At 47.7% G+C, this 56,117-nt stretch overlaps 1 protein-coding gene across 2 annotated transcripts; it reads right to left on the bottom strand.

The window, feature by feature from the left end:
• Positions 1 to 14,103: 14,103 nt before the first annotated feature.
• On the bottom strand, positions 14,104 to 52,415 carry STAC2 (SH3 and cysteine rich domain 2). Of its 2 annotated transcripts, none has more exons than XM_053361730.1 (11): positions 51,829 to 52,415; positions 30,222 to 30,513; positions 28,171 to 28,268; positions 27,311 to 27,404; positions 26,528 to 26,643; positions 25,587 to 25,659; positions 24,736 to 24,797; positions 23,948 to 24,045; positions 22,248 to 22,299; positions 19,942 to 20,079; positions 14,104 to 15,439 (listed from the first exon to the last, which is right to left on the bottom strand). In XM_053361730.1, the coding sequence occupies exons 1-11, from the start codon at positions 51,922 to 51,924 to the stop codon at positions 15,335 to 15,337; spliced, it is 1,224 nt and encodes a 407-aa protein (XP_053217705.1). In that variant the 5' UTR covers positions 51,925 to 52,415; the 3' UTR covers positions 14,104 to 15,334. The 2 variants fall into 2 exon arrangements, with proteins under 2 accessions (XP_053217705.1, XP_053217706.1); XM_053361731.1 differs by having other exon boundaries at positions 27,311 to 27,401.
• Positions 52,416 to 56,117: the final 3,702 nt, after the last annotated feature.

The raw sequence follows: 56,117 nt of genomic DNA, 5'->3' as shown, positions 1-56,117 counted from the left end.
TTCCGGAGGTCCGTTCTTAACCTGAAACTGTTCTTAACCTGAGGTACCAATGTAGCTAATGGGGCCTCCTGCTGCTGCCGCACCCCCGGAGCAAGATTTCTGTTCTTATCCTGAAGCAAAGTTCTTAATCCGAAGCACTATTTCTGGGTTAGCGGTGTCTGTAACCTGAAGCGTATGTAACCTGAGGTACCACTGTATTGTCTTAAGAAACTTACACGAGTTTGCAACTAATTTTCTGCTGTGTAAAGGGGAATGCACTCTGCTAAGTAAAGGAACTTGCTAGCACAAGTTAGGAAGGATATTAATAAACAATATATCCTCTCCTGCCACCCTGAACATTCCCACAGATAAGGCCGCACTCACCTTATAAAAACACCTCAGAGGCCTGTGTTATTGAATTAATCTCTGTAGACAGCAAGGAAAAGGAACAAAACCGAGTCTTGTGGTGAAGGCCAGCACTTCTGTGAGGCAAGGTGAAGCTATTTGCCTCAGCCGGTGCTTTGAAGCCCTGGCCTACTGGGCAGCGAGTCAGTTTGTCAAGTCTCCAGTCCAGGATCAATCCACATGTCCAAAGTCCGAACTAAAGCACAGGCCCACAGATCCTAGAGCATCCAAACTGCCCATCAACATGGGCAGCTGAGCAGACCCAGCCCCTCAGCTCTGCTTCCCTTTTGCATGCTGATTTCAGCACCTGGGCTTGATGAGGCAGGTGACCCTCACCTGTTCTAAGCCTGCTCCAGCTGAGGAATCACACCCCTCCTCCAGAGCTAGCGAGCCCCAGGTGGCCAGCTAGGGAGCTGGGCTGTGGGCCTTTGTCTGCCTCAGCCTCCTAGAGGGCCACTCTCTGTCAGGAGGGAGACTTCAGGCAGCTCACTTGGCTAACTGCTGAGTGAAACCAGACATGCAGAGAGCTTCTTTTCAGTACTTCTTATAGAATCAAACACGGAGACCATGGAATGTACTCCCTCAAAGTTGAGCTGTTGCCCAGAATGCCTGCTTCTTTGCCCCAGCAGCTAACTTCCTAGCTCTCAGACCCCCTCCTGCTGTCCACGGTGTGGTGGGGGCACAGGTGAGGCTGCTGTGGTGGGGCAGGCGGCAATGTGGATGTGCCGGCTGGGTCAGGGAGGGGCACCAGATCTGTGGGTGTTTGGGTGTTAGTAGTTGGAATGTCAATGGAGCATTTTGCCTACAAAAATGCGCCCAGTCACCCCTGCCTGAGGTACCTGGAAGCTTGGCACATTTGTCATGGCATCAGCATTCACAGAATCCTAGAACTGTAGAGTTGGAAGGGATCCCAGGGGTCATCTAGTGCAACCCCCTGCAATGCAGGAATCTCAGCTAAAACATCCACAACAGATGGCCATCTTGCCTCTGCAACCTCACTCGCAGGCTGATGCTCACGTTTTTCTTATCCTGGAGCCACGCAGTACATGTGCAGGAGCAAGATTCGCCTGGCCTTGACTGCTTAAACGCAGCAATGAGCAGCAATGAGGAATGTAATGGAATCACTCGAGCACCATCTTCAAAAAGTGAGCTGCTCATGATCTCTGCCCTCGGATACAGCACAACTTGTAGCGTTATGCTAGGAGCGCTGGCGTTCTGCCAGCCGGACACATTACCTGCCTGAATGAAAACATCTCATGGTGGTGGTTGTTTTTTTACTAAGAGTATGTTCACATTAGCAGCTTAAAATAAACCCAAGTCATCCTGCTTTCCCACTGAGTTTCAAGCCATATTTACATGATGTTGCTCACTTCAGAAAGGGAGCAGGGGTGTCTTTACCTGACAAGCGTGGCCTTTTTGGTTCTCCCACCTCTGAAACCTCCTCCCTCTACCCCATCAGACTCCTGTTCACAAAGCTGTCATTGTGCATGGGCGCCGATCTGTGCATGTCCGATGACCCTCTCAAATGTTTACAACATTCTGAAGTGTGAAGTGCACATGGCGCAAATGTTCTAGTTGGACTGAAGCAGGTTTTGGGGGAAAACCTGCATCAAACAGCAGTATCTGTCAAGAAGTGACAGGATCAATATGGATTTGTGGTTCATTTGTGCGAATGTGGTTTCAAAAACCCAGCGCACTGGATGACGGGTGAACACACCTTAAGACATGTGGGAGCAACTATTTGTAGCGCTTCCGATCAAACGGAGACGTCAACCGCAAAGCTTTTAGGAAAGCCAAACCATTTATTTTTGTGGCTGGGGTGGAGGAAAGCCATTACAGTTGAAATGGCTCCTAACTGGCATAATATATCTGATGTTCGGCCTTTCTCACATAGGAAGGAGGAGCAGGAAGATCACACTGCTCAAACACAGAATTCTCTACGCAGTAACCCACACAACTGCAATACTAACAGCAAGCTAAGTCTCTGAGTTTGGATCCTTTTGTAATTGAAAAGGGATTCTGCAGTCAGTGGTGTAGCATGGGGGGCACCGGGGTGGTTGCCCCAGGCACAGATTTGTTAGGGGCACAAAATTTCAGCACCTGGTGCTGCCTCAATACAGCCTCACCCTTCAGTCTTTGGGTTCCGTTGAAAATGGCTTCTCCATGTTGAACCAGGAAGTGACCTCTCCAGACAACTGAATGACTCTTCTTTTCTTATCTCTATGGTTGCCATCTCCTGAGTGATGCAGATGCCATAAAGCAGTTGGATGTGCATATGTATATGCCCTTGGTCCTGAATAGGGCAACTGTGCTCCTGAAGGATCAGATGTGCAGCCTGGGAGTCATTTTGGACTCACAGTTGTCCATGTAGATGCAGGTCAATTCTGCGTCCAGGGCAGCTGTCTACCAGCTCCATCTGGTACGCAGGCTGAGACCCTATCTGCCTGCGGACTGTCTCGCCAGAGTGGTGAATGCTCTAGTTATCTCCCGCTTGGACTACTGCAACGCGTTCTACGTGGGGCTACCTTTGAAGGTGACCCGGAAAGTATAACTAATCCAGAATGCAGCAGCTAGACTGGTGACTGGGAGCAGCCACCAAGACCACATAACACTGGTCTTGAAAGACCTATATTGGCTCCCAGTACGTTTCCAAGCACAATTCAAAGTGTTGGTGCTGACCTTTAAAGCCCTAAACAGCCTCAGCCCCGTATACCTGAAGGAATGTCTCCACCCCCATCGCTCAGCCCGGACACTGAGGTCCAGCGCCAAGGGCCTTCTGGCGGTTCCCTCACTGTGAGAAGCCAAGTTACGGGGAAACAGGCAGAGGGCCTTCTCGGTAGTGGCGCCCGCCCTGTGGAACGCCCTCCCATCAGATGTCAAAGAAATAACTATCTGACGTTTAGAAGACATCTGTGTGGCTGGAGAAACCCAGCCAGATGGGCAGGCTATAAATAATAATAATAATAATAATAATAATAATAATAATAATAATAATTACTCTGTGTACCCTCCCTCCCACCACTCCTTCCACGGAACCCTGGGAGCTTGCAACCCATGCTACACCACTGTCTGCAAGTAGCAGCAGGATTGTGGGAGCCCAGCACTTTTAGTAGTATAACCCTCTTTAGAAAAACCGCTAAGGGATAGGGGACCCTCAAAATATTCTCATGAGGGCTGAGTATGCTCCATGGTCCTAAGAAGTGCCTAGTCCAGCATCCTCTTCTCACAGTGGCTAACCAGATGCCTGTAGGAAACTTGCAGGCAGAACCTGAGCACAAGAGCCCTCTCCCCTCCTGTGGCTTCCAGCCACTGGTGTTCAGAAGAACGGTCACAGAATCTGGAGTGTTTGTTGGTGGGAGAAGGATCAGAAAATCAGTGAGTAGGGGGAGGAGTGGGGGAACGGAATGGAGCATTGTGAAAGGGGGCATGGCTGGCTGGCACCTTTAACAGCAGCACTCCACTCTGTAACATTTTGTTTCTGCTCGCACCTTATGCTCCAGTCTAATGGGTACAGAGAAGCAACGTGAAACACTTGCCTTAAAAGATAACTGGCAGAGTAGCATTCCAGGAGATGTGTTCAGAATCAAGATAGGTTTTGAGACGTAAATCCCTGAATGGACTAGGATCGCAGTATCTGAAAACCTGCCTTCTCCTCCATAGAGCTTTTGTTCATTCATAGAGGGCATCATTTGAGCTCTTGCTCAAAGTGCTGCCCTCTTTAGAGGTCAGGTAGGTGGCTACTGGGCTTAGGGCGGCTTCCTCTGTAATAGTACCCCAATTATGAAACACCCTTCCCAAGATTGCCCCCTTTCAAGATTGCATAGCGCTCGAGAGCAGCAGAAACAATCAATTCAGCTGCGCGGCTCTTTAGTATGTGTGAGGAGTAACTCAAGGTTACCCAGAACAGCTGTAATGGAGCCAGGCTTTTAAAAATTCTTCCCTATCCTGTCTTTGTGTCAGAACTAGCTCTGCCTAGATAGTAAGCACAGGCTCAGCAGCCTTGCAGGAGAAAGGGCTGGCCGTGTCACCAGACGGTGTGTCTTTATAATAAATCATCCATCGTTGGTGCTTAGCTGGGAGCGCCCAATGTGGCCAGAGATGAATGAACACCACCACCAGTCACAGCTGGGAGCCTGGCAGGCCTGAGCAGTTAGAGCGATGGAGATCACGGGGACCAGAATTGTTGGGTTCAATTCCCAGATCCTGCAAGATGGGGGGCCAAGAAGAAGCCACAAAATCTTTGGGTCCTGCTCATTTGGAGACCTATGCAAGAACATTTTTAGGGGGCAAGTCCAACCTCCCCTCCCCTGCTTAGCCTTGCAAAGCCAATACCCAACCCTGCTTTTCACACAGCCACTGTGGAAGTGTGTGTGTGTGTGTGTGTGTGTGTGATGGAGAGAGATCAGGCCCAATGTTGTTGCATGCTAGTGGAGAGGCTGGCTTGAGATCCAGTGGATTCTGGGCTGGCTCTACCCTTGCCACACCCTGTATTTTGGCTTTCTGCTGGCTCCGACCACCCACTGGCTTGTTCAGCGTAGCCAGGAGACTGAGGCAGAGGGTCATGACCACACACTCTCCAACCTCTGCCCTCCCCAGCCTGGTGTAAGGGGTTTGGGGACTGCTTAGTCTGTGACAGCAAGCAGGGCTGGACCAAGACATTTTGATGCATGAACAAGGTGGCACCCTCATTTCAGACACAGAAACTCTTTGCATTGGTAGTGGAATTTTCATTTTGACCTCATGAGAGCAGCAGGCTAGATTAGGGGACACGGGCAAATTTTCTTCCAACACTTTGCCACCACTCCTGGTCCCCACAAATCTGCCACCTGAGCCAGCCACTTCACGTCAGGGCCAAGGAGACACACACCTATTTTTATTGTATCCGCTGTTTAGTGCAAGTCTGCTAGGATGGGAAGCTTGTGTCTCAACAAACAATGACATCAAAAATTGACTGTGAGCACATAGGCAGGCACAGATACCCATAATGGAGCTCAAGTTTCCAGACCTCAGGAAGGCTGGGGCAGTACTAATTGAGGGAGGGTAACAACACTGTTGTCTTTTTTTGGTTGCCTGCTGAAAACCTTTATCTTTCAACAAGCAGAAGTCTTTTGCAATCTGTTTCGGCACTGGAATTGTTCTTAAGATGTTCTGCTTGTTTTATCACTTGCCCATTTGCCACACTGGGAGGAAAAGTGGCATAGAAATTTAATAAATCACACGCTGTGCAAACACATCCCATCAAGCACCATCAGCTAATGTGGATGTGAAACACCGAACTGAAAGCGATCATATGTGGATGAACTTGCACAAAAACCCACACAGCACTGTGCTATCCCCAGGGGGCGGAATTGACACTCTGGCGTGTAGGACAGCCTTTATATTACCAAAGCTGGAGATTCCTTCTGGGCGATGAACTGGGTAAAAGAGTCAAGTGAAGCCAAATTGCATCATAGCAGTTAGTCCCAGTGACCAGAGGGAATGTAATTCCTTGTAAAATCAAGGGCTCTTGCTCCCTTCAACTCTTCTCAGGACTTGCATGAGGGATCAGCCAAACAAACGCAGGCTTATCTCTAGTGTATAAACAGAGAGTCAGCTGCCTACAAAGTTTTGCGGCCAACCTGAATAAACCAAGATAAGAAGCAAGGAGTCTGTCGCTGAACCACACTGGCATTCCTTGTCCATGGTGCTGATTCAAAATAATAATCCTGGGCCAATAATTTCTATGTGCACCTTATAGGGTTGCTAGTCAGCTAGTTTACCGGTAAAACCATGTGCAGTCAGGAAACCAGTTGTGTGTCTGAAAAGCCTGTGAACTTCAGGTCTTGTCACATTTCACTCATGATGATCCGCCATATTCTGCTGAGCTCCACCCCATGGTCCATCAGGTGCTACCCTGATTGGGCACCTGACCCACTTGATTGCATTTCAGTTCCACTCCTGGGCTACTACATTCTAGCCTTACTCCAATACCCCCACTTGGGAATGACACACAGAGATTGACAAGACTGCATAGGGTAACCATGCTGTAGCAGCGACAGGACCAGCCCTACCATTAAGTAGAGTGAGGTGGCTGCTTCAGGCGGCAGATGCTGGGATGCAGGCAACAGTGGTGAAGCGTTGTAGGACATGTGTAGCTGTATGTGCCACACAACCTGCCTTGCATTTCTAAACTAGCCTGCTGCTGTCAGGTGCAGTGGGATACCCTGTCCCTTTACCTGCACTGAAATAAAAGCCACCTACTCATCCAGTTGGCTTCTGTGAACTAGGGGATGCAACCATCTCCTTTTTGCTTCAGACAGCAAAATGTCCTGGTCTGGTTCTGAGCAGTGGCGATGGCAGGTTGGTTCTATTTCACACTGCAGGTTTAGCCTGACTGCTTTTAAAAGAAGGGCGTTTTAATAGTGCTGTGTGCTGTTTTTACTATCTGCATTGCAATAGATTTGTTTTTACATCTTTTTAATCATCCTAGAGATTAATTACTTTTCAACTAGTATCTTATGGTTTCAGCTACACAATGGAACCTTGGTTTTCGAGTGTCTTGGAAGCCAAATGTTTCAGTTTTCGAACACTGGAAACCCGGAAGTAATTGCTTCTGTTTTCGAATGTGCCTTGGAAGTCAAACAGCTTCCGAGGCGTGTTTCTCAATTTTCTCCATTTAAATTCCTGACCGCCCATTGTGCCTTGGTTGTCAAATGTTTTGGAAGTTGAATGGTCTTCCGGAATGGATTACATTCAACAACCAAGTTTCCACTCTATCTGCATTTTATCCACGTGTGTTTTAATTTTTGTGAGCCTCCTGGTACTTGGGAAAACTCTGGATGGTGGCAATAATAATGATGATAGCCTTAAGAACATAAAGTGCACAAGCGCCTTACACCGAGTCAGTCCTTGGGTCCATCTGACTCAATAATGTCTACACTGACCGGCAGAGTAGCTCAGTTGCTGGAACATGAGACTCTTAACAGGGTCAGGGGTTCAAGCCCCACTTGGGGCAAAAAAAAATTCCTGCATTGCAGGGGTTTGGACTAGATGACCCTTGTGGTCCCTTCCAATTCTACGATTCTATGATTCCAGAAAGCTGACAGGGTTTCAGGCAGAAATCTCTCCCAGTCCTACTTGGAGATGCTGGGGATTGAACCTGCAGCCTTCTTCATTAGCCACGGCCCCTCTGATGATGTGGTTCCTTTCTGGATGGAGCCATTAAACCACACTTGTCTCCCACTCCTGTCCCCGTTTCTTTGCTAAGAAACTGAGGGTTAGAAGAAGCAACACCTCTCTGGAGCTGCTTTGCCATAGCCATCCATCAGCTTTTGCTCACTGGTGCCAAACAAGCCCTCCCAAAATGAAAGGCCTGTCTAGTCTGAACGGGGACACGGAAGGCATGACAGATCGGCACAGGCTTTTAACCTTTCGGAAAGAGCCTCGCTTCTGCGGCGGGAGGTGCTCTCCGCAAGACAAATCAGTCTCCAAGTGAGACAAGACAAAAGGGCAGCTGGCCTGACATGGTGGCTTGACGGGAATGGCAATAAACACTGAAGGGAACGCAGCCCTCCCTTGTCACAAGCCTCTGTGGCTTGCCGTGGTGGCTGTAAATGAGTGTAGGTTTGGTTCCTCATTTCAAACGGAGGCATGGAAATGCAGGCCCTGTAGTCCTATATGGTGTCTGTGTCTTCTTGGGCAAGTGGACAGGATGCAGAAGGAACCGTTTCCTACGTTATCACCTGCCGCTGCAATGGTACTCCGGGCTCGCTTATCGAGATGCAGCCGTGGAGATCGCAAGGTTGTTACTGGAGACGGCCACCTGTGTCAGCACACAGGTGGTGCTCCAGACTATGCTTTGTGAGGGCAAAGGAGACATACGTGGTTCTCCTCCTCCCCGTTTCATCCTCAGAAGAAGCCTGTGAGGTAGGCGAAGCAGAACCTTGCAAAAACCCTCTGAGAGTTGCTGACCAGTCAAAGGCCACTCAGGGAGCTCTCACGCTGAGTGGGGATTTGAACCCAAGTCCTAGGCTCTAACCATTATAGCACACTGCCTCTCTACTGGAATGACACTCTTTTGCTCTTTCTTTGTGAGCCAGAGGCAGTAACTTATTTTACATCAGATATGCCCATTTTTATTCTCTCTTCCTGCCCCAATCCAGGCTCTCATACGTAGGTTTTGGCAAACAAATGCAAAAGCAGGCAAGCACAATGGGATAGGCTGGTGGCTTTCCTTTGCAACAAGTTTTCCTGACATTGGGAATGCATCAAATCAGCACTGAGGAATCTTTTTTCTGTTAAGGGTCGCAGTCCCTTTAGGGTCCCTCAAAAGGTGGTGGACTCTCCTTCACTGGAGATTTTTAAACAGATGGCCACCTGTCAGGGATTATTGAGCTGGGCAATAGGACTGTGGTGGGGGGCACTCCAAGTTCCTGAAGAGACAGTTCTGGAATAGGTGGATTAATGACTTGATTCAATTCATACAAATACAGAAGTACCTCAGGTTACATACGCTTCAGGTTACACACTCCACTAAGCTAGAAATAGTGCTTTAGGTTAAGAACTTTGCTTCAGGATAAGAACAGAAATCGGGCTTCGGCGGTGCGCCGGCAGCAGGAGGCCCCATTAGCTAAAGTGGTGCTTCAGGTTAAGAACAGTTTCAGGTTAAGTACGGACCTCCGGAACGAATTAAGTATTTAACTCAAGGTACTACTGTACAGGAGAGGGAGAGAATGATTTTGATATTGGCAGAAGCTTTCTGCTCTCTTTGCATTCTCTCCCAATTCCAAGCCACCCCTCTGCTGCTAAACACATTTAGTTGTGCAACCAATCCCAACCCAATTTTGACTTATATTTGCCTATTTAACTATTTGTACCCTGCCTAATTTTGACTTGAAAATCACCATGGTGGGTTAACGACAAGATGGATCGCAGCAAGGGTGACCCAAGGAAAAGGCCTGCCTCGGCCTTATTGACTTAAGACTAATTTTAGACTAATTATTGACCCCAGGCTAATATGGAAGGAGCAAGGCATCATCACTTTGTTAGTGATAATATTAAGGTGCACAGATCTCCATGCCCAGAAATGCAGAACAGTAAGTGAAGGGTGAAATGATAACTTCAGTCACAAGAGAATGTTTTGCTAACAGTAGCCCAGGCAAAGGAGCTGACCTCCACAGAGAGACTGAGCTAAGAAAGCTTGTGGGGGCTGCATCAAGCCTATATTTATCCAACCAAAAGGCAACAGAGCAGACACTCCTTCCAGCTGGCGAGAAGAAAAAAGGAAGCCACAAGATATTTGGTGCATTGTCGTCATGTTTAATCCAGGATTTAGTTCATAGCCAACCAGATTCTTTGGCCATCAAATTCAGTTCTAACGCCATGCATTCCTCCACAAATACAAATGTGCCGTTTTGCAAACCTACCTTTCTACAGTGCAGCCGGCGAGAATCCGGATGTTATTGCTTAGGTGCATGGGATCCCAGGTAGGGAACTGTGTGTGCTATGGGGACTCTGTACAACAAGGGTATCAAGAAAGTGTGTGTGTGTGTGTGTGTGTTCACGACTTGCCTCTCAGTCTACACAAGTTGGAGAGATGGTGGCGGGATAAAATGTTTTGGTTTAGCATTAGTTTGAAGCCAGGGTCCTGTAGCTGCAGCAAACTGGCCACATCCAAGCAGAAAGAGGCATGACAACTTAGGAGCCCCAGCAGTAAGCAGCTACACAAAATTCCTGGCAAAGTAGGCACTTCCCATGATCTCACAAGTTTCCATATCACGTTATCACATCTATTTATAGGTGACTGAACATATTTTGTTAAAAGTATCTGGTCATTTGCTTGCCCCATTCTTGCCAGTTTAGGTTGCAACCCCACAATACACACTTTCCTGGGAGTAAGCCCCGTTGAACTCAGCTGGGTTTACATCTGAGTAGAGATGCATAGGTCTGCGCTGCAGGTAACATCAAGCAGGAATCCTTAAAACATTTTTACAAGGAAAAAACCCCAATGCTGTCATTTGCCGACAGTGCAAGAAACAAACACCATGTCCTTCAATACACTTGAGTGTCTTCCATTTGATGCTAAAGACTCTGAATACACCTTTGGAGAGCCATACCAAGTCCACTAGAGTCAGCTTAGCAGCTGATATAAGAGACATTGTAGTGTTGAGGGTGGGGGAGAGAAGGCTGTGTTACTGGAGCCAACGTCCCATTATGTAAGGAAAAGTAAACATAGAGATTATTATTATTAAGTCCTATGAAGTCTCTCATCCATGCTTGGTATACTGGGCTGGATCCAAAACAGTTAGTCACACTTTAGTTTCATTGGGTTTCAATGAGGCTCAAGTTAGCCTTCATGACTAACTTGTTCCACTGATTTCAGCTGGATTAAAGCACAGCTACCCTAGGGCTCGTTCACATTTCCACTTTTCCTGTGCCTAGAAAGCACTGGTCTAAGCCATGGGTGTGATCAAGTAAATAATAATAATTAAAAAACATGACCAAATGCATCACAGAGAACTCAATTCTGCCTCCTTTGACATAAAGCTAGCTCCCCCAGCCCCTAAAATAAACCCTGGCTTCACCCTTAGTCCAAGCAGTTTTCCATTTGCCTTGCTGCTTTCCCCAGGAAAACCTACTCTGTACAGATTCAATCCATGGAAAAACTGATTGACATTTGCTCCGATTCAGCAGTAAAGAGCAGGTTTTCCCAGGGGAGAATCAGTAGGACAAGCAGAAGTGTGGAGGTGCCCTTGGTTGGGATCCAAACTCACTGCTCGCAAGGCTGCAGATGTTGGGTATTTGGGGTATGGCAAGCTGGATGATGAGCCCAACAATCCCACCTGCAAACAATGAATATACCCTCTCAGACGGATTGAATGTACCGTGGAGTATGCCGTGCATCTCAAGAATATGCGTGTCCTCCAAGACCATGTCTGAATGCCCAGGAACCAGCATGTGCTGAATGAGGCCTGAGATATCCCTACGCCATGAGGAAAGGAAGGAAGCCATTAGGAAACAAGCAGTACTGTGCTGTGGAAAGTTCAGCACAAGGTAAATTTGTATTTGTATTTTTGTGTGTGCGTGTGTGTGTGTACGTGCAAAAAAAGACCATGGAAAACAACTCCCCACCTCAAGAAAACCCCTCGCATTTGAAATCACTTTACGTTCTTTTTCAAAAAGAATTTGTTTTGGTCTATCCCAGCATTCTCCCATTATAGTCTGGAAACTTGGTGGTGGGTTCAGCCTTCTGAAAAAGCAAGAGAAACCTGCTTGATCTGGCTTATGCGAGCTATTCTCTGATTTACATCCTATGCCCTTTTAAAATGTGTTTTTGTGGGGGGGGAGCTATTGGGTTGTTTTTATTATATATTTTGTGGTTTTATATCTTGATTTTATTCTGTGAACTGCCCTGAGACCCCCCAGGTATAATAATAATAATATTCTCAATACAGTAAGCCCGCAATTTACATTTCAAGGATTGCACCTCAAGTCAAAATTGCATATACTCAAAACACATTAGGTGCAATGGCTGGTGGAATTGCCAAAGATTTCCCCTACCCTGGATGCGCGCATATATATATATATATATATATATATATATATATATATATATAATATAATGCAAAAAGCTGAATGTACACAAGTTTAAAGTGCGCAAGTTGTGGGCTTACTGTACATTACCAGGGCAATGTATCCACAGACCTGCCAAATAAGGTACTTGGAAAATAAGACTGATGCAACATTCCCGTTTCTGTATTTAAGGGACTACTTCTATAAGTGAGCCACTACACTGAAAATGTTACACTGGTTGTGGTTTAGTGCCCTGGAATTATCAGTTCAGTCCTGCTGTGCTCCTACTGCTCCAGAGCAGATTCCACCAGAATTTGAAAAGGTTCTTAACCCCATGTTCTCTTTTTCTATCCCTGCAAGCAATCACAGCACAATGGTAAAAAAATATACGAAATTAGAGGCTTGCTTGTTCAGACATGTATAAACATTGTTTGATTTCACTAGGCTGCTGGTGATTGAACTGACTTTGCTGAAGGGCGATACTGAAATTATGTCTGTGGACTTTGATCTGTGGCGGCTAATTCACATTTCAAAGGAGGTTTCAGGATAGTGCGACTGGTTCGGCTGCACTGGGTGCCTTCACCATTGAATGGAGAATGAGAGGCACACGTGGGAATTTTAGCGTAGCACAGGGCACTGCTGAAATTTGAGAGCCCAAAGTCTGCCACTGCACAGTTGCAAACCATCACTTGGTGTTGCAGAAATCCTGCAATGAGCATTGCATGTACGAATCAAAGCCAAAATTGTGGCTTCTTTCCTCAGCAGCTCTTTAAAGAGGATATGGTGCAGAAATTCAAATGCAGGTGGAAAGGTTCTCTGAGCAAACCCACTAAAAAACAACTTTACATATGCCTGAAAGGAATAGTGGGAAATCCCATCATACAGAGTTCCCTGGCTTCAAACACATGTCTGAAAGTCGTATTGGACTTCTGAAAGGGCAATGTTTTGGTGTATGTAAAGTAGAATAGTAAAGGACCCCTGGACGGTTAAGTCCAGTCAAAGGCAACTATGGGGTGCGGCGCTCATCTTGCTTCAGGCCAAGGGAGCCGGCGTTTGTCCAAAGACAGCTTTCTGGGTCATGTGGCCAGCATGACTAAACAGCTTCTGGCGCAATGGAACACCTTGACGGAAGCCAAAGTGCACGGAAACACCTTTTATGTTCCTGCTACAGCGGTAACTATTTATCTACTTGCACTGGCATGCTTTTGAACTGCTAGGTTGGCAGAAGCTGGGATAGAGCAGTGGGAGCTCGCCCCATCATGCGGATTCGAACTGCCGACCTTCCAATTGGCAAGACCAAGAGGCTCAGTGGTTTAGACCACAGCGCCACCTGCGTATGTGGCAGGGAATGTATGACAACAGGAGGAAATGATGAACTGTTCCTGCTGGAGGACCACCAAGCTAGAAGCATGTAACAACATAAACAGTGCACCAGCAAAAATTCCCCGATCTCTCTCTCTCTTTAATGGAGCCAGTGCCATCCTACTGGCTAGAGTATTGGACCTAAGCATGGAAGCCTCAGGCTCATCTACCACTTTTGCCATGGGTTGCAATGCTGGTTCCTTTCTGGCAAATCAAGGTATGACCATTTCAAAGCATTTTGCATTCTGAAAGTGCTACAGAAATACTAAGAACGGCATTCTGATTACAACCGCAGTTCCTGATTTCCCACTTTGCAGATTGGAATGAGTTTTGAAATGGGGAAGATTGAGGATGCAATAGACCAGGCTAATGGATTAGATCAAACACAATGAGGATCGGCGTTTCGGTTTCCTGGAAGCAAAGAAATACCTATTGCTATGCTCCCATCAGGCTCAGGCCATTTTAAAAAAGGGGAAACTCTCAGCCAGGCCTGATTCATACATGGTGTGGGCCACAGACGAAAGTGCTTCCCTGTGTCCATGTTCTTTGTAAATGCAATGCCCATCATGCACTTACCATGAACACTGGGTTATTTGCATGCAGCTAGCAGATCAGAGACCCCTGACTTCTATGCGTATTGTGTGCTGAGCATGAATGGCTCAGTAGCACACAATGCATCTTAACGGGGCAGGGCACATGTGGACATTGACACAGGCAAATGTTGTGCCTCTGAAACATGGGATTTGGCAAACGTGCCCCCTTCTCAACCATTTCATCCAGTGAGGAAAAATACCAGCTGAGTCAAACTGCAGATGCTGGACAATGAGGCTGTACTGATAACTCTCTCCAATGGCTGGGACTGAAGTCATCTTATCTTTCTTTCTTTTGTTGTTCTTTTATATATATATATATACAAAAGTACATTTACAAAGGACAAATAGCTGGAAGCATGCTGGAAAAGTGAGGGAAGATGGGATGGTCAGGGTCTCTGAACTCCTCACATGAGCAACGCCGCAACATTCTCGGTGTAGGTCAGAAATGCATCCAGCTGAGGAAGGTCCCTGAGAAAATGGTCCACACGGCTGTCAGTCATGCAGTGGGGGTAGGCCACCACATGCTGGGGGGGCGGGCACAAATGGAGGTCAAGGATTAGCCGGGGAGCCAGGAACGAAGGCAGCACCTCACATCAAGGAACCCACCCACCCACTCCGCATGTAACTATCAGTTTCCAGGAACTCACTGTGGCTCAGGCTCTGCGGGGAAGACTTTGAGTACACGACAAACGAGAGGCCTCGTGGTACTGTCCCACCTCTTTTTTCGTTTTTGGTGGGGGCTGCCCCAATCCTGAGCGACAGCCACCTCCCAACACACATATACACACACACATAAATATACAGACAGCCCTGAAGGTTTTAAAACTGGTACAGGGACAGACGGACGACAACACACTCAGGCGGCCTCTCCCTGCCCAGAGAAGGCCTTTTCACATGGGGGGGGGCGCATGCGACACAGAATTATTGGGGAGCATGTCTGAATGAGGGAGTGGTTTGGGCAGCGGGAGGGAGTGGTACGCCAAGATATAAAGAGTCCCCCTTGGGCCAGGCGAGCTGATGTCAACCAGCGTCTGTTGCCGTGGAAGTGTGACCCAGAGGCAAAGTGGGGGGGGGCGGAAAAGGGGCGTGAATTACAGCGGTGGAAATCTCCCTCACACTCAGCACCCATAAGAGCTGCCTGAAACGACCTTCGAAAGGGGTGGTGGAAAGCAAAAGCGGGCTTGAGCACATGTCCAAGCCCAGCTGGGGGGCAAGCGAGAGATCACGCGGGTCCTGGCGCTCAAGCCAGTCCCTCCCCCCAGTCCTCTTCCCCTGTCCAAACCAAAGCCATATCCTCAGTCCATCTAGAAGATTCCATGAAATAGTGATTAGCCAGGTGCTCAGGGTTGGGATGGGCTGGAGAGTAAGGCAGGGCTGCTCCTGCCTTGCTGCTGCTGACTTCTCTGTTTTACTCTTTGGCCTTGCTTCGCGTGCTCATCCGGCCTTCAAATTTCTGTGAGTGCGTCGGCAGGCACCAGGCCTCGCTTTTTGCCACTCGTCACCTTGATGAAACCCTCGTTCTCCTTGGACTTCCCCACACCAACACAGATCTGGGAGGAACAGAAGATGACGGAACGAAACGTGAGCAAACAGGTCAAGATTTTATAATGCAGAATGCAGCCGGAACAACAACCAAGTCAATCCTTACTTATTTATTAGGTGGCAGGAACTGGCATCCTCAAAATCTCAGGGGGGGGGTTGTATTCTTCTTTAAGAAAGCAAGTTTCTAGTCTCAATGGTTACAAAGAAAAGCTGGAGGCAAAAGGCTTACAACATATGGAGTGTGTGCATTGTGAATATTCAGCTCCCTGAGTTATGACGGAAAATTTCCCCCTTGATATTCTAGTGGAGAAGCTGGTAAAATGTGGCCTGGACAAGGCAACTGTTAGGTAGCTGACTGGCCAAACCCAATGAGTGCTAACAAATGGTTCTTCAACATCCTGGGGAAAAGGGGCAAGTAGGGTGCTGCAGGGTAGCTAACACTGCAGAAGACAGCATCAGGATTCTTGGTGACCTTAACAGATCGGAGAACTGGGCCCAAACTAGCAACATGAATTTCAATAAGGATAAATGTAAGGTTCTACCCTTAGGCAGGAAGAAACAGTTGCACAAATAGAAGATGGAGCACACATAGTTTTACAGCAGTACGTGTGAAAAGGATCTGGGGTCTTAGTAAACCACAAGCTTAACATGAGTCAACAGTGTGATGTTGCAGCAGCAAAAGAAAGCTAATGTTATTCTAGGCTTCATCAACAAAAGCTTAGTGTCCAGATCAAGGGGTGTAATAGTACCACTCTATTCGGCCTTGGTCAGACCACACCTGGAGTACTGTGTCCAGTTTGGGGCACCACAATTTAACAGGGGATATTGACAAGCTGGAGAGGAGGGCGACCAAGATTATCAAGGGTCTGGAAACCAAGCCTTATGAGGAATGGTTGAAGGAGCTGGGTAACAGGAGACTGACAGCCATCTTCAAATGTCTCACGGGCTGTCACATGGAAGATGGAGCAAGCTTGTTTTCTTCTGCTCTGGAGACCAGAAGATTTCAACGGATTCATGTTATTAGAAAGGAGATTCTGACTAAACAACTTTCTGACAATATGATCTGTTCAACGGTGGAACGGACTCCCTCAGGAACTGGTGGACTGTCCTTCCTTGGAGGTTTGTAAGCAGAGGTTGGATGGTTACCTGTTATGGATGCTTTAGTTTAGATTCCTTTAGTTTAGATTGCAGGGGGCTGGACTTGGGCGTCCCTTCCCACTCTACGATTCTGTGATTCTCTCCCTTACAAATGAAACAAGCCTCCAATTTTATCCCTCAGCACCATAAAAATCCTTGCACAATCCAGCAGCGGTGCAGATAAAGGAACAACAACAAGGACGCAATTTCCCACTTCATTGACTTCATATACACGTTGAACATGGTGAACTGATTGTATCCTGCCAGCGATTATGCTGAGGCATTCACTATCCATATATTCCCTTATAGGAATAAATAGAATTGATATTTCTACAGCGGCCCTTTATGACATAGAAGAGGTTCCCCCCACCCCTTTGTCCCCGGTAGTGTGACTCGAGAGACCTTGTCGCATCTATTGTGATGACTATGTTCTTGGTTGATCACGTATACAATCCGCACAGGAGTCAACACCGCCAGTGGTTATCACTGTAACATTTGAGTTGAACACTCCTGTGCATTCCAAGTCCCCATCCCTCTTGAACTAACAAGGACCTGCTAATGATCTACTCTAAGCCACTCAATCCGCCTGCTTGATATGCCATCCTGCCGGTCTCAGTGGGCCAAGTGCCAGCAGACAGCATCTTCTGGTGCATCTTAATACACACCTCAGGCAAAGCATGCAAATCTCAGAAGCGGAAGATGCAGGTGGCTTCACATTTGGAGCAAAATGAATGAGACCCAGCAAATTCTGAGGCAAACCATAGGAGGAGGAGATGCAAGGGACTCTCTGGAGCTCCTCGCCTTCTCCTCCAGGGTCTGAACTCTCGTCCTCCTCATTCTTCTTCTTCTTCTTCTAGGGGGTTTAATAGGGAACTCTCCTTCTGACTGGTTGCTTCTAAGGCAGGGGTCAGCAAACTTTTTCAGCAGGGGGCCAGCCCACTGTCCCTCAGACCTTGTGGGGGGCCGGACTATATTGTGTGTGTGGGGGGGGGAATGAACGAATTCCTATGCCCCACAAATAACCCAGAGATGCATTTTAAATAAAAGGACACATTCTACTCATGTAAAAACACGCTGGTTCCCAGACCGTCCGCAAGCCAGATTTAGAAGGCGATTGGGCTAGATCCGGCCCCCGGGCCCTAGATTGCCTACCCATGTTCTAAGGAGCTGTAGTTGTTGAAGGAGGCAAACTCTTTTCCTGTTGCTGGGCTCTGACTAAGTGCCTCTTATGGCTCACACTCAGAAGAGAGCACTGATAGCCAGGGGGGAAAACGTACATAGGATCCATACTAGACTCCGCTTGAGACATCTAGCTCGCCTTCAAGTGACAGAAATGTGGCATTTTAGATTGAACTTTCGCATTTGCAAAAACATTGAGCTAGTCCTCTAGAAAGTGGAGGGGGGATTATTGGGCTGTTTTTGTTATGTATTTTGTGCTTTCTATATTGCAGTTTTATGTTGTGAACCTCCCTGAGACATGCGGGTATAGGGCAATATACATATTTAACAAATAAGAATGATTATATAGTCATACCTTGGAAGTCGAACGGAATCCATTCCAGAAGCCCATTCGACTTCCAAAACGTTTGGAAACCAAGCCGCTGCTTCTGATTGGCAGCAGGAGCTTCCTGCAGCCAATCAGAAACCACAGAAGCCCCGTCGGACATTCAGGTTCCAAAAGAATGTTCGCAAACCAGAACAATTGCTTCTGGGTTTGTGGCATTCAGCAGCCAAAACATCCGAGTTCCAGGGCATTCGAGATCCAAAGTACGACTGTAATTGATGCAGTCTAGAAGAGCGTTAGCTTTTTTTTTTTTTTTGCTGCCACATCACACTGTTAACTCATGTTAAGTTTGTGGTCCACTAAGACCCCTAGATCCTTTTCACATGTACTGCTAGCAAGCCAGTTGTCCCTCACCTTTCATTTGTGCAGCTGGTTCTTCCTGCTTAAGAACCGCCAACCCTCAGAGGTGCTCGTGCCCTGTATGCTAGAGGGACTGCTTGGGGGTGTGTCTCCTCCAAGGGCAGGCAATTTGGCAGAGATCCAGCAGCAAGAGAGATTGAGTGCTCCAGACGTACCCGACGGGAGAGAACCGTGACGTTAGTTCACTCCTGGCACACAGATTGGAATCATTACAATCTCTCCTGTTTTAAAATTGATAGCATTTCATATTGCTTTTGCAATATTTGGTTTCTGTAATGTTAGATGCAACGCGACAAATAACTGAGAAAAGTGACACCATCCCTGCTCAGTTAACCAAAAGGCAACTCACTGTATTTACTCGAGTCTAATGTGCCATCGAATCTAATGCACACCTCAATTTTCAGAACCTTGAAACCAAAAAGAGTATTTGCTGGCGAATGTAATGTGTCATCGAATCTAATGGGCACCTTAATTATCGCAACGTAATTGGCCAAAAAAGGTGAGCATTAGATTCGAGTAAATACGGTAATATGAGTCAAAGCACACATACCATAATCTTTCTCTACAACCCCCCTCTATAGCCCATTTGATAGCTCCGTCTGGCAGAGCGTGATACTCATATTCTCAGGGTTGTGGGTCTGAGTCCCATGTATGCAAAGAAAGGAAGGGGCGGGCATAGATGACCATGTAAACAGGCCAATTTGGTGATATGAACTAGGCTTTGAGAAAAAAACACATTAGCAGATATGTAGTTAATTATGTATGAGATGCTATGCCTTGGAATGCCAAAATTCTGCGAACTTACATGTGATTTTTGTTTTGTTTTAAAAAACTGCAAATAGCAGTCACTGGGGAGCCTGATCAAGACTGGAGCTGTGGCATACAGGGAGAGGGGTTTTAACACTTCCTGCCCTGCTGCAGTTCTGACCAATATCACCCCTCTGAAATTGCTATTTACATTGGCCACAAAGCTCCCAATGGAGGCAAGTTACTGTCATGTGCTTAGCATCGCACATAGCTCCAGGCAGAACACAGGATGCAAACGTGTGATCCTCCTAGAGCAGGCTTGTCCAACTTCCAAGAGACTGTGATCTACTCCCACTATAAAAAAAAACTGGCGGTGATCTACTGGATTGACCAAGGTTGTTGAACTTTTTTTAGTAAGTCAAAATTGTTGAGCTTTTTGGGTTTGGGTGAGATCAAAGCTGCTTTTTGGGGGGGTGGGAGGGGTCCCAAGATCTACCGTGATCTACCATAGGCACCCTGCAATTTACCAGTAGATCACGATCTACCTGTTGGCCATCCCTGCCCGAGAGTTTTCTTCAAAACTACAAGGACTAGAAACTTGATTTTTTAAAAAATAAAAAGGACACTTGGGATTTTCAGATGTCTATAATGTACAGATACTTTATGGGCAAAGAAGACCCCATATAGGATGTTTGCTCCTACCTGATTCTCCTTAACGCTGAGCTGCCCCTGTTCCTTACTTCCATAGAAAGTCTTGCAGCATCTCCAGACTGTTTCACCTGGGCGGACCCGCTGCACAAAATTGGCTGGAAAGAAACCCACGCGGTCACCCATCTTCCCCTAGGATACAAAAAAGAAAAAGTGAGCTATACATACCACCCAGCATTGCCTCTAAAGGCCCATTTGGCCTTCGTGGCTAAGAGAGCCTATTTGCAGCTCCAGCAGGTTCACTAATTACAGAGAGAGAGAGAGAGAGAGAGAGAGAGAGAGAGAGAGAGAGAGAGAGAGCTTTGAACCTGTGATCCAAATTCTGGTTGGGCTACTGAAGTGCATTCTACATGGAGATGCCCTGAAAGACAGTGGGGCTGTTGCAATGGGTGCAGATTGCAGCAACACCGGTCAGACTCGTTTTGCCCCACTCCTATGTGATCTGCACTGCCTGCCAATTTGCTTCTGAACCCAGTTCAAAGAGCTTATGCTTACATACAACTCCCTAAATGCATTGAGCCCCAAATATCTAGAGGAGAATCTCCTCCTGTATAGATCTGCTTCGTTGCTGAAATCAGCCAGGGAGGTCCCGTTAGCAGCATCGCTGCTCTCTGAGCTCCAGAAGGTGGCAGAGCATGAGAGGGCCTTCTCTATGGTGGCTCCCAGGCTGATGAATTCCCTCCTTTCCAAGGAGCAATATTGCATAGTCACGATACATATTTCAGTTACAGCTGAAGAAGCACCTCTTTGCCCCAGGCCTTCGGCGAGGAATGAAAGCGTAACTTGTCAGTTTAATGCTCCTCTCCTCTTTAAATTGTCATTGTAATGTTCTCATTCAACTCTCATTGCAATGTTGGTTGATTTAGGCAGATTGATAGTGGTGTTCTCAGTAGGGGTCCAATTGGGCAAGGCTGTGGGGTCTGCCAGAGTTTCTCAGCAGGTGGGTGGAAATTTGCAAGGTTCAGCAGTGTGTTTGCTTGTTTGTTTGCAATTCTCTGCCCTCTTACTCAATGGACAATTTCTGAGAGGCAGAAAAAGTTAAGTTACATTTCGCTTTCTTTTTTAAAATGGTCATTTGTAATATTTGATACTTGGTTAATAAAACCATTTTTAGAAAATTCAGGGGGAGCAGGAAAGAGGTGTAATAGTCTGCCCTTCAAGCCATGAAAGGTTCACCTCTTTTTTTCTGATATGTGTCAGCTGGTTATGGGGTCGAGAGAAATACTACATCATGCATAGGCAAACTCGGCCCTCCAGATGTTTTGGGACTACAATTCCCATCATCCCTGACCACTGTTAGCTAGGGATCATGGGAGTTGTGGTCCCAAAACATCTGGAGGGCCGAGTTTGCCTATGCATGGACTATATGCTCAGAGAGGCTTGCTCTCAACGCTGCAGGAACTCTTGCCTTTCCAACCTCAGGTGGCATCAAACAGCAAGAGTAGATGGATAAAATTAGATATTTCCACAGTATCACACTGGGGCTTTCTGAAGAAGCACAGGAAAAGCAGCAGAGTCGGAGTGGACAGGGCAGCAGAGGGCAAGGCTCCATCTTCTGACTCTTTATGGGCAGCCCGGAGGCTCTGGAAGTGTGAAGAAGCATGCTCTTGAAACCTGCCATGTTGCTATAGCAACAGGGACAAGGAACCTGATGTGTGTCTGGCTGCCTCAGAGGCCAAGGCCTTTCCCTGAGGGCCTATAAAGTGCGTGAGAGAGAGAGACAAAAAATTGGAGGGAGGGAGGTGTGTTAAGGACACTGTGGGCTTGTGGGTAGAGACAGAGGAACCCACAAAAAGCAGAACCTACAGAGCAAGATGTGCACATTTGCAACTGTGATTGAGAGGGTCCTGAAGGAGAAAAGGGCAGAAGGCATGGTAGCAAAATAGATAAGAATGGGGGGGGGGGTTATTTTAAAAATTGTACATAGGAAGTACAGGTTCGAATCTCTGTGCCCTCTCCCTTTACCTCTCAGGGATGTCCTTTATTTATGGAGAGAATATTTATATCCTGCTTTTTTATTATTTATTGTATTCATACCTCTCCCTCCCTCCAAGGAACTCAACGCGGCCCACACACTTCTCCCCGTCTCCATTTTATCCTTCCAGAAACCTCATGAGGTAGGCTAGGCTGAGAGTGAGTGATTGGGCCTCATGAGTGAGTGGCGATTTGAACCCTGGTCTCCCAGGTTGTAGTCCGGAGCCCTAACCACTAAGCCGCACTGGTTCTACACCCAAGAGGCCCCAGAGTGGTTTACGCAGTAAAACTGGAGAAAACAACTGGGATGCTTCTGTTCTGCTCACCTTCCACCAGTCCTCATTGGAATCATCCATCAGCATGATTCGATCTCCAGGCCTGAGGAGAGACAGAGAAAGTCATGATTGAACTCAATGAGCTTGGGAGTGGGGAGGTGGTGGCAGATGACAGAAGGTCCCTGCTAAAGGGATGCCATCCTAGGGCCCAAAAGATGCCCATGGGCAGGGGAGGACTTCGGTGGCACCCTCTGCAAGGCCAAAATTAAACACACACACACACACCACTGCTTTTCACCTTCTGTTCTGCTCAGTCCATAGTTGTGATTCCCTGCAGCAGCCCCCAAGCTTGGCACCCAGAGTGGCAGAACTGGTCACCCTACCCTAAAATCCACCTCTGCTACTGGTAATATACATCACCCATCCGCAGCTGGCATCCTCACCAACTGCCATAATAATATTTAGCCTATAAACAGGACTTTCCCTTAAGCACTCAAAGCACTTCCCTCACATCACCTAAAAGGGCAATCCTAACAAATGCACCAACTGATGTGTGGTAGGTTTCCTCCTGCTGTCCTCCATCAGCAGATAGAAATACCAGTGGTGTTCATGGGACTTCTTTGCCCAAGCTGCAGAAAAGCCACCACCAAAAGTTCTCCCCCCCCCCGCCCAAATCTTAATTTTCTGCTCTCTTTTTTTTAAGTCAGGTGTTCAATCTGCTCTTGTACACATATTATTGGTGAGCATTGTACGTTGTTTTCAGTCTTATTTTTTAAGGTTGGTTTCTGCAAGTCACGTTGAGCTCACCTTTACGAAAAGAGCGGTGAATAAATAAATATAACAAATAAAAGGGGGCAGTCTCCAAAATGGCATTTTCTTTTTCTTTCTTTTAAAAAAATATTTATACATTTCTCACTGATTTTACAGTCTTTTTGACATTTTAAAAACTGGCTTCCTTCCCCCTCTTTCTACGGTTCCTTAAATTTATTTTTAATATCTTCTGCATATCCAAATTAACTTAACTTACTCATTTATCTTCTTTCAATATATACTGTTATGTAGCTGCAGGTTATTACAATAATCCTGCCGGTGTTTTTATCTGTTTACAATTTGTCTGTAAATATTCAATAAACCATTTCCATTCTTTTATAAACAGTTTGTTCTCTTGATTTCTTATTCTTCCGGTAAATTTTGCCATTTCTGTATTTCCCATATGTTTTTGTATCCAGTCCCAGCAAAGGAAGAATGGATATAAAATGGTACTTTCAGTCCACTAGCTACAGAGATCTGCCGATTCCTAGAGGGGCCTGGAACTGGTGTAGTGGGGGAAGTAAACAAAACCAAATCTGCCTCCATCTTCTGCCCTCGCAGGTGGATAGGGCTTCAGAGGCATATAGCGCAGGCATGGGGAACCTTTGGCCCTCCAGTTGTTGCGGAACTACAACTCCCATCAGTCCCAGCAGGCCTGGCCAATGGCCAGGAGTGATGGGAGTTGTAGTTCAGAAACACCTGAGGGCCAAGGGTTCTGCTGCTCCACCTCTCCCTTGATGCCACCCCACCTAGGATTGCTCTGTTAATAGACTGGCCAGTACTTATTGTTATTCCCAAATTGTGGGTGTGTCTCCACAAATTGTGGGTGTGTTTCCAAAGGCCAGCATGCAAGTTCCATTGGCCAAGGGGACCCACAATCCAAATAATCACCAGCTCCTGAACCAATGGGCTCTCAAGATAAGCCAAAGGGGAAGACTTACTTCAGGGGTAAATCGTTGATCTCCTGAGGCAAAAACTTGTAGAGAGCGACATATGAGTACATGGGCGAGACCTCCTTTCGTGCACAGCCTTGAGTTGACTGTAGGAGGAAGAAAGAGCCGTAAGGAGAAACAGAGCTTGGAAATTTTAACCCAGGCTTTTAACCCAGGGCATTTTTTAATTATTATTTTTTTGAACTAGGGCTGCCAACTTTTAAAAAAAAACAGTATTTTTTTGCTCCTGTACCTTTGGAGAGCAGCATGAACTGAAGGTATAATCCTGCTTCTCTCCATGCTCTAAGAAGTAGAACCTGCTCACAAGGTTGTGATCAGTTGGCAGCCCCTGTTGCTGTGTGCCATTTTAAACAACAGACTCCATTCTGGAGCAAAGTTACTGTACATCATTCCTGTACATTTTTCACTAGAGGCAGGAAAAGAGCACACCCTTAGGTGCCTTGCAAGACAGGTTCTGTTGTGGGTGGGTGCACTTTAGCCTTTTTTAGCATACGCAAAACTGGAAAAGGCTAAAAATACTTTAAAAAAATAATAATCAAGACCTTTCCCAGCCAAGGTGAGGGAAGTGCAATGCAATATCTGCAGCGGCTTTTCATCTGTCTTGCCAAATGTGCTTTAGCACAATGCGGAGGAAGAAGGATTTCGCTATTTTCCATTTTCAGGGCTGGGTTAGGGCTTCAAAAAGGAATGGCACAGGGTGGGAGGGACATAGCAGGGAAGTGGCAGGATGTAGCAGGAAGGGATGTTGATGACATGTGGATGAAGGCATAATTCACCTGTTGCCCTGGGCTCTTTTCTTCCGACGTAGTTCCCTCACCCTCTGCTGGTGCTGAGAAAACTGAAACAAATCAAGAGGTGGGATATCAGACGTTGCAAGTTCCCAAGGAATGTGTGCACTAGTACCAGACAGATTGGCTTTTCTCTATATCACCTGCAGGAGGTGCTGCCATGTATAACTCCTCTCTCCCACGCAAGGCTATGCTACAGGCATTGGAGACTACCTAGGATTCGGAGGGGGGAGGGGTCACCACCAATCCAAAGTGACATTGGTTCCCATTAACGGCTAGGCACACATTTAGGACCTGACTTCTGGTTTTCTTTCTCACCACTTTCTTCCTCCCCTGCGGCAGAACAGGGAGCTACCCAGAGAAATTGAGAATTCTAAAATTCCAGATTTGGGCAAAGCTATATTTAGGTACCCGCAAAGCAAAAGTTAGCATTAGAGCTAAGATCCTGTACTCTTTCTAATGTGGGCTTTGTTTGGGGTACAAAATGTAATTTATTTATTTTTTTATAGTGGCTTTTAAGTGCATGCATGCAATATTCACAACAGATGACTCTCCCCACCCCATCTCCCAACGCAATATGGATTGAATTTTCCGTGGAACCAGCACTGACAGGGCAACTTTTCAATGTTTAAAAAGTGACACGAGCACATCATTTGTTTCTTTTTTCACGTGAGTTAGAAAGACCAGAAACTTTTGGCTTTGCTGCAGCCTTTTGCAACTGATGCTTCCCCCCATGCATTAAGCTCTACTTGTGTGGGTTAACTTCTGGTGAGGGCTAGTGAGATGGGAATTCTTATCTCTATCATTCCCATTAACCAAAAAACGGTGGCTCTACTCACCGTCATCAGGCTGACTTTCCTCTGTTGTCTTTCCAGCACCTTCTGGGTCCTCAGCCACTTCTTCCTTCTCATTCTAGGAGAGAGATGCACACACGCACAAACACACATGGACATGAGGGAGCAGAACTGAGTAGGAAACAGTTCCTTAATGGTGCAGGACCTACGCCTCTGTGTTCATGTGACTGAGGTGACTTGCATGGTTTGCCCCATTTAGAAGCCTTGGCTTGCAAGCTGTGGAAAATGCCCAGATAACTAAACAAAAGCTTTTCGTATTGTGTCTATTAGGCAAGAATTATATTGTTGTTGTTGTTGTTTTAAATAGCACAGTTATTAATTAGACTTGTAAAACACAGTTGACTTTTAAGCTGGGCAATCCACTTCTATTCTTTCCTAGAAACCCAAGTGGGAAGCACAGGCCATCATAAAAGGGTCAGAGCAAAACCACCCCCATTCTGTTGCCATCTTCCATCATAAGAAGAAAGGAGAGTTCGGGGTGGTGTGGGGAGTATAACACATTTCCCATAAAATTGTATTTAAAAGAATTATTGGGAGGGAGGGGTATAATTCAAAATGAATTTTGTTCCATTCCTTGTTCCTCCTCACTCCTGGCCCCACTAAAACCCAAGTCACAAAGGAGAACTGGAGTTTTCCCTACAAGTTTGAAGATTCTAGATTCTGGCTTGATACAAACAATTGTGTGCATTGCTTTCTTGATTTCTTATTGGCTTCCACCTGAAGGGCCAATCAGGGACTGCTAGTTATACCTGTTTTGTGTTAGCTCCTCCTCCTCTTTCTGGTGCACCATTCCTACCCTTCCCTTGCAATCCTTTCCACAACCATGCCCTGAATCTCAGACGTGGGATTCCCACAACCCCTGGAATCTTCACCTGTGACCTCTCCTGTCTACCCAAATGCATCTTTTGCACGTGGCATGACCATACCAGGCTCCTGGTGGGGGACTCTGAGGTGCTGCTGAAGCTGGAGCGATTCATGTAGGCCAGTGACGTGCCATAGCGCAGGGTCTCGTAAATGGGGTCCACCTTTCCACTGGGGCCTGCTGGTGAAGGGAAGACCACTTCAGAGCTGGATTCTCAAAGCAGGAGGCAGGGGCAAAGGCAGCTGCCTCATATCAAGTCAGTCTACCCCACTATTCTGAGTTTATCTATCGGCTCCCACCCTCTCTTTCACACACCAGAATTTGTAAAACTGCAGGTTTCAGACCTTTCTATAGACCCACTCTGTCCTGATCACCCTAATCCCAAATTCATGGTGGTTTCATCTTGGGGGGGGGGGGTAAAAGTCCTCTGCATCATATCAACATTGGAAGGCTAGGACTCAACCTTTAAAATATTTGAGGCTCAGCTAAAGCAGCTTGACCCAATTTTACTTATTTTAACAACACAGCGGGTCAAGAAGATCTCCACCAACCAAGACTTATCCACTCCTCACTTCCAAGTTGCACCCACAAAAGGGTAGAGTTGGCTTCCATGAATCCCAAAGCATCCTACTGCCTCTATAAATCGCAACAGCCTGAAAGTCAAATGACTTCCCTTCCCTGTCCCCACCTCTGGAAGCTACCTAATAACAGAAGCATAACTTCTTCCTACTGTTGTGTATCTAGGAAGCCTCAAATCCAAAAGACCGTCTTTCCCAAAGGCTGAGCTGCTGTCAGACTTTTTGTTTTCCATTTCCCACCAGCCCTCTGTGGACCAGTCCACTCCTACCTGTAGGGGGAGACTCCTTGGGGGCTGCTGGCGGGGGCTGCGGCTCATGCACCAGCATCGGGGAGCTGAGATTGCGTCGGAAAGAGGTTGCCTGCTGAGGAGCAGAAGTGGGAAGAATGTGAGCGGATTCCGTGAATATACAGACTGTGGGCACATTCTGCCTTCCATGAGCGGAGGGGGTTAGGCAAGGCAGATAGTGAACCATTTTGCCCTATTGGCTATTAGTAGCCTGCGAACCACATGACTTTTCCAGCATCCAGCAGCTCAGACAGAGAGAGTGCAAGGCTAGATGAAGGGCTGTACAGAACTCCGCACATGAGCTGTCGAAAATGGGGATTTCCCAGTTTCGCACTATCCGCTCCCAGAAGCTGGTCTGTGGAGTCTTCCAGTGGTAGGCTACTCGCCCAAGCAGGCTATTCGCTGCTGTGAACTCCTCAGTGCGCATGAGAGCTACGAGAAGTTGAGAAATGGGAGCAGGCTCTAAGTTGACAGCAAATCTGCAGTTGCTGTGTGGATAGCTCAGTTGGCAGAAGATGGTGCAGGTTCGATCCCTGTATGGGACAGCTGCATATTCCTGCATTGAAGGGGGTTGTCCTAGGTGATCCTCAAGGTCCCTTCTAACTCTACAATTGTATTATTCAAATGCCAAAGCGATACCGAAGCTTCCTTGCCTTGCCTTCTTTTTGTGGCAATTGCTAAGCCACACAGTGTGGGGCCTTGTGCCTTGTCTTGGTTGCTGGGTTAGGTCACAAAGGGAGTGCAGTGCTTCTTCTCCCTTCAGCGGGGCTGACGAGGCAGCTCAGAAGCTGTGGCTTTCTCTGTCTCTTTCCATTGGGTGCTGACTCGTGCAAGCCACTTACCGTCTTGCCAGGACACTGCTGGTGGGAAACCTCTTCTGAACACCACAAATGAACGCTGGCTTTGCAGGTCTTGCATCGGAGGCCTTGCTTGGAGTTCCCTGTGAGGCAAAACAAACGCACAGAGATATTTTGGTGTAGGAATGATCACTGGGCAGCCTGCGAGCAGCCTCAGCTGTCTGCACGCGTGACCTTGGGGTGCGGAACATACTCCCCCCCCCCACAGATAAAGCCACAGCTGTCTGAACATCTTGCCCTCTATCTAACCCTTTGCTCTCTTAGTGGTCTGCCGTGCCCTGTCTGTGACCTTTGTCTGCTTCATCATACATTGTGCTAGGGGAAAATGTCTTGGTGGAAACAGGTGCCAAAATAACCTTGTCCCACCCCACGATCTCAGGATTGGAAGATGTGTAAAGGTCACAGTCCAAATGTATCTGGTTTTGCATATTGTGCCAATAAAAGGAGCTTCCGCAGAGCTAGCTGGCAGCTTGCTTGTGCACAGCTCACCTGCGTTACCAACTTCTGCCTCATGTCCTTTACTTCATTTTGGGTCCTTATGGAGGGTAAGGGACTTGGGCTGGATGACCCTCCAGGTCCCTTGTACAATTCTGTGGTTATCAGCGGATACAAGTCCTCGTGACTCACAACGGCTATATACTGTACCTTCAGGATCAGAGGCACCATGTCTCTGAATGCCAGTTGCTGGGGGAGAACAGTGGGAGAGGGATTTTGCGCTCATGCTCTGCTCATGGGTTTCCCAGAAGCAGCTGGGTGGTCCCTGTGGGATGCTAGACTAGATGGTCCTTTGGTCTGATCCAACAGGGATCTTCTTATGTTCACAAGGTCCTGTGCAGGTGGTGTGTGTGTGTGTGTGTGTGTGTGTGTAATATGAACTGGGGAGAGAACATTTCCACAAGAAAGGAGACAAAGGGAGGAAGGGGCATAGCTCAGTGGTGCAGCACATGTTCTGCAGGCAGAAGATCCCAAGTTCAATCCCTGGCAGGCCTGGAAGAAACCCTGGAGAGCTGCTGTCAGCTGTTGCCAAAACAACTGGGCTTAGATGGGCCAATGGTCTGAGGCGGTATAATGCGGCTTCCTAGGATCCCAATTAGCCAAGCGCCAGGCGCATTTTGCGACTGGGGATTGTCAGAATGCGAGTGCTTTGAGAAGTCTGGCTACCATGTACAGCGATTAAGACTCAAGAATAAAACTGCTGCTGCTGGTGCTGAAGGCACAGGAGGAGAAACGCGTTCCCTCACGACTCCAAAGTAGGATCACTGCTGCACAGCGAAGTGCCACTTCCCCGGCCGCAGGCCAAGTCACCCTTGTAAAAAAGGACTCAATGGCAACTAGACTTTCTATTTTTGCACCCATAACCCAGGAGCCATGAGGCGAACAGCTTTTCTATCTTCATTCTAACACTGCCTGATAGAGAACACCACCTATTGTACAGAGAGATGCAGCTGTTTCCCACACTTCGCTTCCTCCTGCAATAAGATGCTTCGATGTTAACCAGGTCAGTTTCGTTGTGAGAACTGGAGGCATTTTTTGAAATACTTGCTCATTTACGAACAAAGATGTCGAGGAACTGGCAGGAGGCGGCAGGCACCTATATAATATGCAGGAAGCAAACGGCATGGCCACCACTGAGCCCCTCCTGCCCCAATTCCCCCTCTAGCAGCTTCTCGCCAGCCAGCTGCAGAATCTGGGATGTCTCCTTCGCTGCCTGCATCCCAGCTGCAAAAGCCTCCGCTCACAAACAGACGAGTTACGCTAGCACCCGGCAGCCACTGAGGCTCATTTGCGCCAGCATCTTCCAGCGTCAAATAACTAATGCTTATTAAGGATGCAAAAGCTAGGGCCGAAAAGGTCATCTCCACATCTAGCCGTAATGCAACATTTGAAGACAGCCACGGATGCCGGTGGTAAAGGGCAGAAGAGAAAGATGACAAGAGTCGAGGGTACCTCTCTCTGTGTGTGTAGACGCACATGTATTAGCCAGAACTGCAAAGCGTGAGTCAGGACCCCAGAGCAAGAGGCCTTCAAATACGTACCTACAATAAGCTGGTGGCAGATTTCGCAAGGGTTGTGCTTCTTGAAGATGTACTCTTGGAAGCTGTGCGTCTTAATGGGCTTGAGGGGGGCCAGAGCCCTGGGGGTCGCTCTGGGAGAGTGCTCTGCCTCCGTGAGGGCCGGCGGCGGAGACGGAGGCGGCAGGGAATCTGGGGGGCTGAGGAGCACGTCGGAGGGGAGCTTGAACTCGCTGTTGGAGCGCAGGAAGAAGTTCTCGACACTCTTGCTCCGCAGGATGGTTTTGAGAGAGAGGGAGCGCTTGAAACGCTGCAGCTAAAGGGCAGGTGGGAGAGAGGGTGGGAAAAAGAGGAGAAAATAAGAAAAGCTACGTTTTGCGGGGAGAGAGACTTTTCACACAAGTAGAAAGTTTGCAGAGCTTTCACTAGGCCATTATTGGACCTCCCAAGCCTTGAGAACAAACAACCGTGTTGGGAAACAACTATGAGAAGTGCTCAAAATGCGTAAAATATTCGTTTTTTTGATTGATTTAAAAGCCGTTTCTAACCTGCTTAATACTCAAAAAGCTCTCTAAGCAGTATGTACCAATACGAGACAAAAGCACCATGGAAACAGATACAAACACAAAAAAGTATATTATAAAAACAAACTTTCAGTAATAACAGGGGGAGTATCTCATCTTGCATTGGGACGCGGGTGGCGCTGTGGGTTAAACCATAGAGCCTAGGACTTGCCGATCAGAAGGTCAGCGGTTCAAATCCCCACGACGGGGTGAGCTCCCGTTGCTCGGTCCCTGCTCCTGCCCACCTAGCAGTTCGAAAGCATGAAGTGCAAGTAGATAAATAGGTACCGCTCCGGCAGGAAGGTAAACGGTGTTTCCGTGCGCTGCTCTGGTTCGGCAGAAGCGGCTTAGTCCTGCTGGCCACATGACCCGGAAGCTGTACGGTGGCTCCCTCGGCCAACAAAGTGAGATGAGCGCCACAACCCCAGAGTCGGCCACAACTGGACCTAATGGTCAGGGGTCCCTTTACCTTTAATCTCATCTTGCAGGTCAGGGAAAGCACATGCGAAAAAGGTGTCTGAAGCCAGCAGATGTATGAGGCTTCATATATGGCAGAGGGAAGGAAATTCAAGTGGGAAGGGGCAAAATACCTAATAAAAACAAAAACAACCCAATAGCCCCCCCCAACACATTTTAAAAGGGCATAGGATGTAAATCGGATCAACCAAAGGCCTGGTTAAAAAGGAACGGTTTTGCCTGGTGCCTAAAGGTGTAAAATGAAGGTGCCAGGCGAACTTCTCTGGGGAGAGCATTCCACAGATGGGGAGCTACTGCAGAGAAGGCCCTGTTCTCATGTTGCCACCCTCTGGACCTCTCAAGGAGGAGGCACACTAAGAAGGGCCTCAGAAGATGATCTCAGGGTCCAGGTAGGTTCATATGAAAAGAGGCGGTCCTAGCTCTGTAGTCTTTATAATATGCCTAACAAAAATTGCCAGCAAATGCCCATTATATTTCCCAAAACTGAGGCTCAGAGGCAAGTGTTCAGTGCCGCTCGGTGGGTTTATAGCTGGGCTGACATTTGAACTGTGGATGCCTTGACTTATATTGTGACAAAGGTGCCAACATGAATAAAATGTATGTGAATGAAAATATCAAATGCTGTGGAACAGTGCTCATGTATTATTGTAGTCATTTGATCTTTTCATTCACATACATTCATTCGAAATAAGATGGGTTTAATGCAGCAATTCTACATCTTCCCACCACGCTGACGAATAATTCTACGAAACAGTAGTCAATATCTGGAATCACTGTTCAGTGTTGGACATCATATTTGCTGAATACACAAAGCTTCACAGCTTGTCTTTCATCGTACAAAGTCTGGTATACCTCGCTTCATTTAAAGATTTTCAGAGACTTTGAGACTAAAGATTTCATTTTGGACTTGTTATGGTTTGAAGGAATTCTATAAAAGATTGTCTATTGCGTATGTACATGGTCATCGTGTTGCCTAGACATTGCTGACGTTCTCTTTGCAACACAGGGGTTTGTTTCATCAATTTAACCCTGTTCAAACTAGATGAGAACCAGGAGACACGTGTCCTGGATTTACAAAAAATATCCCGTTATGAACGTCTCCAAATTAGATTGTGGGGAGGAAGGGGCAGGGGGAGTCGAAGGCAAGGAAGGAGGCGGATACTTAACCCTGCAGGCCATCTCTCTCCTAAAAGCCATCCTTCTCCCTACGCCGCTTTTCTTCCTGCAAGGAAGGCTTTACCATGGAAAGGCGAAGGCTGTTAACTTGCTGCAAGGAGGATTTTGTATGCTTTTCCTGCCTGCCTCGGCATGGCAATAATAAAGCAAGCAAGACACAGACAAGAGACAACAATTAAGCACACTCGGGCCAGTTTGTGGGCCTGGAGGAACAGGCCAGCTCATCGCAGCAACAGCCCGTTGCTTATTGCTGTGGGCAAGAGTTCCGACACAGATGCTGCAATGTCTGGGCTCTGGCGCACTCCATGCGCTCTGCTTTTTCTCATCATCTATTCCCAACCAGTAATGGCAGATCAGCCAGCAAGTTGACTCAGCTAAGTCTGTTACACAACAGCTGGCTAATGGCTGTGCTGGAGTCCAGGGCTGGCAAAAAGGTAACAGAGGGTATATTGGTTATATTGCCACCTCATGTTGAGCAAAGGGCATGCCCAATCCGGAAGCCCAGCGCTCGTTTTTCAGTGCGTAGGTATTAATAGTGCTGAACCCAGAATCAAAGCTATTAGCTTCAACCCACACTTCCGTGGTTTGGGAAGGGGCCATCGCTCAGGGTAGAGCATCTTGTTTTGCATGCAGGAGGGTCCCAGGTTCAATCCCTGGCGTCTCTAGAAAAGACTGGAGCTGCCGACCAGTGCAGATAACACTGAGGTTGATGTGCTAGTGGTCTGACTCAGTATATTCCTATGTACCCGCTTAGCACCATTAAGCAGTTTACAGTCTTCATTGATATTATGTATGCTGTCCCTCTGTGGCAGGGTCACTACTGTTATGCTCATTTTAAACCATTTATTTTGTGCTTTTATCCAGTGTTTTCATCTTGTGAACCACTCTGAGATCTTTGGTCGAAGGGCGTATATGAATGTAATAAATAATAAGAATTTTACAGACTGGGGGAGGAGCTCAAGATGAAAGAGTGTGCCCCTGGCCGTGCAAGAAACCCATGGCAGAGATGAGATTTGAACCCAGACCCAAGTCTGGATTTCTCCCCAGTGATCCATGCGGCTGCTGGTGCTGCTGATTTATTGCCAACCTAATGGCATATGCCTTGCATCTAAAAGGAGGGGAGGGAGGGAGGAATAAAACAGCGTGGCAATAGTTGTGCCAGGAAGGAAAAGTTAGCTGATTAGCTGCCGACAACGCAGGAAAAGAAGCATTAAGGAAGGCTGGCAATTAGATGGCAGCTTAGCAGGAGTATTTTTAGGGTCGGGAACCAGCTGAGTGAACAGAGCTGCGAAAGGGAAAGCAAGTTTCGAGAGGGAGGGAGGGAAGCTGCCCCAGCTGCAAGGTGCTTCATTAAGCCCCAGAAGCCAAGACGCCTGGTGGGGCAGAAGAGGCGGCGCTCCCCAGCACCTGCTGCCCTCCTCTGCGGCTCAGGGCCATGCAGAGGTCTGGCAGATGGGAGACAGCTGCACGCAGCCCAGAAAGCGGTTCGCAGCGCAAGGCTGGAGTGCAAAGGCAGGTCGGAATCTCGCAGGGAACTTTGGCTGAATGTTGTTGCCGCTGCTGCTGCTTCCGCCGCCACCACCAGCAGCCAAACTAAACACTTTCCTGCCGTGGGCACTAATCCTAGGGACTTTTGCTCCGTTTTGGAATGGTGGGAAAGGAGTTGCGTCGACCGGGTAGGGAGCAGAATTACTTCCACACTTCATGTTATCCTAAGGGGCCCGAGGGTGAGAAGAAGAAAGGCACCCCCCCCCAAGCAGGTTTGCTTGCAGCCTCCTGGAATGATGTAGCCCCAGGCAAGTGCCTACACTGCTTAATGGGTTAGGCTGGCCCTGGAGACAGACCCAGGAAGTGGGGGGGGGGGGAGAGAGAGAGAGAGAGAGCGCAGAGCGCTGCTGCATTTATGTAGCAGATAACTGCTTAGCTGCTCAAGGCACCTTTTCCAGCTTCTGTTCCAGAGGGAAAAGAATCCATTTGCCACATAAACTGGCCACCATCCAAGCGCACATAACATCTTCTCCAGTTTCACTCCTTTAAAAACAAGAGAAGCCCCCAAAACTGTTTATATAGCAATGGAAATGTGCAAAGCACTTAAAAAATCTGCGTGAGAAGGAACCCTGTGAAAACAGGGTGTCACTATTATCAGGGCCGTGTGTGTGTGTGCGTTGCACTAGAGAAATATGAAACATTGGCTTGGATTCGGTTACCTGTATAAGTTCTATATCTGTTTGATTCTTTTAAATGTATCATTCTGCAGTGCTCACTCTGATTTGCTAGTGACAAGAAGACCTGCCCCTGATGCAGCCACTTCTCTGATTTTGGAGATTTCAATTGGTATTGCCAATACAAAGTGCATTTTCACAATCATAAGGGCTATTTAATAATAATAATAAGGTTGGATTTTGCACCTGGTACCAAATTCTGCACCTATTCTGATCTCCGACGGAATTGAAACATACACACGGATTGATTTTTATTCCTGTTTTACGAATGGGCCACTGAGGCTGCAAAATCGTTATGGCTTGCCTGTAGCTACATGCTGTGGGTGGTCTGAAAAGTCACAGCAAGCCTGCAGGGTCTCTTAACTTCTGTTTAGTCCAGAGTCTTGCAAAATACAGAGACATTCAAACAAGCAGGGCAGGGAGACGGTGCCCTGCTTCAGTATGCAACTGAACGATAACATCACTTATTACAGTCCGGGGCACGATGAACCAAGTGGCAGCTAAACCACAACTGATTCTTTGAAACAATCCAAAGCCTTTTGTAGATGTAGGACTTTAACCCAGGAGGGTTTGGCACCTGGCTTGCCTGGAGCACAGCCTATTATGTCATGGCCCACATCAAGATGCTGCTCTTGAAAAATGGTAATGATGACAGTGCCCTTAAGCATGTGCAGAGTGTAACTTCCAAACCACTGAGTATCAATCCTGAATAACTGCTACAGAATAAATATGGAGACAATAGTGTTGTTGTTGTTGCTGCTGTTGCTGTTTAAAGAGAGCCAGAAGCGTTTGAGAAATCACATCCCAGGAAATCGCAGCCCCAAGCCTGAGCCAGCAGCAAAAGCGGGATGGGCGTGCAACAAATCCCTTTAAAACCATATTTGTTTAAAAAACAAAGTTTGATTGGGAAGATCAAGCCCCCAAAAGGGATTGCACACAACCAACACAGGTTTAAAGCCTGCATGCAACTCTGGTTCTGGGATGTCTTTGAGAAGGAGGCACTCCGCACCTCCTAAGAGGCACTATTTTTATTGCTGCTTTGCGTGGCTTTCAAAGCAAGCCGTGGGACTGAGCCCTGAAGCCCAGTATGCGAAAACAGGAGAGCAATGAAAGTACAGAGAAGCATAAAGCACTGGGGAAGGAGTGGCGGGGGGTCAAGGTGAGAGAGAAGGGGAGCGAGTGCCTGTTCACCATACTGGGGCTGCCTTTCTGCTGCATCAGCAGGGGACCCAGCTGGCTCTGCAGTCTGAGCTTAAAAGCTTTCAGCTCCACTTATGGCTGATGAGCCGGGCCCATTGGAGCGAGAGTGAGAGTGCTAGAGAAAAAGAGACACCGCCACCATGCTCCCAAGCCGGGCACGGCTAATGGAAGCCGCAACACCTCACATGGTCCCAGGGAGCAGCAGCTCCGGCCGGCTGAGCGACAAGGGTGTTTGCAAAAGGCGGCTGGGAGCTGGTTGCTGGGCCTGAAATGCACCTTGGTGCTTGCCCCATGTGCACGTGGGCTGCAAGGAGCCCAGCCTGCTGATGGGCCAGACTCTGAGACACGGCTGTTTTTACTTTTTAACCTTCGCCATGTGCCCAAGTACTGTACAGAACAGAGGCGTAGCGGGGGTTGCTGGGGTGATGGCAATGGGTGCATTTTTCCGGGGGGGGGGGAGAAACACTGTACATTTGGCTCCTCATGCCACCTTTCGAGCCAAATGTGACCCAGACCCTGCTTGACTTAGGTGAGGGGAGGGTCACTCTGGCATCAGCAAGGGCTGGGCTGGCACAGTGGGCTCCATCCATCCTCTGCGCTCCACTTTGGGCACCAACAGATCACGCTACACCACTGGCACAAAGCACAGAGAAATGGAATTGTTCCTTGCTGAAGGACTTACAAATCTATATTAGGCAGAAAAGGAGGAGGTTAAGAGAGAGGACAGGGTTGGTGTCAGGCAACTTGTGGTCCATGGTCTAATTTAAGGTTACCAGACGTCCCCGTTTCTTAGGGACAGTCCCTGGATTTACACATCAGTCCCCATACAAAATCCATTGTAGTTGAAAAGTGTCCCTGGATTCATTGAAAAAAAATCTGGTAACCTTAGTAATTGCATGTAGCCTTCCAGAAGCTATGGGATCTTTCTTGCTCTTCAGAGTTGTTGCAATGTGTGACACCCACTTTGGTTCTAGCTCCACCCACTTTTGGGGCTGCTCCGCCCATGGGCATAGCCAGGATTGGGGGGGGGGCAGAACCTCAGTTTGCTATGTATTTTTATTGATTGGGGGAGCAGCTGCCCCTCCCTGCCCTACCTTGGCTACGCCCATGGCTCTGCCCACCCTCAGCTGATCTCCCCTAAGGTGACAGAAGAAAAATTCTCCACTCCCGATGGGCCACAGCAAAGATGCAGGCAAGGAGAGCTCTGTTGTCCAACTGTACCTTTAAGAATGCTGCTCCTTTGCGCATGCAATTAACTTATGGAACTCCCTGCTGCAAGAGATATAAGGCAGCCGGGTCTATCCATGGCTATTCGCCACAATGGAAAGGGTGGGGGAGGAACAGGACATTCCTGGATGAAATCAGAAGCTGGAAAGGCTTCTATAAATCCACGAATATGACAGGTCTGTTCTTTGTGGGAAGCCATGTTCATTGAAAGTACAACCACAGGGTGGGGAACCAGAGGTTGGGGAAAAGCGAAGAGGCTTCAGCATAAAGGACTGGAAACTTGAATAAGCCATGAAAAGGTTACCTCTTTAATCTCTTTCCAAGACTGCCCTGGAATGCACAGATAGCGATGGAGGGAGCAGCAGCACCAGGCATGTCCACAGCCTCTCTTTCTCCCCACTGGGAAGACCTACACCACAGATTTAATGCACATGACTTCCCCCAGAGGACACTGGGAACTAATCTGTGAAGGATGCTGGGAAGACTAACTCTGTGACAGGGAAACTGCAGTTTGCAGAATTCTCTCTCAGTGTGTGGGGTGGGGTGGGGAGTAACGTACTTTAAATGTGCTTTTGGGGGGTGTTTTAAATGTATGTTGCGGATCTGTCCATCTGAAACAGAGTGCCAGCCCCCACACATATAAGACTATAAGGCTAATGTTTCTGGCATCGGTGCCTTTCATTTATAAAACAAAGCACCAGCTGGAGACATGCTTCGACTTTGTGGAAAATCTGTGGAAAAGCTGAAAAGCTGAAAAGAGGCCCAGCTTCAAAGCCTGGATTCAATCCCATGTGTTCTGTTCCAAAGAAAAGAGCTCTGCAAAGGATACACCGCTCTGCTCCCACTCTTCAGAAACATCACACGCCCTCTCCCCGCGCAGGGAAGGCAGATCAAGGTCGCCTCTGTACAACCCATTTTTTCCAGCATACATCCCGATTTGCTTGCAGGGAAGTTCTCCAACGTCTGCTCTTTATTGAGCACTCGTTTTGATTCCCACCTGCTCCAACCAGGAGGCTATACAATGCATTCAGCAAATGATATTCCCACAAATTTTGTGTGTGTTTCCCCATCACTTTCCTTACTGCACAAGGCCCAACTGTGTAAACCTGAATTTGCCAGGATGCAAATTGACATCGCACCTCCAAAAATGGCAGCATCCTGTGTTATTGTAGAGCTATAGTGACACTCCTTTGCTGTCAAGGACTTGAAAATTTGAGAACTTGCTCTGAGTCAATTGACCTGGGTAGTTCCTTAGGCTCTTAGTTTCAGTTCTTGCAGAGGGTGCCAAGAGCCTTTTCTGAATAAAACTCTTTCTTAAAAAACCTATTCCCCATTCTTGGTGCCTGTTATTGGACACAAACATTACAGTCTGGAAGCGGCTGCTAAGTCCGTCAGCTGTTTAGACAGGAGGAACTGTAGCCTCTTGGGCAGAAGCAAGAGAAAGGTTTGACTGTGTACACACCATACATTCCCCACCCCAATAACCCTGGAAACTGTAGTTTGCCTCTCACAGAGCTCCAATTCTCAGAATCCTTGACAAACTACACTTCATGTGATTCTCTGGGGTGTCCTTGCGTGCTTTAAAAGCACACAGCTTGAAGGTTTTCCTCCAGATGTATGGATGCCAGAGAAAAGCTACAAGTAAGTGAAAAAGCACAAGGTGGAATTTGAGTAACGGAACAAGACTGGAAGCACCATGAGGACTAGAAACTTGTTTTTTATTTTTGTTTCCCCAAAAGAAAGCACTTTATCCTAGGATCTGGCAGAAGAGGCTGCATGCTACACAGAACTGCAGCCTATTGGTGGAGAGTAATATGGGCAAACTGGCCTCTCCCACACCATCCCTAGGACTGGCACAAATTTACTCCTGCCTTTCACCCAGCGCCCGTATTATGCATGTCTAAGCCCAGGACAAGAAAACAGCTTCCCTGCTCCTGCTTCAGCTTCCTAAACAGGAGGCGCTGCCATTTCTCCCTTATTCACCCTCTGCAACCATCCTAGGATCCTGCCAAGACACAGCTAAAAAAACTAATATTTCTTGACGTATGGCTCCAGCCCCTACGAGCTATTTTTAACCCAGCTGCTGTGAAAACAGCTTGGCATATAAAAGTCTCATGGGAGATTCAGCTCCCACCCTTTCAAAACATATAAAAAAAGCCTCCTCCCCCATATTTATGAAACCATATACAATGTTTAACTTCCTGCTGTGCTCACCTCCCCACCGTCACCCGGTTATGTCTCCCACACAGAGCTCAAACATAGACTCACATCTTTGGGGATGTTTTCAACTACTCTTCCCCCACCCTTTCTCCTCTGACATCCACAGTTGCCAAAGCTTCCTGGTGCTTTGCTACCAATATGCAATGTTCAGGATGCGCAAATAATCACACAGGATTCCATGCCCATTCAGGGTTGATCTTTTCTCTGCTCCCCTGCCAGCCTTCTGCCTCAATGTTCTGCCTCTTTCCCCTGCTAGTTCAACAAGGACATGGCTAAAAACATTCCCCACACCATTTCTTCACACATCTCATCCTTACAGATGGCTTGTTGTCCGCACCGGGGTATCACGTGGAACCAAAGTTGGTCCTGTTTTGATTAATTTAGCATCATCCACTGCAAAGAACTGCAATCTCGCACATTTCTCCCTCTGAATTTGAATGTCCCTGATCTGGGGATAATCCGGTAAGTTGTGTGTGTGTGCGTGCGGGAGGACGACACACAACTCCAAACCGCTGCACACTTTGGGAAGTAGACACTTTGTATCAGTATTTCCCCCCCTCCCCTTATCCTTTGATTTATGCTGGCCATCCTTCAATATCTCAAGGGCTGTTACATTGAAGATGGAGCAACCTTGCTTTCTCTTGCTCTGGAGGCTAGGACACGATCCAATGGCTTCGAGTTACAAGAAAGATTCCAGCTAAATATCAGGAGAACTTTCTGACACTAAGAGCTGTTTGACAGCAAACAGTCTCCCTCAAGGGATGGAGGTAGGGCCCTGAGTGCATCTTGCCTGAGAGTCCCTCCAGTCTCCCCCGCTATCTGTATCCTTTCCTAATTGTAGACCCTTCTCTAGGCGAAGGACAGAATTCTTTCTATCCACTGTATGCAAAACTGTAGCTCCAAACTCAAACTCCTCCCCACTGTCTGAAAAAGCCCTTTGGACAGAGATGGCAAGACTGACGTATATGGTCTCTGAGTTCCCAAACCAGTTCCTCAAAGAAAATATGGCCAAGGGACGCTGGGGAAGAGGAAGACACACCTTACTCACTCGCATCAAACTTTTAAGGACCACCAGGTGGGACCCCACAAATGGTTTGCAGGAAAGCAGCCTCGGCGGACTGCAATTTTTAGCAAGGCGGTGGTGGTGGAAGCCAAACGGTGAGCTCTTTCTGTTCAAAAACTGCCAGCCCAAAACGGCAGGGGCAAGGCCGTCGTGGGGGAGGATCTTGAGGAGGAAAACAGCCAACAAAGAGTTTCCTTAGGCACTCTGCTCAAAATTGCTGCCTAGTGAGCTTGCTTTTCATTAAAACAAACCACCACCTAGGGTTTTGTTATGTTTATTTGCATGCAACATCTAATTCGCCCCTCACTTTCCCCACCCTGGGTTCATATTCAGTCCTATTTGCCTTCTCCCTTTTTGTTGCTTGCTTAAGATTGCTGAGAATAGCTTTCCTTTACTAAAATGGCAAGTTTCTTGACCTCATGATGGGAGGTACATGACTGAAAACATTTTCGGAAGGCACTGCATAAAGGTTCCAGTGTTTCGGGACAGTGGCTATCTATTCTTCCCTCCTGGGTCTCTACCTTGTGTGCCATGCCTATTACTGACCCATAGCCTCCCCTGCTATCATCTTCTATGGGCCCCCAAACCTTTATAGATTACTGCATTTGCAGCATAACAAGTCCGGCAGGAGAGTGTCCAGCTCTCTTCATGGGTGTGGTGCTGATGCTGGGGTATCTTACTTCCCTCAGAGTCGCATTTCAACATATTCCTGCCACAGAAACGCACTTATTTCCCGGTAACTATTTTGTCAGATGGAACAATGCACAAACATGGCAGGTGCCTCAATGTGCAGGGCCCCTCATGCTCAGCCCCTTTGGTGAGGCTAAGCCAGGGCTCAGCAAACTTTTTCAGCCGGGGGCCAGTCCACTGTCCCTCAGACCTTGTGGAGGGCTGGACTATATTGGGGGGGGGGGAATGAATGAATTCCTATGCCCCACAAATAACCCAGAGATGCATTTTAAATAAAAGGACATATTCTACTCATGTAAAAACACACTGATTCTCAGACAGTCCGTGGGCCGGATTTAGAAGACGATTGGGCTGGATCCGGCCCCCAAGCCTTAGTTTGCCTACCCATGGGCTAAGCTTTTAAAAATTATAATTCCTATAGTTTCTACACTAGAAACCTGCAACTAACGGGCCCAGCTTTCTAATGGATTCCGTTTGACAACCAACTCGCTCTACAAAAGCAAGCTTAGCATCTAAACAAATAAACAATTAAACAAAAATCACGGAGGGAGCAGGTGTAATTTTAGACGGCAGATAACCACTCAGTGCCCCTGTGCCACAGCTCCTGCGTTCATGGCACTGGCCAAATGGTTACTGTTTCTCACTTCACGTCCAGATCCTCCCTGTAGCTGCAAATGCCCAGGTTAAATTCCTTCCCATTCTCTTGAAGGGCACTGACTCCTACAAGGAGGAGTCCTTTTGCTTGCAAATGGTAGCAAACAAATTGCATAGAAAGTGGCTACTTTTGCACTGTGCCGGCCACAACAAAAAACGTGGCTGGATTTTGTTGACTCCTAAAGTAATTGACCGTGATCCAGAACCAGCTGGTGATTTCTGATTTCACGTGTCTAAAAGGCCTGCTGTGATCAATTGGGTGGTTCACTTTGCGGAAGAAATTGCTTACAGCTGCTCAGAGTTGGACATTACTGTCAGTGTCAGTCCCGGCAGCAACTAAGACTGGGGCTGCTGCTGTCTGACAGGTGGCGTTCAACGTCAGGCGCAGTTTGGGGACTGAATCAGGCTTGGTCGCCAGGATGGAGGACCCGTATCAAAAGTGGGATGGGGGAAGGTGGCTCCGATTTTGCTTTGCAATCTCATCATGGCTTTTGTTATCACAGACCATAATGTCCTCTTGGTCCAGCTTGTAGGATAGGCATTTATTTACATTGGTTCCACTCCTACCTAAAGAGTCATGTCTAGAGAGCAGCATTGAGATACAGTGGTACCTAGGGCTACAGCTGTTTCATGTTACAGACTCTGCTTACTCAGAAATAGTACCTCGGGTTAAGAACTTTGCTTCAGGATGAGAACAGAAATTGCGCAGTGGCAGCGGGAGGCCCCATTAGCTAAAGTGATGTCTCAGGTTAAGAACAGTTTCAGGTTAAGAACGGACCTCCAGAACGAATTAGGTTCTTAACCTGAGGTACCACTGTACAGTGGTACCTCCGGTTACGAACACTTCGGGTTACGAACTCTGCTAACCCAGAAATAGCTGCTCTTGGTTGCAAACTTTGCCTCAGGATGCAAATGGAAATCATGCGCCAGAGGAGCGCACGCAGCAGGAGACCCCATTAGCAAAAGCGTGCCTCAAGATAAGAACGGTTTCAGCTTAAGAACGAACCTCTGGAACAAATTAAGTTCGTAACCAGAGGTACCACTGTACTGTGTTTCATCCTCATGGTCTTTGTCCTGTGGTGTACCACAAGGTACAGTCTTGTCTTCATTGCTGTTTCAGGCCCCTGGCTGCAGCCATTAGGAGTTAGGAGGCAAAGTGGAAGGGATCATTGGTTTGATCTTGTTTTTATTTTTAATCACGGATTTTGCGTTTTTTTAATATTGTGCTTTTATGTTGTAAACCACCCTGAGATCTACGGATGAATGGCAGTATAAACAATTACTTACTTACTTACTTACTTACTTAATTAATTAATTAATAATAATATCATTTGGCAATCTAGGAGTAGCTGTACTCAACAGGCTCCCCCTCCCTCTAAAATTGCAGGAAGACAGTAAAGGATGTAGACCCTGCATGGACAAGTATAATGAAATTTGAAAATCATTTATACAAAATACATTAGGTTAAAAATTGTAATGACAGTCATACCTTGGAAGTCAAACAGAATCCATTCCAGAAGTCCGTTCGACTTACAAAACCTTCGGAAACCAAAGTGAGGCTTTGGATTATCTGCAGGAAGCTCCTGCAACCAATCAGAAGCCACATCAGACGTTTGGGTTCCAAAGAAGGTTTGCAAACCAGAACACTCACTTCTGGGTTTGCGGTGTTTGGGAGCCAAAACGTCTGAGTACCGAGGCATTTGGGTTCCAAGGTACGACTGTAAATGCATTTTTGTACTATACACTTTTTCTCTTTCACTTTTTTTTAAAAAACACATAGCCATATTTTATGTGCTGTATTTAAATTTTAAAAAATAAAAATAAAAAGGATTGCAGTATAGAAGCACAGCTGAATCTGGCCCTGTTCCTAGATGCCCAAGCGGTAGCCAGGAGTGCTTTTCCCCATTTCTGTCTTATATCCAAGTTGCACTGTATTTCTTTTCTTTGAGAACCTGACCCGGTCATTTATATCCTGGCCACCTCCAAGCTAGATTACTGCATTATGTTGTTTGTAGGGCTGCCCTTAAAGACAGCATGGAAACTTCCATTGGTTCGATGTGCATCTCCCAGGGTACTGAACGGAACTAGTCAACCAGATTCAGATCATATGACACTGATCTTATACGCCAGCCAGGCTGGCTGCCAGTTTGCTCCCGGATTCAAGGTGCTGGTTTTGACCTTTAAAGCCCTCCATGCAGGCTTTGACAAAACCACTGCCAGGGTGATTATGGTGAGAGGCTCTCCCTGCTCTGAAGAGACAGGGAGGAAGCTGAGCCAGTAGCTCTGCAAGGCAAGGCATGCTCAGTTCCTCTTATCTGTGCTGAATCGATGGGAGAGGGAATAGAAGGTGGAGCCAGATTCTCCTTTTTGGGTCTGAAATGCTCGCAGCAACTAAGGAAAGTCAGAGCAGAAAGCGCTCTTTCTAACTGTGAGAGATGAAACACATCAATAAAGCCCAAAGAAATACAAATACGAGGAAAAGGAATAAGCAGAAGCTGGGTGCGCCTCTCCTTTTCTTTGGTGGAAACTGCGCTTTCCCCTTGGCCCACCATTTTTAATTTCCAACCACCCTTCCAACGTATGGAAGAAATGCAATGCAACGCTGACGAGGAGGGAGTGAAAGCGGGCACAACCTAGACGAGCAAAGGTGGGGCATTCACAGCACCCATGCCTGCCCCACTACCTTCTCCCTGTTCACTAACCTACTGAGTGATCAGCACATGACCTTCGACCTCTCCAGCATTCAAACAGAGGTTTGAACACAGCTTTCCCAGACTCCACTCCAAGCCAAATGCTCTATTTACACTTGCTCTTAAGTGATCTAACAAGAGCCTTCGTTTTTTCATTTTCTGTTTCTCCCTATCCCATGTTTTTTGTTAAATTTGCAAACACACACACAGATCTAAATTTCCCAATGCTGGTTTTAATACTTTTTCAGACCCTGCTATCAGATCTAAAATCAGGGATGGGGAACTTGTAGTCCAACAACATTTGGAGGGCCACAACTTCCATCAGCCTTCAGGAACATCAGTCACATTGGCTAGGGCTGAAGAGAGCTGGAGTCTGGCAACATCTAAAGGTTCTCCATCCTTGGCTTAAATTAAGCCAGTGCTCACTAGAGCTTATCAACAGAATCTGTCTTGAATGCAGAAGGTCTCAAGTGCAACGCTTGGCATCTTCAGGTTGAAGAAAGGAGAGCTAAAAAAAACACACCTCAGGGTACCAGATCGACCAATGTGTTTGACTCTGCAAATGGGAGTTTCATATGTTCATGATAGGGAAGAGTACCTCTGAGCATGAGCAGAGTTTATATCTGCCGTCACTAAACAGCCAAACCAGTCTGGGAATTATTCTGGCTGCAAGCTTTTAGAGTCTAGGAAGTGATTCTGCTACAATCCTTAGCTCCAGCACCTCTCCTTTCAGAGAAATTGAAGGCCAATTCCTTGTGAAGTTTAAAGCCTTTTATTTATTTGAAGAGGGACAGGGGAAACACAGATCAGCCGAAACATCTCTCACTGTGTCTGTTCTGTTCGATTCTTTGCATTGCTTAAGGGGCTGCGGTGAAGGCCGCAGAAAGATATTCCTTATGCATCGTAAAGATGCCGGACGATCTGTGATATACACATCCTTGATGTAGGTCCCTTTTCTTTCCAAAGACACTTTGACATCAAATCAGATGAAGGAGCAGCAGAAGGGTTTGCTTGTTCCTCTGTCACTTAAAAAACACATACACACAAAATGCCACACCTTAAAATAAGGCAGCCTAGAAATTGCCTTTAAAAATACAACACAAAACCAACCATGTTTGCTCAAAAACACACTATAAGATCAGGCAAGCCGAGAGCTCCAGAGATGGGACAAGCCAGAGAAATCTCTTCTAGTTCTCCACATGTGCTCAGAAGCTTTGAGGTGGTTAATCGTGGCTTTCTTTCCACTCCCATTTGCCTTCTGGCCCATCATTTTTTTTCTTCTCTTTCCTATTTTCTCCCTGCCACAGCTCCCTTAGAAGGCACTGCAACCTGAATCCACAGCAGGCTGCCAGCTCAAGGCTGGGCTTGGTGAGCAAAAGGTCTTAAAAAGGAAGAGAAAAAAATGATTGAGACAAGGAGGGGAAGCTGGAAGGGCATCTGTAGTTTGTTATTGTTCCTGATTATTATTATTAAGCTAGCGCAGCAAATGGAAAAGGCACTGGCAAGGCTGCTTTCAAGGATCCCAAATTAACAGGAATAGTCCCATATATAAATATATGTTCCTAGGAAGAGAAGAGACATGGTCCATAAATTTCATCCCTGTTTTGTTTTGCCTTTGGTGGAGACAGGGGATGCTTCCAGTTTCAGCCCCTTTCCTTGGCATCTACAGGCAAACTAAGGCCTGCTGCCAGATCCAGCCCAATCGCCTTCTAAATCCAGCCCACGGACGGTCCAGGAACCAGCGTGTTTTACATGAGTAGAATGTGTCCTTTTATTTAAAATGCATCTCTAGGTTATTTGTGGGGCATAGGAATTCATTCATTCTGCCCCCCCCAAAATAGTCTGGCCACCCACAAGGTCTGAGGGACAGTGGACCGGCCCCCTGCTGAAAAAGTTTGCTGACCCCTGGGCTAGACATTAGATATCTGAAAGGGAGCAGAGCAGATGCATGTTCAGTATTTACACACACATGTAAACATACTCACACAGGTGCAAGGAGCCAGCCAGCTGCTTCCATTTCACCTCCCTCCTTTCACTCCCAAAACCAGATAAGAAATGAGCACAGGGATCATGGGAGTTGTGGGTCAAAAACATCTGGAGGGCTGAGTCTGAGGAGGTCTGGTCAATAGGGTAATGTTTATGGTCACCTCCTGCTCCAGGAGCCAGCACAGAAGAGTGTTGTTGTCTACACAGACAGGCAAAGAAGAGCCTTCTGGAATGCACAGTCTTTGATGGGAGGAAGATCTGAGGCAGCGACTGGTCGCGTAAGAACCAGGGTGTCAGATGTGCATGAGGAGGGTGCCCCCGTCTTCATGGTGGAGGGTGGGAGCAGCTCTTCCATGAGTTCTGAGTAAGAGAGCTGTGGGAATCCAGATTGAGGGCTCTATACAGGGACCAGAATATGATTGGGCCCACAGTGAGGTGAGGACTGAACCATAGAAACTGAATTGTGAAACCCTCTTGCACAGTCCCCAACTGGCATGTTGTGTTTGTGGACAGGCCTATGCACCGCAAAGGAGCCTGTGCAGAAGACCATCTTGGTGGTACTATACCCTCCTGTCTCCCATGTTAATTAACAGGGACAGGAAAGGTTATTTGCGTTCTTCCACCCCAGGTGCCAAAAAGATCAGGAGTCAAGCTTGGCCTGAGGAGAGGAGGAGAATTATTCTCTTGCCATCACTACTGAGCAACTGCAGCATCCCCCCCCCCAACCACATGTGGGGCTGGGTGTGCTTGTGCGTGCCTATGTGAATCCACAGTGTGAGGGGAAGGGGTCAGGATTACAAGCTGGGACACATTTTGCCTCAGGCATGAAACAGCCTCCTCAACACACATCTACGGTAATTGAATGATGCACTAGGGCTGAAGTAGAGCTCTGTTCTCTTTTAGACCCCAATACTGGTAAAGAACTCAAGAGGAGCCCTGGTGGATCAGGCCAAAGACCCATCGAATCCAGCATTCTGTTCTCACAGGGGCCAACCAAATGCCCAAGGGAAGACCACAAGCAGGACCTCAGCACATGAGCAACCTCCCTGCTTGCAAGACCCAGAAGCTGGTATTTAGAGGTGTGGCAGAAACGATTTGCAGAATCCTATTTCAGGTGCACAGAGCATGGGTTTTTGTTTCCCCTCTGCAACACTCCACCTTTCTCCAAACATACTTATCGCTGCCTTTTAAACTTGAGTATTAAAAAAAGGCTTTAAAAGAAACGTGTGAATTGGCTCCAGGTAAAAGCCTCATGATTCCCCCCCGCCCCCAGCATGTACTTTCTGTCCCTGATTAGTATCAAAACTGCTCTCCATCTCTTTGACTAGGTAGAAAAAGACCTTTGGAAAGGCTCCCGGTGGCAGCTGATTGGCCACTCCAGGCTAGCTCACGCCCCCACCAAAGCACGACTCTTCTGCTGAACAACATTTATTTCTACGTTCATTGCATTCATTTCCCACCTTTGCTCCACGGAAAAGAGGAGGGTCAGCCAGTCTGACCACACCTAGCCCCCTAAGTTCCCCTGGAGGCACACGGGGCCAGCCCTGCTGATGGGCAGAGTGAGACGGCTGCCTCAGAGGTGCAGATGCTGGAAGGCGGGGAGCAGAAGAGAGGTGCTGGAGGACAGAGCTACTGTGTGTCTGTGTGTGCTATGGGGCTTGCACATGGTGCCCCCCTAAGCTAGTGTGGTGCAGGACGCCTGTCCTGTCACTATTACCGAGGTAAGATTCCACTGCCTTCTGTACGTGTCGTGTCGTGTCTCACTTGAACCCAAGTCTCCCTCCCTCCCCATTCTCTGGACGATTTATACAGTCCACGAACTCAAGTGGTAAAGCTCTCCCTGGGCTGTTCCACTGCTGGTTGCTGCTGGATGGGATGGATCTTTGAGTAGCACACCACCCAAGACACCCACGCACCAGTGGCATAGCATGGGGGGTGCAGGGGGGGCCGGCTGCACCGGGCGCAACATCTGTGGGTTAGGTTTAGGGGGCGCAAATCCACGGGTTAGGGGTGCAAATTACTTGCCTTGCCCTGGGTTCTGACAACCCACGCTACGCCACTGCCACCCACCCAAATATCTTTGTCCAGAGAAAACCAGCCTGTTGGGGAGAAGGCTAGGACGATCCTTTCTCCCCCATAGACATTCTGTGTGTGTGTTCTGGGAGTCCCCCACCACACACACACATAGGGGAGCCATCAAAATACACAATACCGCACTTCATCACCAACCCGGAGTGGTACAGTCCAGAGAACAAGGCTCAGCACTTGGAGGAGGTATAAAGAGATCAAGAGATAGTATGACAGCCAGTGTAGTGTAGTGGTTAGAGAGAGCTAGACTAGGACCTGAGAGGCCGCAGTTCGATCCCCACTCAGCCATGGAGACTTTGAACCAGTTGCTCGCTCACTCAGTCTAACCAACCTCCTACGGTTGTTGTGAGGACAAAATGGGAGGGGGTGTGTGGTGAAGTATGCATGCCACCTTTAACTCCTTGGGGGGGGGGGAGGCAGGATACAAAGGTAAATAAATAAATAGCGCCATTTCCCCACCCCAAAAATGGCCCACCAGTGATCTACCTCGCAGATTCTGCGCATGGAGCAGCAGCAGCGAGACGAGATCAAGGTTTACAAATTAATTACAAGTTTAATGAGAAATGATTAATAACAAAGAGGAACAACAGCCACTTGGTACACAGACTTGTGAGCCATCTGGGAGTACCTCACCCACGCAAGGAACCTGCGGAACACTGCGTTTCGACCTCCTCCCCCATCTCTCCCCACACTTAACTTCCGAGAAAGTGAACTGCAGGGCAAAGCAGCACCATGTCCTGTTGTGCTTGCATAAGACAAATGCACGCTCTCTCTCTCTCTCTCACACACACACACACACACACAGTGCTGGGACTTGTCAGGGGTGGATAAAAAAAACCCCTCTGCAGCAGCACCACAGCTTGTCCTCCCTCGATTTCAAATCTACTTGGGATATTAGATGAATTAGCAGCCAACGTCACAGCACTGACATCAGCAGAGATGCTGTCATCAGAGCAGGCGGGAGATCTAGCCTGTGTATTCACACAACACAGATTTTCCCTCCTCCTCGGCCCATGAAGACGTTAATATCAAATTGGAGCGGGGGTGGAATGCACATGATTAGAGTTAAAATAAGAAGCCTGCCCCCCCCCCAATTTCTTATGCCTTAGCCTAGATTGTGTCATGCAACACATGAGGTTCTGGTCTGCATTTGCAAGTACAGTGGTACCTCGGGTTAAGAACTTAATTTGTTCTGGAGGTCCGTTCTTAACATGAAACCGTTCTTAACCTGAGGTACCACTTTAGCTAATGGGGCCTCCCGCTGTCCCCGCGCAATTTCTGTTCTCATCCTGAGGTAAAGTTCTTAAGCTGAGGTACTATTTCTGGGTTAGCGGAGTCTGTCACCTGAAGTGTCTGTAACCCGAGGTACCACGGTATCCATCAGTGCCTGCCCCTACCATAACCAAGATCCTGCTGTCTGGGGTGAAATAGGTCACCAGCTAAGAACTCTTGATTCTGTCCCCATTCTGATTCTTAGGGTGCATGTACAGCTTCAGCATTCTCCAGGGGTGTATGGAAGTCCCTAAATCTATGATCAGTAATTGCAAGAATGGAGAAAGCAGCAGTCCTCTGAACATGCACAGAGTGCTTTTTTTGTGTTCAACCACAATGGAGAGGAAGGAGGGAGGTGGGCTCTAGGAAATGACTGACAAGATGTAGGTGAGCCAGTGCCAGACACTTGCCCTTTCGATGAGTGGCTCCTTGAGTGCCTGTTATCTTTTCAGAGCCAAAGGCTTCCAGCTTAAAAAAACATAGAAACCACAACACTTTCCGTGGAGGAAAGTCATTATAGCTAACTGAGCCTCCATAAACAGGAGCAGCATACCTTGGAATTCTAGATGCTGGGAGAGATGCACCAAGAGAAGGCCCTTTAGTGCCCTATCCTGGAGCTACTTAGAAGCATCCAGTGGGCTGGATTCTGGACCAGGATCCTGTGCAGAATTCTGGACTAGATGCACTTTGCTCTGGTTCAGCCAGGCAATTAAAATACTGTATATAAATCTACATTTAGCAAAGCAATTCCCCCCTTTCTTTCTCCCCCCCTCCCCTCCAAAACTGGGTCCTAAGACACTCTCCCCCCTCTAGGCTTTCAGCTGCGAAAGAACACAACCATTATAACAGCAAAGCCTGCAATTAAAGCATGTGCTAATAAGTCACACTACTGCAGTGGAACACACACACAGACCCACCAGGCTAAATTGCTGGTTTCCAAATCCCACCCCTCTCCCGCCATCATTAAGATGTTATTATGATTCCCACGCTAGTAACCTTTTGGAACGCGCTCCCCCTCCAATACACACACTGACACACGTGTGTGTGTCTGTGTGTGTATGAAACATCCCTCCCTCTCCACCCCCCCCCTTGAAAACATACAAGCCTAAGTTAGGTATTGGCCAATATCCTAGATTTTCACAGAGGTATAGATATACACTGCATTTTTTTTTAGCCATTTACCTTTTCAATGACTGAGGTCGATGGAGAAGAGCGGGGCATGAAGTCTATTTACAACACTGATTATATGGGGGGGCGCAGAACCCAGCTAATATGACAGGTTCGGGTTGTATGGCATTTAGAAGTGCTATGTACTGTATCTATAGATATGAAATCGCATGGCTTCCTATCCTGCCGTTTGATCTAGGAATTGATTCGGCATATAAGACACAGACAAGAGGTAACTTAAGATTCCCCCCCGCCCCTGAATAGAATCGTTCCTTACTGGGAAGCCAAGAACACACGTATTTATACACACACACACACACACACACACACGCCGCTCGACATCCAGAGAGGGAAATCGGTCACAAGACTGGGAGGAATCCGGTGGTTTGACTCCCCACCTCCGGGCCCCCACTGATCCCACAGCACCGTAACCCTACAGTGCCCTATGCAAAGAGCGAGTGCACCGCATAGGAGGAATATGAGAGAGAGAGAGAGAGATGTCCACGGGGGGAAACCAACTCAGCCCCACACTGCGGTTGAGGAGCAAACGTAAAGGCGCGCTTTGGTGGGTGAGGAGGGGGCGGCTACGGACTCCTCGTTTACTGCAGGGAAAGGGAGGCACGAGCGGTTATGGGAGATGGAGAGGAGACGCAAAGACACACACATACACACGCTCGAGCCTAGGGGAGAAATTGTTTGCAAACCAAAGCGATGGGCAGGTGGGTGGTGTGGAGATGCTCACATCTTCCGAGAGGGAAGAGAGAGAGACACGCACAACACAGCAGACAACACAAAACCAAACAGCGTCCCCAACCCGCTCGATCCCGGGCGGGAGGCAGCTCTAACCGAGGAGGATCAGGTTTGCGCTTCTTAAAGAGAAGAGCAGAGAGGCGGCAAGAGAGAAAGTCTGCGCCACGGAGGGGGAGCCTTGGGTACCTTCGTCTCGTGGAGGCTGGGAGCGGTGCCCGGAGTCTGCTGCGGATCGCTGTTGTGCTGCTGCGGGTCATTTTCCTTCTCCGTGATCTCGGTCATGGTACAGAGGCGGCTGCTCCGGCCGATGGGCGACCGGACCTGGGTCCGGAGGAGGAATGGACGAGGAGGAGCAGATGCAACTTCGCGTTGTCTCCTCCTGCTCTCCACGAAGCGACCTTTTTCTTTCCTGTGCCTGGCTGGGAAGTCTTAATTCTTGGTTCTCTGAATTAAATTTTGTTTTTAACCCCGGTTAGAATTATTTGGGGTTCTCTCCACCCACCCCGCTTCCTTGTATAAGGACGAAAGAAATGACCCAGTTATTAAAGAGGAAAGAAAGGAAAAAAAAAACACCTCCCACTAAACTCTTCTGAATGGGGAGCGGAGGGTCTGTTTTGCCATTGGAGACCTCCCCTTTTATGCAGATTAAAACAAGCGAATTCGCATCTTCTTCTGCCACCCACCTCCCGGGCTCTGCAACAGAAACTGGGCGAAGGCTACCAAATGCTGGTCTCGCTCCTGCTGCCGCTTCCTCCAAGTTTGATTTCAGGAGCGCCTTGGCTCCTCCCCCTTTCTTGTATTATTGTGATCGCGCAACGCCCGCCCACCCACCCCTCCTTTTTACGAGTGGTTCATTAACCTCGCCTTTTTCTTTTGATATGCTAATACAGCACGTAGGAGGGCGCTTTCCCATTGGCCCCTCCGGCGGGAGGGCAGGCGAGAGAGGCTGGGCGCCTCCACCAATGGGTGGGTCCTCGCTGAAAAGTTACGCGCGTATTTGCGAGAGAAGGGATGAAGCTGCTTTGGGTGTTTGCAGGTCAACACCAATCAGATTTCCTCAATTTCACGCACTATGTTTCAGCGCTGGTGCCTGGAAGCTAAACAAAGGATGAGAGCGCCTTCTTTCTCAGCTGTCCAGACCTGGACTTTGCCAAGTAGAATATCAGAAGAGTCCTGCTGGATCACGCCACGAGTCCAAGTAATCCTGTTCCCCTTGGTAGCCAACGGAAGCCTTTGTTTATCTCCAGCATTTGCCTGGTATACTACCTCTTATTGACCTTCCTTTGCTATCATACCTGCTGCACTCTGCTGCCAAAATTATTCATCTCTCCTGCCTCTGACTCTGATGCTTCACCCTTTCACAGGTTTCCTGACCACTCCGAGATCAAGCATGAGCTCCTTGTCCCTCTCTCCAGGGGCCTCTCTCAGATGCATTCTTGCTTGTCACCTAGCTGCCTCCAACTCTCTGTTCCAAGGCCTCTTGCTCCCTCAAAAGTGCTCACCCTCTCTTCCCTTGCTGCCCTGTGCGCTTGGAAGTGCCTCCCAGGAAACCTGTTTGATGCCACCTCTTTTGCTTCCTTCAAATCCCTCCTCAAAAGCCACTTTTCCCAGGAAGCTTTTGGCATAACCTCCCCAATTTCCCTACGCGGGTGGCGCTGTGGGTTAAACCACAGAGCCTAGGACTTGCCGATCAGAAGGTCAGCGGTTCGAATCCCCGCAACTGGGTGAGCTCCCATTGCTTGGTCACTGCTCCTGCCCACCTAGCAGTTTGAAAGCATGTCAAAGTGCAAGTAGATAAATAGGTACCGCTCCAGCAGGAAGGTAAACAGTGTTTCCGTGCGCTGCTCTGGTTCGCCAGAAGCAGCTTAGTCATGCTGGCCACATGACCCGGAAGCTGTATGCCAGCTCCCTTGGCCAATAAAGCGAGATGAGCGCCTCAACCCCACAGTCTGCCACGACTCGACCTAATGGTCAGGGGTCCCTTTACCTGTACTCACCCCAATTTCCCTACCATGTGCTGTAACTCAGCCTGCAAGGATACTTTTGGCAGACCTGTGTGTTGAGCATTCATTCCGATTTGTTTGCAGGGAAGCCTAGATGATGTGATCTCAAACAAGTGTCTTCTTGCACTTTCCAGTGCATTGCCCAGTTACTCTCCTTTCTGCAAAAGGTCTGAACTTTTGGGAAAGTGGGTTTGTTGCACAAGACCTCCCAGTCAGCTACAACTTCACAACCTGCATATTTCAGGAATACTTTCTGTAGATTTCAAAATGCTGCTTTCTCCTTTAGACTTGATCTAAGCCTAAGCATGTGCAACTAAAACAAATGCACACTGCATCTCTGCTGTCCCCTGCTTGTAAGCTCCTTCAGGCAGGGACCTGTCCTCTTGTACTCTACAAAGCACCATGGGTCCATACAACTAAAGAAAGAAGGAAATGATCTGCACCCCACTTTTTCCTTTCATACAGCAATGCCCAAGGCAGCATACAATCAAATGTAGTAACAAGCACAAGTTACATAGCACAGGTATTATAACCACTATACCTTTACACACAATTCAGGAAAAAAAATTCTTTCCCTCAAAGAATTTTGGGCCCTGTAGTTTACCCCTCACAGAGTTATAATTCCCAGAAACCATTGAATCACAGAATTGTAGTGTTGTAAGGGACCCCTGAGGATCATCTAGTCCAACCCCCTTCAATGCCGGAATCTCAGCTAGATTATTCATGACGGATGGCCACCCAGCCTCTGCTTAAACACCACCTCTCGTCGGAGTCTGTTCCAGTATCAGACAGCTCTTACTGACAAAGTTCTTCCTAATGTTTAGTTGGAATCTCCTTCCTTATAACTTGGACCACGTCCTTATACCCTTACAGTGTCCAGAATTCTTTGAGGGGTGGCGGGATTGTGCTTCATATGTGCTTTAAAGGTATAGTGTGTACATAGCCTAAGACAGCAGCAAATGTCACAGCCTGGAAGATCATATCCAAGAAGAAGCTCTGCTAAAACCATAGGCTCCTTTGATGGTGAGGAAAGACTGTCTGGGAGGAGATCAAGCAGTTATTCAGGGCAAAGGCAGTAGATTATCCATCAATGGCTTCTAAGCAGTCTCCCATCCAGGTCCTGTCCAGGCCGATACCTGCTTAGCTTTAGCAATGCAACGACACACTTCCAGGCCATTCTCTAGGTCCTGTAGCAGACAAATGCAGTAGCTGGGAAAGCCAGCAACAGGAAAGTTTCTGGAGCCTACTCAAGACAAGTGTTCCAGAGCAAGGGAGAGGATGCAGAAGAGAGCCCTAAGTCTTTGAGATGCTGCAAGGAGAATGACAGGGATGCTATGACATTGCTTAACCTCTGCCCTTGGGTCTCTCATTACTGTTGGCTGTGAGGCATGTGCCCCCCTCCCTTCAGCCTTCTCAATGACTAGTGAGAATAAATGCTCCCTTGGGGAAGATGCAGGGATGAAGGTCAAAGAGAGGGGGGAGTGAGGGGGGGCTGATGCCTGGAATAACATATGTCTGGCAGAGTTAATGCACAAGGACGGTGGTAGCTGTATGAGTAAAATGTGGTGGGTAGCACATAAAAAGGTGGGGTGAAGTCATCAGGCGGATGGGATGAACAGCCAAAAGGTTTTTTCCCCCTTTTTTTAATTGTGGGGGAAGAAAGCCATAAATTATCTTCACTCTGTTGAGGTTTCTTCTTTTTTCTTCTTTTTTAAGGAAGATGAGTGTGTGGGAAGGAAATGAGCTATTGTCTTCACCAGTGTCCTCGCAATGTGCACCACCATCACCAAAGCACCCTGACCCCCTCCCCTCAATCTTTCCCACCCCCACCTAGCACACTCCCTCCTGCTCTCTCTCTCTCCTGGGTAAATTACAGCAGCTGTTCAAAGAGAAAATTATCCCCAGCCCTATCTACAAGGAGAAGAGAAATCCCAAGTGCTGAGATCATTGTTTGCTAAAAGGAGCCAATTTCTTGATCGGATAAGAGGGGGTTGTTTTGAAAAACTAGGATGCGGAAGGGAAGATTAAAACAACAACAACACGCCAATCTGGAAAAGCGGATCAGAAGAAGGCGGCGATAGCAAAAGCAAAAGCAAACCTTTGCTTTTGTCACATCAAGCAACTTGTGGCGTGATGGAAGGCTAGATTTGCTTTCAAGTTGAATTGTTGGGGAGGGGTGCTCAACTTGTTCAATGCCTGTTCAAGCACACAATGAAAGGTTCCCCGTTTCTTCTTTCAGAGTGACAAGGTGGGTGTGAGTCACAGACTTGGCTCTTTATACAATGGGTGCTCTAAGGAACCATTCGTTTGCTCTTTGCGGAAGACCTTGTTTGAATGCAAGTACCACCAGAGTTACTTGCAAGAGGGTGGAGGAATGGATCCTAGGAACCCTAAGATCACATCACCTGGTAACAAAAGGAAAATATCCAGAGCTGTGTGAAGCAACCAGATTTTGCTGAAATGGGCTGCGTT

The sequence above is a fragment of the Podarcis raffonei genome, chromosome 13, assembly GCF_027172205.1.
Source record: "Podarcis raffonei isolate rPodRaf1 chromosome 13, rPodRaf1.pri, whole genome shotgun sequence".
Taxonomy (NCBI): Eukaryota; Metazoa; Chordata; class Lepidosauria; order Squamata; family Lacertidae; genus Podarcis; species Podarcis raffonei.
Note: the sequence above shows the minus strand (reverse complement) of the source record. Positions and strands in the feature narration are given on the sequence as shown.

Bases quoted from the DNA above. Each gene is read 5' to 3' on its own strand.
- STAC2 (XM_053361730.1), bottom strand. From the start codon at position 51,924: ATGACCGAGATCACGGAGAAGGAAAATGACCCGCAGCAGCACAACAGC. The intron at 30,514-51,828 runs GTACCCAAGGCT...CCTGCCCTTTAG, and splicing joins CCAGCCTCCACGAGACGAAG to CTGCAGCGTTTCAAGCGCTC. The intron at 22,300-23,947 runs GTAAGTCTTCCC...GTCTCTCCTCAG, and splicing joins ATCAACGATTTACCCCTGAA to GCCTGGAGATCGAATCATGC.